The sequence below is a fragment of the Numida meleagris genome, chromosome 3 (genome assembly GCF_002078875.1).
Source record: "Numida meleagris isolate 19003 breed g44 Domestic line chromosome 3, NumMel1.0, whole genome shotgun sequence".
Lineage (NCBI taxonomy): Eukaryota > Metazoa > Chordata > Aves > Galliformes > Numididae > Numida > Numida meleagris.
In genome coordinates, this window is record NC_034411.1 from 17,179,528 (window position 1) to 17,246,507 (window position 66,980).

At 39.9% G+C, this 66,980-nt stretch overlaps 2 protein-coding genes and 1 long non-coding RNA gene across 5 annotated transcripts; 2 read left to right on the forward strand and 1 right to left on the reverse strand.

The window, feature by feature from the left end:
* On the forward strand, nt 3,580-7,006 carry LOC110397087. Its single transcript, XR_002437532.1, has 2 exons — nt 3,580-4,785; nt 6,904-7,006. It is a non-coding gene; the product is annotated as an uncharacterized LOC110397087 (long non-coding RNA).
* On the forward strand, nt 11,458-28,696 carry LBR (lamin B receptor). Of its 2 annotated transcripts, none has more exons than XM_021391292.1 (14): nt 11,458-11,602; nt 15,493-15,673; nt 16,777-16,965; nt 17,923-18,006; nt 18,447-18,624; nt 19,187-19,383; nt 20,151-20,205; nt 22,060-22,254; nt 23,477-23,580; nt 23,954-24,079; nt 24,182-24,350; nt 24,844-24,924; nt 25,028-25,150; nt 26,240-28,696. In XM_021391292.1, exons 2-14 carry the CDS (start codon nt 15,509-15,511, stop codon nt 26,398-26,400), a joined length of 1,827 nt encoding a protein of 608 aa, XP_021246967.1. In that variant the 5' UTR covers nt 11,458-11,602; nt 15,493-15,508; the 3' UTR covers nt 26,401-28,696. The 2 variants fall into 2 exon arrangements, with proteins under 2 accessions (XP_021246967.1, XP_021246966.1); XM_021391291.1 differs by lacking the exon at nt 11,458-11,602 and adding an exon at nt 12,059-12,166.
* On the reverse strand, nt 41,500-50,577 carry DNAH14 (dynein axonemal heavy chain 14). Of its 2 annotated transcripts, XM_021392319.1 has the most exons (10): nt 50,425-50,577; nt 49,778-49,945; nt 48,756-48,871; nt 47,609-47,766; nt 46,541-46,672; nt 45,601-45,734; nt 44,709-44,873; nt 42,913-43,025; nt 41,780-41,820; nt 41,524-41,615 (listed from the first exon to the last, which is right to left on the reverse strand). In XM_021392319.1, the coding sequence occupies exons 1-9, from the start codon at nt 50,431-50,433 to the stop codon at nt 41,805-41,807; spliced, it is 1,011 nt and encodes a 336-aa protein (XP_021247994.1). In that variant the 5' UTR covers nt 50,434-50,577; the 3' UTR covers nt 41,524-41,615; nt 41,780-41,804. The 2 variants fall into 2 exon arrangements, with proteins under 2 accessions (XP_021247993.1, XP_021247994.1); XM_021392318.1 differs by lacking the exon at nt 41,780-41,820 and having other exon boundaries at nt 41,500-41,615.

Consider the following 66,980-nt stretch of genomic DNA (forward strand, 5'->3'; position numbering starts at 1 on the left):
ACCCACCTTCCTGCTCTACGCATGCCAAGAGTGCAAGATCTGGATTTCAGCTGACTTGCTGAACTGGAATCTTGCTGTTCCCAGAGGCAAATTGAACCTAACTGGCTTCTCTGTAATGCTTTTCCTTAAACACTGTATGGCAACAGAGGCATAATGGAGAAGCTAAAGAGTTCTGTCAAGAACTGTCTCCGAAAGTGACAGAAGTATTTGTTTTGTAGAAGTCAGATGTTTAGAAATTCAGATACGTGACAAAGAAATGCATGCTACTTTTCTGGGGGGGCACAGGGCGTTAGGAACGATAGCAGTAAATCAAAATCTATCTACAGAGGACTGCAGGTGTACCTGGACACAAAAAGTCAGAACTACTTTCTGTTCCTTATTTCTAAGGAAGGAAAGTACTGCAAAAGCTGATGCTGTTTTGCTGTGTTTGTCTAGAAGTGTCCACTGTAAATGGGATGAAACAAGAACTGTCAGGTTTCAGCATAAAATGTTGTCTCACCTTGAAACCTAAACTTGCAAACTGTGCTACCAAGCACAGCCAATGACGCAATAGGTGTAAAATTAGAGGCAACACTGATTTGTTCATATAGAACTTCTGATGTGTTCAAGACTTCCATTTTCCAAAGTCTGCCAATACTTCTGAAATCTCTTATGAATATCAGTGTATAATTCATACAGACTCGTGGCAACTGGGGGCGTGAAGGAGGGATCAAGATTTAAATTGCCTTCTGCCACTTGAGGCTAAGCCTCAGTCAGAGCCACTCTTAAATGTTTTGCTTTGCAATGCAAAAATGGTCCAAGAAAGATTCACTTTTGAACACTTTTTGAATGTTATGGAATGTTATATTCTGAAGTATTTCTCCTGAAGTTGAGGTCTGAACTGAGCTAAATCAGTTCTGCAAATGAAGTGTATGTGGGTGAGTGGGAGGTCCACTGGGATTTGAATTTGACCCAACCCTCTCTGTATAGATTATAGTTGATGTCGAACTTGAATCAAAAGAAATGCCACTTTGATCCCCTCCCATCCCAGTTATCTTCCTACTCCTTGAAGCCTATTTCAATAATACACTTGTTATTTCCCTCTGAGCTACTGTATGCTGGTATTGTTCTTATCTATATGTTCACTTGATTAGACAGCTGTGTGCTGAGCCTTTCATTGCTGTTGCTGTTCCATTATGTGCGTAATTATTTCTCGGTGGGCTGCCTGAACTGCTAATGATGCTGCATCAACTGCCGCTCCTACAAGAGCTGACGGCTGCGTGTTAATTTCCACAGAGCACAATTAAAGGTAGCGCGCGTATGGAAAGAGTAATGTGGGTCGGCATGTTCTCAGGATTTACTTTGTCAAGGCACTGATGGAGTAGGGTTTTTTGCATCATTTTCCCAATAACGTGCTCCACAAGGGACCTCTGAGTCTCCTGTGCTTCCACAGCGAGCGTCTTCCTGGTAGCTTTTGGATTGTGTGTTGCATGTAGATCGAGAGCTACTCCTTCAGTGTGATTGTGATGAGTAAATTCATCCCAGTTCTCCAGAGTCTAGCACTGATTGCTTTGCTTTTCTCTGGTCTAATTGTAGCACCTCAAACTAGAAGAAAAGACAAATGCTCACAGCACGTGCCCTGGCTTGCACAAGAGGTACCTGTAAATAGTCCCTTGTGTTTTGAGCCTGTTGTTCTCTTTGTTTCTGTGTCCAGAGTTGCTGTGGAAGAGTGGTCCTTTGGGTTTTTTAAGACCAAACTTTGTGGCTCCTTTAACATTGAGAAATACCCTGTAGGATATAATGCGATAGTAGCGCTGACCCAGGGCGGCCTTTTCAACTCAAGGCAGTGCTGCAGGCATCATCTCAGATGTGTGTGACAAATCCTTATTTCCACATAGACCATGGAAGAATAGGTTTGCTAAATATCATCCCTCATGTGTCTGTCCCTATGTGAAATGTGTGTTGTGCTTGAGATCACTTTCAAATGGCTTCCTTGAAGATCAGAAAAAATAAATAGACGTATTGAGAAGGTGCTGGATGCAGGGCTCAAAAAGCAGTTGTATCATGCAGTCATCTCATTCTGGTTCAGCTAACAGGTTAATTCTGCAGTCACTGGGCTGTGTTTCTAACCACCCCTAGGCATTGCCCTGCAATGAAAGAGCAACGAAAGCTCTTCAGGTGCCACTGAAGCTGTAACAGACTGAATTTGCTGCTACAATTTCAATAGACAATGAGAATTTAGAGGGAACTCTGTGTAAGCACTGGACAAAAATAAGCCAGCATGTAGTAGTTAATGCTCACAGAGAGCACAGAGGCTGTTGATATGTGGCTCTGTGATGATTCTGTGTAAGCAACAGCAGTTGAAATGTGTGCTCCAAAGCTATGTGGATTTACAGGAATACACACCAGGGAGTCAGACTAGCCCACAGCCTTGGTGTCCTATCAGATGTGGCTCATGCTCCTCTTTTCTTGTCATGTTAGACAGATCTCTAGCTTTCTTCAGGTCAGGTGAAGCTCTTGCTCTAGTTAGCACATAGAAGTTATTACTTAATGTACCGTGTGTTTGCTAATTTTGCCCCCAATACTTTTATTGTTCTGTATTGTACGTACCGGAGAGCAAACGCATCCTAGATTTGGTTGTGTGACCAGACTGTAAAGAAATTGCAGCTGAGAATAAATAAGCTGAATGTCATCCAAAAGAAGTACAATTCACTGTAGAACTTCTCTTATCTGCCTCCTCCCATTTTTTCCCTAGTTTCCCTGCAGCAAGCCAATGCCTGAGATGATAAATTGATGGCCAGAGGCAGCTCGGCGCAATGTTGGTGTCAGAGGCTTCCTTGAGACCAGCTCTGGAAATAGTATTTTTATTGAAAGCTAACAGATTGTGCTTTAGTGAAATTAAAATGTCTTCTGTTTCTAACTTGGGCATCTTCCAGGCATTCTCCCTTCCCATTTTTCCAGGCATGACCCTGTATGCCGTGTAGTAGAACTGTGAGAATGATCCCAGGTTAAAGCCACCTGACGCTTTGGGCTGGAAGAGCATTTGTGGTGTTGCTGCTGTCACACTGCTATGGGGATGGCAGAGTGCTGCTATTCCCTCATGGTTTCCCTTGCTGCAGCCAAGCACTTACACCCTGAGGACGAAATTCAGTTCTAGTGGCAGCAGCTTAGGAGAAATGGCTGTAATAAGCAGGGCTCCTGAAGGAAGTATCCCAGAACTGCAGTGATGAGGGCAGCTGCTGAGGATGCACAGCGCACGAGTTTTCCTGTTGGAGAAGCAAAACAACAGGGCATGGGCGTGTTGCTTCTGGAAACGCTCACAGGCAAAGATCTTACGTGCTGAATGGGGTGAAGATGTACACTAGATGTGAATTGCATTGTGTAGATTGCAAGCAAAAGCTGCTTTCCAAAATTCCTGGGAAAGCTCAGCCAGTTTTGCAAAGTACAATTTAACTCTAGAATTGTTTTCTTTACATTACATATATAATGTACTTATGTATTGCAAATACAATAAGTATAGATTAAATACATGATAATTGTGCACATCTGCATGCAATTACTAATCTATACCAACTACATAATCAAATGATGTGCAATATGTGGCATAAATAAATGTATATTTACACGTCTCAGGTACTTGTATATACAGCATCTTTATGTTTATAAACACAAGCTGTTAATTACTGTCAAAATCACTAATTTGCTTGGCATCATTTGCCAACTACCAAGCCACATATGACTTTGCTATAGTTTATGACTCAGTTCCTCTGGACCTTTGGGGGCTGTGGTATCTTGTCTATTTTCATGCACCTTGCTACTGCTGTTCTCTCTCAGATTTGCATGTCTGCTAACAATAAAAACACGTGGAAGAAATAGGGTAAGTAGGCTGAAATCCACAAAGACAAAAAGGGCTCTCATTTAGCAGAGGAACTTTGTTGGAAATTACCTGTGCTTATTCCCATCTCACCATTGAGACTGACGAGGAAAGCAATCCCAAAGCAGGACTCCTGCTCCTCATCGTACGATGAGGCTGAACAAATTGAAGATTTTGCTTTTTTTTGGTCTTAAACTTGTGAACGTTTGTGTAGGAAACTTAGGGGATAAGACAGGCGCACTGGGAGGCTCTCGTTAGTTCAAGAAGAGGAAATTCTCACAGGAAACTTGCAGCACTTGAGAAAGGTCACGAAGCTGCTGGCAGCTGCATGCAGGAAGAGAAAATCAACTCATTTTGAACTTGAAAGCAAAACTTGATTTCAAATGAGGACAAAATCAGCAGTGGATTGGCCAAGCTTACAGCTCGTGACCCATGCAGTTTGTTTATTTAAAAGTTGGTATGTAGGAGGGAAAGCATGGGGAGAGAGATGTTTTCTGGAGGTTTTCTTTTTGAAGTAATACAAGAAGCTTCTCCACGCGTTGTGTGTTCATGAAATAGATGTTTGTGAGATGAGGGCTGCAGGGGGAAGGAAGGTGAGACTGCAGTGAGGGTGGTTCGACACTGGCTTCGGTGCCCTGAGCGTTGAGTTTCTGGATACCCTGAGGGGAAAGGTTCTGCAGCTCCACCCTACCCCCTGCCCAAGCCTTTGTGAAGTGACTACGGCTTGTTTAAAGACGTATTATTGTGTCAGGGCACCGAGTTTGCACTGAGAAAAAAAAGACTTCAAATGAGGAAATGCTTTAAAACCCCGGCTCTGAAGCAAGGCTGAAGGATGCAGTAAGAATCCCTTGGCGTCTGTTCAGCCTGGCCTGACAGCTATATGGCTTTTTTTGGCCACGGGCAGCTGCTCTGCTGTTCCATCTGGGAGCTTGGTGAGTCCAAGCTGCCATTTTGCAGCTTCGCCATGAGGATGGTCCCATGTCGGTCGTAACTTGTGGAGAGGTGATCCAAGTAATGTTTTTGTAAATGGCTGATGGAAAAGGAGGAGAGAACAAAGGAAGTCAGATGCCCTGCTGAGGTCTGTGAATCCTCCAGCCCAGGCAGGTGCTGGATGGGCAGGGTCTGTCCAGGACAGGTTAGCCAGAGCCATTCTGAAGGGAAAGCAAACTAAATGGAGTCATATCGATTGCTGGCAGCAATGCAAAGCATGTCCGGGCAGGAAGCAGCTTTGTGTGTGTGCAGAGAAGGGTGCTTTCAGGTCACGATTGCACTCTCTGTGACCAGCAAAATGCTGGCCCGCTCCTGCCTGCGCTCCACCGCTAGGGCTGTCCTTTCCGGGGAGGAGCCTGGATTTCACGCAGCTCAACGCCGTGTTTGTTGTTGTTGTTTATTTGGTTGGTTTTGCATTTGACGCTGTATTTCCTTCTGGCCCTTCAATCCTCACCAAAGCTCTCCAGGGCTGCGCGGTTCAGAGCAGGCTGGGGGAAGTATCTGTGGGCTGAACCGCCCCCACGACTCCCAGCCAGCGCACTGATGTCCGCACTGCGCTATCTTTGAGAACAAAGCGTAGTTTCCCTTTGTGTGTATGTGGTTAAGCAGCCCAGAACAAATAAACATTGCGTTGGTTTTGGTAGTAACAGAAATCTTTTTCTGTTTTTTGTTTGTTTGTTTGTTTGTTTGTTTGTTTTAAATGTCTGAACCATTTTTTTAAAATGTTTTGCTTCAGAATGTTGGCTGGTGAAGGGCTTGGAAATGCCCAGGGCTGCTCTTGGCAACATGAACACTGCATATACATCCACAGTAGGTGCAGGTGGCTGATGCACTGACAGCCAGGGATGGTTCCGCTTTTAATGTTTAGCGTAAAGAAGAAGTCTCTGAAAAGTAGCAGTCTACCAAATGCCAGAGTTAATTATGAATTCACTGCTTAGCATAGTTTAGGCTGGAGAGCAGCCTAACTACTCTTTCTCCTTTGTCTAAGTGAGAAGTGTGGCAGTATCTCTGCCTCTGTGGGTCACGTTCTGGGCTTGGCTCAGCCTGCCTTGCAAGTGGCAGAACTGGGGAAGAATGGGGAGGGGGAGAGAGAAAAAAAACAGGCAAAAAGAGAAGACTGTGAAGACTGCAAGTATTGTCATCTCTTACCTGTTTCCAAGTTTCACTGTAACTTACCGTGTTATTTCATCACTTCTTTCCCAGGGGTTAGCTGCTCACTGATCACTTAGCCAGAATTTGGAAATCCACTTGTGTGTCATAAATGATCCCCATAGAAAGTGATGGCAGTAGGACAGATATACAGTCTTTAAAGCGTAGGGAGGGAATGTAAGAAAGATTAATGAAAACAAGGGAGGGGTAGGCAAGCCCTGAGGGGTTCTGACTCATTTACTGAAATTGTTCCTAATGAAACTAACTTTCTGTGGTTATTGTTATAACGATCTTAGAAGCTGAGCACTGAAGAGAGTATGGGAAGGATGACCTATATGCATTGAGCTCCGCTCTAATGTTTATTAAATACAGCTTCCTACAGCTGTGTGATATTATACATGTTATGTTAGCTTGGTTTTTAGAAACAGTTTTTGTCCAGCTTGATAGGGCAGTTTCAGTGGCAGACACTAAAACAATGTGAACTGAGCCCAGATGTCACGTGTGGGCCTTACAGTTTGGGTGGCCTCGTTTGAATGAGTCTCCCATATATTTTCTTTTGTTTGCATCTTGCCAGCATTTCTCTTTAAACACTTCAACCTGATGAAACACAGACTGGAAAACCTATGTACATGTATATACGTTAGCATGCCAGTAGAAACATAGCTGTTGATGTTTAAAGTTAATTATGATTAAATTACTGTATTTAAAAAAGTAACACGACTAGTTGAACAGGTTTAAATCAAAGAAGTCAATTTAATTGAGAGCAGATATGCAGCAATAGCAGCTCATAAAGCCAAGGTGTGGGAGCTCACCTTCTGTGAGATACACGAGGCTGACTTCTTCATTTTTTGTCTCTGGCTTGGCCTACATGTTGCAGTGATTGAATTTTTTTTGTTTGTTTGTTATTCCAGAATAAGATGGTGAGAGGCATGAGGAAAGTAGGAGCACCACAGAAAGGAGACTGAACATCAGCACCATGTTGAATAAAGCCACTGTTTGACATCTGTGCTCAAATATTCTGCTCAAGTATTTCTCTTCAGAAGTAGAATGCTTTCTCTTTTTAAATTCAATTAAAAACATAATGGCCTATTTTTGACACGACTTTGAAAACTGTCTTTGGGTATAATGTCCTTGTTGCCTGGCCTGACCCAGGCTGCAGCCCCGTGTCCATCCCTGCGTAGTTCAGCACAAGCCGCTTTGCAGACTGTCATGCTACTTGTTAGCTTGTACCAGCAGGGCCTTAATGATTTTGGGATGTAACAAGGTTAAGGTCTATAACTGTGGACCGAGGCCAAATTTCTCACTTCCTCCAGGGAAGGTTGTCCCTCAAGAACCCGAGGAAAGTCACTTCTGTCACTACAGCATCTACTGAAGTCATAGAATAATTAAGGTTGGAAAAGACCACTAAGGTCATTGAGTCCAACTGCCAGCCCACCCCCACCATACCCACTAACCATGTCCCTCAGCGCCACATTCACAGTCCTTGAACACCTCCAGGGACAGTGACACCACCACTTCCCTGGGCAGCCTGTGCCAGTGCCTCAACGCTCTTTCAGAGAAAAGTTTTTTCCTGATATCCAACCTGAACCTCCCCTGGTGCAGCTTGAGGCCATTACCTCGCATCCTAGTTGCTCTCTGCTCTGTGATGCCTTACTGAAAACTAGGGGCTGTGGACTGAAAAACCAGAAGCCTTCTGTGAATCTGCTTGTGAGGCTTGGAACCCAAGAGCACCTTTAAAAATATTACTATTACTAAAAATATTACTATTACTAAAGTAATTAAGTTTTCTACTTTATTCTAGAATTAAAACCACATTCTGTTTAAACATTTACAACTCTTCAATGTGCGTGGCTCTGGCATGCCTTACAAACACTGGGAAATACTGCAGTACGTGTTTTTCATAATCCTTCAGCAATGGACTGTTTGAAGGCTTACTGCAGGAGTAATTTAACAGCCATGCTGTAAAAATGGGAAGGTAAGCAGCCCAACAGAAGGCACGGTAGCCAAAACCCTTATCTCATGGCTTCGAGAATTGCATTAACTTCCCTCCAATAATGAACCTTATTTATAAATCCACAGACAATACAGAAAGGAAGTTTCTGAGATCAAACTTTCAATGTGCTTTTCTCTGCTTCTCCTGTTTAGAGAATTGGTGTTGGTTTGCATGTGTCTGTATCCCTCTCCTCACTGCTGAGCACAGCACTTGTTGATAGTTTTGAACATTTTTTAAAAGCTGTTTCTGAAGATAAACATTTTGCAAAACTTCCCAGAATGCAAGTGCTCAGCTTAATTTATCCCCATCTGTACTGTTTGTTAGTGTGCAATTCCTTTGTATGGTTTTAAGTTCAAATTTGATGTACAATAAATTAATATCTAACAAGAAACTTCTTCCACAATCAACATAAACTGATCAAAACAAACCCCAAAGTGCCTGTGCACATTCATATTCCTTAATCTTTTTACGTATATATGATTCTATGATCTTCACAAAAGCTTTAAAAAAGTGGATCGTCCTTAGTTTTCCAACAGCAGTTTGAGCAGCAGAGTTGTTTATTTTTTTGACAATGCACAGAATGGAGTCTTTTTTTTTTTCCAAAATGTACGGCGCACACATTCAGAACTCAGATGCATGTCATGATGGCAGCAGACATCTGGGAGATTTCTTCCTCTATTGCAAATAGTAGAGATCTTTTCACAAGACAGGCTAGGATACTTTGATCATATACAATACTAGAGAAGAAGAGAAAACATAGCATGTATATGCATTCTATAGTCTGTATAATATATGCACATATATATAATGTCTGCATGTATATATATATGAATATAAATATTTATGCATATAGTACGTATATTTGTAGAAATGTGTTTTTATAGTAAGGTGTTTTTTTTAATAATACAGTGAGCCTTATGTGTGTTTTCTTTCACAGAAGCAAAGAGCTAATCAAGAGAGGAAATAGCAGCGAATTACCCCACCCACCTCTGAAGCTTCTGCTGAAGGCATTTATCATAATGTTTCTCAACCTGCTTAGGTTGGCAACGAGATAGGTCTGTATTTTGAAACCTATATTTTTAAAGTTTTGTTAATTCCTTGCTCTTTGAATTTGGATAAGAACTCTTAGGAGATAGGATGTATTTTGTAAGCCACACACTCTTTTTTGTGCAAGATGAAAAAATGCAAGATAGGCATTGTACATGTAAACACTATTATTTAGCAATGAAAAATAAAGATCAAAGGATTTATAGTAAAACTTTGTTTCAAGAAGTGTTTACAGATCACTAATTAAAGCAGACAGGTTTGAATACTACCTGAATTTAGTTCCACGGACTTGACTTAGTTGAGGCCTCTACTGTGGGCCCTGAGTTTTCATATGGCACTTAGAATAGATACACTTAGGAGCTGCCAGAGGTACTAAGATTAATTATCAGCACATGCAGTAATATCAGTAATTCATAATATCACAGGCAGCGACAACCTGGTTAATAATTCAGGGGACCCTTTGAATGGCTTCTTCACAAGCCCCCATTCTTCTTCCCACCTCCAGCTGAGGAGTATTTCAGGGATGACACTCAGAGGAAGGGAGGCTGGCAGATAGACACCCTTCGTAGGATGTGCTCCAGCTGCAGCAACAACCTTTTAGATCCCTCTTGCGTTTCCTAGAGAGATCAAAAGGTTGAATTTTGAAGGAATAAAATCTGAAGGGAACAGAGTTGTCTTGGTGTTTTCAGGTAGATGTGATATTCCAGTGCTTAATGTTCATTGTTAAGATGAAAAGCTGGAGAACCCCTTGGTCAGTTTTATGTTGTGAGATCAAGATGCTTTGTGTTGATGGGCAAACTTCTCTGCTTCTGAGTTCTTTGTACAGATACAGAAAACTAGTTTTGTAGCAGTGCAGAGGTAGCATTTTGTTGATGATGGTCTAACCGGTTTCTTATTTGTTCCATTTAACAGTTGATCTGAGACGGTCCAATCCATATATCCAAAATATTATTTCAATCCTGCCAGCAAACCTGTTGATAATAAACAGTTCTTAATGGCCCAGCAGCTATCTCATCCAGGTTCAATAAACAATTCCAGAAGAAAACCATTACTCAGAGAGAATGTTTGTTCTCTAAATGAGATCACGGCTGAAAACCTTCATATTTAAGCATATTAATTGTAGGCCTCTGCCAACAGAATGAAGCAGACTCGTTCCAAGTATTAGCTGCTGTAATTAAGATGTTTACTGGAAGCAGTTCTTAATGTTATAATTGTAAACTGTGCAACAGTAAACAAACAAAAAGTTAGCTGGTGCCAAAACCATCATTATTTACAGCCAGAAATGAAGCTTCAGTTGCATTCTTTCGTGTAGCAAACTATTAAATATCTGTCAGATAAAAGCTGATTGCCTTCGCACAGGTAAAGAACAAATTTATTCTGACTACACTTATTTAGGTCTGTGCTTTAACCCGGCTCAGTTTTTACTGAGACTTTAACCTCACTTAGATGCTTCTTATTTCCCTATAAAATGAAAAAATGACATGAATTTGTAAGATTATAAAACTTTTTTGTTTTGAATAGGGATAAAAAAATACTGAAAAAAATGAAAAGGTCAAGGCCAAATTAGGCAGAATAAATATCATTTTAAGACTAATTTATGGTTACTAGAGGCCCTATTTACCGTTTTGTGTGTATTTTTCTTTTTTATGCTTTTTAATCTGAGATTGTTGTGGTGTGTGTATGGTGCTGCCACTCTTCCATGTAGCAAAATGGCAGCCTTGTCTTTCTGGAATTTGCCATTATTGGTTTTTTTTTTCCAGGCCAGAACAGGTCCTGTCAGCCTGTGTCACAACAGTGTGGAGGACATTTAAACTTGGTACATATCCAAACTATCTGTACTTTAGGAATAAAGTATGTGCTATTTTCCAAGATCCAAATGTCGGGCACAGGGCAGATATTTCCTATTTAAACCCCTCGCACACGCCTCCTCTTTTTCACCACCTTTTTGTTCTGTGTTCTGAACTGTTGCTTCTGTTTCCTTGCTTCAAAATACGCCGCCAACGTGAACGGCCTTTGAGGAAAAGACTGCCTCAAAAGGGCAGCGCATCGCTTTCTTCTTATTTATTTTAATTTTTAAAGGGATAGCGCGTGTACTTCGGCACGCCTCAGCCCCACGCTCGCAGCACTCCCACTATCCCCGCCTCAGCGCGGCGCTCCCGCCGCCCCAACCCTTGTTGTTTACGGGGCGCGGCGGCCTCTGCGCGGCGCAGGCGGCCTGAGGCGGGCCCGGCGCTGCCATGGCGGCCGCGGCCCTAAATCCCCGCTCTTCCTGCCCGTTATCGGCCGCCGTCAGGGGGCGGGCCTCCTCTCAGCGGCGCGGCGCCGGGCCTGAGGACCGCGCCATCGCCCGGCAGCCAATGGCGTGCGGCCAGCAGCGATTCAAACCGCCCCTCCCGGCCAATCGGCGCGCTTGGCGCCGGGAAGGGGCGGGCCCGGGGGTCGGACCGTCGCGCGGCCCTAACCGTCGCTCAGGGCGGTTGTTCCCGCGGCTGAGGAGCACCGCGCTCGGGGCCGGGTCCCGCCGCTCCGCGGAGGCGCCTCCTGCCCGGCCCGGTGGGGGCGGGCGCCAGGTAAGGGATCGGCGGCCCCGTGGCCGGCACCGGGCGGGACACACCCCCCTCCGCGGCCTGCCCGCCGAGGAGCGCTCCGGCCAATCGCCGTCGGCGGGCCGCGGCCCCGCCGAGGCCTCGCCGAGGCAGCTAAGGGGTAGGCGGGCGGGCGGCCGCGCGGAGCCCTTCCCGTGGGGTGGGCCTAGGGGGCTGCGCGCCTCACTTTGTTCGGGCCGCCGCAGCGCCTGGCCGCCCCGCCCCAGCACCGCGCTCAGACCGCGGCCGCTCCGTTCCCCGGGGCTGAGCCGCTTGGAGGTGCGGCCTGCCTCCGGCGCGGCCCCTCCCTTCCCTTCCCCTGCGGCAGGGGCCCGCGCCAGGCCCGGGCCCGGAGAGCGCGAGGGCGGGGCGTGCGGCTTCCCCGCCCATCGAGCTGTTCCCTTCCTGTCAGCGGCGCGCTGCGGCCGCCCACGGGGAGCTCGCGGTGAGCTCTCGCTCTTTCCGGTGGAGCGCTGGCTGAAGGGAAGCGATTCGTTACCCTTGTGTTTTTGGTTTTTTCTTAGAACTGTGCACCCCATTTCTTATGAGGTGACTACACCTTATTTATTATTTTCGGGTACAGTACCTTTCCGTATACCTGGTGAGAGCGTCATTAAGGAAGAGCAGAAATGGATGTATGGCTGCCCAGGGCAGTGGGCACGGCCCCAGTGTGACTTCAAGGAGCATTTGGACAGCGCCCTCAGCCATAGGGTTTGGGTGGTGCTGTGTGGAGCCCAGCATTGGTCTCAGTGGTCCTTGTGGGTCCCTTCGAACGCAGGATATTCTGTGGTACTATGATATCTTTGTCTGCAGTGTTTCTCAGATTGTTTAGGTCATGGTTGAGTCAGCACTTTCTCTCAACAACATTAAGATTTGTGGGAGTTCTTCACTAATTGTCTCCAGCTTGCCGTAAAAGACAGGATTCTTTTCAGATGTCTCCTAAAATCTCAAGTTCCTTAAAGAAATACGTAATTCTGCAAAATGCCATGAATTTCATAGGAGGAGTAATTGAGGATACTTGCACCCATATATCCATACAGTGCAGCATTCCTTGTATGAAATAATTTGCATTTTGAGGTAACTTGGAGATGTATTTTGAAGCCCTTTTGAGGTAAACAGTTTGCATAGGACTGCAGTGAATGGTAGGCTGATGCCCACACTGAAAATTAGCAGGAATTTGTGTTGAGCTTGAAAGAATGGCAATTAAAAATGTAACTTCTAAGATGCCTGATTTTTTTTTTTTGGTAGTTTTATTTTTGAGGTGTTCTGTCATTTTTTTTTTTAATGCTGGCAGTGATTTTTGTTATCTGAACAGATGAAGGCTGCCTTTAAAAGGTGTAGGGTTTTTAAAGTGGGATATATGGAATGAGGATTGCAAGCCTCCCTCACTGAGGTACACTGGTATAGAAGAAGGTGGTAGTTTTTTTGACAGAGTAACAAGTGATAGGTTTTTTTAGTGTTTAAGACTTGTTATGAAGTTATAATATTAAAGGAAAAATGGGAAAACGAGATCTTTCCATTACTAATACTCTTCATCGCTTTAAAATCATGAAATAATACTTCTACATCCTTAAATGTACTTTTTAGACTGTATCACTGACATCTACCTCAGGATAATAACATAACACTTTCAGTTTCATGTCCTTCAGCCACATTTTCTAACTTCTGCACCATTTGAGGGCAAGGCTGGAGGAGGTGAAGGTCAGTCTACCTTGAAAAATAACTGCACATGTTTGGTAAGAACACTGTGAAAGTGTGTTTTGCTTTTTTAAAAATGAGTTAAGCACCAAGGGTTCCATTCGTCATAACCTTGCTCTAGGATCTGGCAGCTGCGTCCTAATCTGACTCTGAGTTTACAGATGATGCTTGAGATGTTCCAGATAGAGAGAAGAAACAATAGGCTGAAATGTAGGGGCTACAGAAGCAGCGAGGGCGTAGATCAGGTTAGGACATCTGATAAAAGCTGTGGCTTGGCTTGATATAGAGGTCCAGAGCTTTGTGTCTGGAAGAGGAGGAGGAAGCTGGAACTGAGAGAGGCTTGGGGAAGAGCAGCAGTTGGCATGCTTCTCTTACAGAGGTGACTTCTGGGTGAGCAAACTGAACAAGGAGACGGGTGTGGTGCTGGGGTCGGACCTGGAGCCTAGAGGTGGTGAGGAGGAAGTGGAAGTAGTTCAGTGAGGAAGAGCAGAAAAGGCAGAAAGCCCCTAGAGAATTGAAGGGGGGCAAGGAGAGAATGAAGAAGAATTTGAGATGGAAATATGGAAATGGTGTCTCATGGAGTTCCTAGAAACAGGAGTGTGGATTTGAGGGAGGTTAAACTAGAAGGACAGAGGCTCGAATGAGTTGAAATTCCTAAGGAATAAGAAAGTAACAAGAGACTGGGACAGGAAAATGTAGGTAAAAGACAGATGAGCTAAAAGTGTGTTCCTACAGGCATAGTGGAGAACTCTTAAGATTGTGTAGGTGGTCATTTTCCTAACTAGCAAGTGTTGGTGAAATTAAATGATTAAGCTTAATCTTTTCACTTCTTCAAACGTTATACGGAAAAGAGAATGGCCAGATCCTTCTGTTCTGAAGCAGGCAGCAACACTAGCAATAAAATCCACACAGGACAATTTTGCTGAGGTTTTTGTTTTCGTCTTTCTGTCTTGGGGAACTACACTTGTAAAATGTAACAGCAGCAGCAGGAAATGCCAGTTAAAGCTGATGGAACAGCCTGATGTGGCTTTGTCCCTTACTGTGCTAGGTGGTGTGATTGCATATTAACAGTAGTTCTTTTCTTTTTGCCAAAGATCCTAAATTTTTGCTGCAGGTTAGTTAATGTATAATGATCTAGTTAAACATTTGTTTCAGTCTCCTTTTGTGCGGCTTCATATTTACAGCAAACAAGTTAAAATGCTTTGAAACAAAACTTGCTGATTTTTCCTATTCCAAGTTCCAGTGTTCATCTCATACAAATAGTGACAACATGTAAGTTTATGTGCATTTTACCTTAGTCTTTTAAAATACCCTCACTCTGTATGTTGAGATCGGAGTCAGAACTTCAGGTGATGGGAGTATCTTTTACTATGGTTACCTATTTTCAGATGGCAGTGGCTTAATACCAGGCTCTTTTCAAAGTACGATGCAGGGCTTTAAATTTAAAAGTGTAACTTGCAGTTGCAGTTGTGACTTTCTCAGTGCCTCGGTGTAGTGGATCATGACTAGTAGTCACTTAAACCATGTTCTACAAATATCAAGTAAATCTTCTGATGTTCACAGGGATAAAATTCAGTTTTCCAGGATATTAGTCAGTTGCTCTGATACTGTACTATTGCTTCTCCTGCATCACTATGCAAAAGATGTGTGCCTTGTGCTAGAAGAGAAGAAGAAGAGAGAACAGTCAGCCCAGACAGGAGCCTGAATTTTTGTGTTCTCTAGCATTTGAGTGTTCGGCATAACAAATTCTACATATGCATGCATAAATTATAGAACCATAGAAAGGTTCGAGTTGGAAGGTCCAGTTAAAGCCCACCCAGCTCCAACCCCCAGCTGTGGGCAGGGCTGCCCCCACCACTCAGGCTGCGCAGGCCCCATCCAACCTGGCCTTGAGCGCCTGCAGGGATGGGGCACCACAGCTTCCCTACGCAACCTTGGCAAGTAAATGTGTATTGAGTAAACGGGGCACATTTTATTTTCATGTTTAGAAATGATCACATATGTGATTATTTTTCAGCTTTTTAATATTAAAAACTTCTTGGCTTTTTGAATATTTAAGATGAAGAGTTGTTTACTTTCAGACTGGAACAGAGAAGCTTTAACGATATGGAAAGATAGTAGGGAAAATCCAAGCCTACTATTTAGCTGTCATATCTATTCTTTAATTTATTTTCTAGGTGTTGCTTCTGGAAAATGCCAAACCGGAAGTATGCTGATGGCGAGGTGGTGATGGGTCGTTGGCCAGGGAGCGTCCTGTACTATGAAGTGCAAGTCACAAGTTATGATGATGCTACTCATCTTTATACTGTGAAGTACAAAGATGGTACCGAACTTGCTTTGAAGGAAAATGATATAAGGGTGAGTATGCCTTCGTGTGTATATAGCAATATTTCTAACAGAAGATGGTATTTTTTTGGTGATGTAGGTAAGGATGCATCTTACAAATGGTTAGTCATTTTGCAAGTTTTCCTTAACTGCCTTCAAAGGTTGGTGCTAAGTAATAGCTCTTTTCTGTTTGACGTGTCAAATAGACATTCAGCATGATGACCATATTTAAAAATGAGAGGCCCCATTGTGTTCTTTATGGTGAAAAAGCAGTGGTATGTTTAGGGAGAAAAGAAGTCTTGTCTTTCAGGAACACTATAGTGTGATTGTTCATAAAAAAATCGTTTTTGGGTAGCATATAAAGCTGGTAATTGGAGGCTTGATATTAATTTATGGGATCTGTATTTTACCTTTTAGTGGTGGCGTACATGACTGGCTTTTTTTTTTTGGGACACAATGTTTCAACCTTGAACTACAGACATTTGTTCATTGCTTTAAGTCTAGCTTGTTTACTTTGTGCTGGGAGGTCAGCTAACTCAAGGTGAAAAATTACCTTCCTTTGTAGTAAAGCATTTGTGCCTTATAAAAGTCATGTTGTGTAAATTTTGAATGGGAAGGTTAGAGTTGCAGCCTTCACAGAGAAATTAACATGTATACTTCCAGGGAAATTTTATGGTGCCAATTTTAATGTCAAATTTAATGATTTAGCTGATTTTTTTTATATGTTGATATGAGCTATGTTGCCTTATGCAAATCATTGCATCTTGACATGCCAGATGTACAGATAAAGCCAAGTAAATGAAGTGGTAGGCTTTCTTCTAAGCCTTATGCAGAGGCTTAAGAGGATGTTAGGCTTATGAGCTTGGTGCTCACAGTGGTAGCTTCCTGATTTCTGTAGCTTTGGGAGGAATTGTCTTCAGTTGAACTCAGGACAGGATTATTTGGGTGTTACCTGCAAAATGAATATGCTGTAATTGCTTTTTGTTAACAACCTTCTTACAGCATCAGCAAAGAAATAGGAGGCAGTTGTGCAAAACTGTGTGTCAGAGACATTGTCACAGAAAACACAGATTTTCTAAAGCTGTTTTTTTGAATGTTGAAGGTAAGATATTGCTTTCTTCTCCTCTCTCTGTTAGTCACAGTCATCATTCAAGCACAGGAAAAGCCAGTCTTCTTCAAGTTCTCCTTCCAGAAGAAGTACAAGCAGATCTCGATCCAGATCTCCTGGTCGGCCAGCAAAAGGCAGACGTCGCTCTTCTTCCCATAGCAGGGAGCATAAAGATGACAAAAAGAAAATCATTCAGGAAACCAGTCTAGCTCTACTGGTATTGCTTTGTTTGTTCGGTTTTGGTTGCAACTTTTTGGTCTGGGTTTTTTTTTTTTTTTTTTTTTTAATGTATACTGGGGTTGGTATTGGAAGAGCCAGTTGTACTTCATGTTCCCTGAGCAGCATAATTAGCTGCAAAAAATGCATCACTGAAACGCCTTACTCCGTAGAGGATAGGCTTTGTAGCTTGCCAATTTGAGAGATTATTGAAATGTATTTTATGTTCTGTTTGAATGTGGTGATGCTGTGAAGTTCTCAAATTAAATATGTGGGCTTAGTTTAGTAAATTACTTCTGCTGAAAGCATCCTTTGGCACTGGGAAATTACTGTGCTTTCTGTTTTGCAGTGAACTGCTTTTAGCTGTGTGACCAATGACCATATGCTCATTTTAAGTAGTCTGTAGCCAGCAATTGCACTTTGGACAAAAGGTTAAAATATTTTTGATGTTCTTCTCCCGGCTTTTAATTGAGGAGTAGGATCGATCTGTTGGGTGTAGGGGTTTTTTTGTTTGTTTTTTGAAGAAAATTTATTTCTTAGAATGCTGGTTAATAGAAAACCAAACTTTCACAGTCCTGCAGAGCAGTGTCATGTATAGGACACTGAAATTTCCTCTGCTTTCACAAATAGAATTACTAAATATGCACGTGCTTTGTACTTGGCACTTCCTACTGATGAGTTAAAAACAGAATAGTTCCCATGTTACCTCTTAATTTCACTGTTTAATCAGGAAAAAATAAGTTGCTTTTTCCTATTTTGAATGGGTTTTCCACCCTTCTTTGTGAGCTGAAACTGTCCATACTTAGGGTTTTGAACCCACTTATTTTCATGCAGAGAAAGCCAGAGCAACTGCAGTTGGAATAAACTAGACTGCTAGTGTTTTTAGTTATTCATTGTATACTTACACATAATGGAGGTACTATTTTCAGAAAGATAAAACTATGCTTCTTTTAACCAGAAACCAAGTGAGAACAACACCAGAAGGTACAATGGTGAACCTGACAGTACAGAAAGAAATGACACATCCAGCAAACTCTTGGAGGTATGACAACAGAGGACATTGTTGTATGTCTTAGGTTTATGTTGAGTTCTCCCTTAGCTTTCTCAGAAATCACTAGAAACAGGCAATACAGTAATCAAGGAGAAAGTAGAATGCAACATATTAAATAAATTTACTGTTTAGCTGGTGTGAGTTCAGGGGAGAGGATGTTGCCAGAAGGTAGAGAACTGATTAGAGCTGTGTGACAGATTTTTCTTGTTTGTTTTCCCATCAGACCTTCACTTGTTACTTGTGGTCTGCTGGTTTTTGGAGACTCTTCATTCAAATGTATAAGTTTAAGTTCTGTGCAGAAGTAGAACACGCATATTGTTGTTGGTGGTTTTTTTTTTACTGTGAATAATGTCCTAAACTATCAGAGTAAAATAAATTAAAATTACTAGGATTTTGTATTTTCTTTCTAAATGTTTTTTCTTCATTATCAGCAAAAGTTGAAACCAGACCTGGAAGTAGAGCGTGTGCTTGACCAGTACGGCTTGCGTTCAAGAAGAGAAGAAAAGAAAAAAGAAGAGATCTATTCAGAGAGAAAGATTTTTGAGACAATAAAAACTACTGAGAAAGCATCACCAAAAACAAAGGAGCTAGAATTTGGTGGAAGATTTGGTATGTGCACACATTTTGGTAACATTTGAAAATGAGAAGTTTACATTTTTTTAATTATTGACTGTGCTCTTGTGAATAATTATTTTTCCTGTTTCTGGATCCTACTTGTGGACTCCAGAACCACGATGGTGCTTCGAGCGGTCTGTAGTGATGTTGGCAGAAGCCAAAGAAAAACCCTATTGCGTGTGGTTCTCTTGTGAAATAAAGTGGAGGTCTTGCACAGTGAAATTTAAATATTGCTTAAATTTTAGTTGGAAATAACTAGCAAAACTTTTATGCTTTCAAGAGCTAGGTACTTCCAACTCAAAACTCAAGTATTCTTTATACAGTTTTTTGAGCAGTTTTAAAGGGATGTAGTAGATGCAGTCCTTTAGTTTGCTTCACTACCCCCTGTGGGAGTGAGAGGAATGTCTCTGTATCTTGTGATGTGACTGGGAGACTGCTGCTGTTTTGCTGCACGGATAGATAATATTTCCTACTGATCAAGATTTATTAGTGGTAATGAAATGAGTTTTTAATTTTCCATGTTTATCTTCTAATATTGCATGGTGTCTGTTTGCAGGGACCTTCATGCTGATGTTTTTCCTGCCTGCTACTGTATTGTACTTACTGCTGATGTGCAAACAAGATGACCCCAGCCTTATGAATTTCCCTCCTCCTCTCCCAGCACTTGAAAGTCTTTGGGAAGCTAAAGTGTTTGGTGTCTTTCTTCTGTGGTTTTTCTTTCAAGCTCTCTTTTACTTACTGCCAATTGGAAAGGTAAGCTGGTCAGTAGCAGCTGGGTCTTTGTGGGTAATTAATTTGTGGGTTAGACTGAAAGGCAGGGTATGTTTGTAGTGCAGTGATGTTGAAAGTAAATTAATTCCTTTGGTTACTGCTCATTTTTGTAAGCTTAAAGTAACACAGTTTGTTAAGAATTTAATGGCAGTGCGTTTCGTAGTCCTACAGTGTAAAAGACAGAAAGCACAATGTAGGAGTTCAAATCAAAGTATGGGTAACATTTGCTTAATAGAAATCTAGAAGAATTTAAGATATCTGACTTTTAAACCCGAAGACTGTTTGATACCCAGTGTTCTACTGATAACCAGTAGAAAAGATACTCCTTGTTTTACAATGCAACTTTCATTTCTGGGGAGTTGCTACTATTTATCCTAGCCGTATTATCAGGTAAATGGTCTCTTTTACTCTATTTGTGACTTGGGGGATACTGTCAGGTTCTGAAAGAATACTAGAATTAGTCAGTCAATCAAACTGTTCAGTTGTTACGTATTTAACATTAGTGAAGCTTCTGTTCTGTTTTCTTGATGCTGGTTAGGAAATGAAGGGCTTTTAAAAAATGTTTTGTTTTAAACCGCTAGCCTTTTCCTTTTGATATCCAAGGTGTGCTTTCGAGAACAAAGTATGATCTTCAGATTTCAGTGTGTCCAGCTGGTTAGATTGGTCGAATGTCTTTGTGCTGGAGACATCCCAGATTTTTCTTCCCCTTCCAGTGCTTCATTGAAACAATAATACTTTCTACTTCCTAGGTCGTGGAAGGGCTGCCTCTTTCAAATGGAAGGAAGCTGCAGTACCGGATCAATGGTAAGCGCGTTGCAATTGCACATGCAGAAGCTCAGTACGCCTTCCAGATTTGTGGTACTCAGAACACGAATTAAGGATAACCAATGAAGAAGGTTGCACTCTCTAGTTAGACTAGATATCTGTTGTACATTTATCATAAAGCGTGATGCGCTTTTTCTTGGAGCAAGAGGGTTCAAAATGATCAGGAACTATCTGCCCCAAGAGGAAGACAATAGAATAGTATATGGCACCTTGTCTGCCATCCGTTTGTGATTAGTGACACCTGTCACGTTCATTGCATAATTGCTAAATAGGCCGTTGCCTGTCAGAGTTGTTAGTGATGTTCATGTAATGAGGACTGTTCCTCCAAAGGAGATGTTCGGGATTGACCTGAAGAGGTGTTACCTCATGAGTCTAGGTCATCTTCGTGCATGCCTCTGATTTACGGAATAATAAATGTGTATTGTAGTAGTTAATTTGTTTTCCTCACCCGCCAAAGAACAGTTCTGAGTTTCTGTTCAGCTCTCATTTTACTTCCGATGAGTATGGCAAGTTTCTCATCTAAGATTAGAGTATGGTTTAGCACAATTTAGCAGTCCTACTTTCCAGGCTTAAATAGGGAAATGTAGTTTGATGCCTCACAAGTATTCCAGACTACCTATATGATTGATTAGGCACTGCCTGGTGAAAAATGAATTCAGATATTACATGAACAGAACGAGGAGGGAGATTTGTCATAGTCTTGAAGATGCACCATTTTAAGTCACATTTTAAGATGGAATAGGGCTGCAAACCACAGAAGCAGAATGAATTACATGGTGCAGAAGCAGTGGATCATATTTTGGTGCCTGAAGACTTTTGTTTTTTGACTTCTGTCTGTAGTAGTGGCATAGCCCTGCATGTATTTTTCAGTTTTTAGTAAAGGAAGGAAGGAAGCCATGTGGTTTGGATGGTTCCAAAAAGCCATTCTCTTGCTGCTTCAAAGGCTTATTCTCAAGGCAACTTTGAAAAACTCCTTGAGAAGAGCAAGATGATTAGTGACAGGGCAACACGCAGAAGGCACTGAAAGACAGGACATTTTGCTTGAACATCAGGAAATGCTTCTTTATTGTGAGAATGACTGAGCATTGACACAAGTTGCCTGAGAAGTGGAGGGATTTCCATCTTTGGGGATCTTCAGAAGTTATCTGGCTGTGGTGCTGGGCAAGCTGATCTCAGAGGCTTTGCTGAGGAGATGGACTGGACGAGTTGTCCTCCAGAGGTCACTGCCATCCTCACCCAGTCTGCAATTCTGTGAAAGTGTTGGTAGAAAGTACTTACAGAATATCTCTATGCAGCTGCCTCCTTTTATTTGTGCATCACTCTACTGTCCGTGATTTTGTATTCTCAAAGTACTAAACTTTTGTGTTCAAATTTTGACTTGACAATTATTTTAATGCTTTAATTACTGGTAGCTGTATCAAGGCATAAGATAATATGAAGATAAATAAATACCTGGAGAAGACAATGTCTCTTGAGCTGACACACAGTAGATTTTTGTGACCTCATGCCGTTGTCCAGTAGTAGTGGCATTGTCCCGTTACAGTAGGATTTGAAATGGAATCCTATGTTGTAAAAGTTAAGGACTGCTCAGAGCATTCCGCCTTTTAATTTTTTGAAAAGGAGCAAAGGATATGTGAGAACACAGATGGAATGCTATAGGCACACTGTGGTGCCCCAGAAATTTGAAGTCAAGAGCGTGGGATGTGGAACAAATTATGGAAGTATGGATCAGTACTAAATCTTGGAAGTGAAAGTGCGAGAAGGCTGGACTGGGTAGGTCCTAAGAATGATGCTTATGTTTTAGCTAATATGTTTTTCTTCTACATCCTTTAGGGTTTTATGCTTTTGTTTTGACTGCTGCAGCTATTGGAACCTTACTGTATTTCCAGTTCGAACTTCATTATTTGTACGATCACTTCTTGCAGTTTGCAGTGTCAGCTGCAGCTTTTTCTATGGCATTGAGCATTTATTTGTATATCCGGTCCTTGAAGGCACCTGAGGAAGACCTAGCACCAGGTGGAAATTCTGGTGAGTAATAATTATTTTGGGTAATTTACTTACAGTTGTTTGCTACAGTTTCATGTTTATGAATTAGGTTAGATTTAAGGCAGGTTGTTATAATACCTTGGCTTTTCTCCAAATGTGAAAGTAATGTTGCAAGTTGAATGGCATTTTTTGTTCACACACAGATTCTGTAAAAATGCTTAATGTTCTGTTTGGGTTATCTTGCATAGGTTAAACCCCAGTAGGGAGCTAAATGCCAAGCAGCCGGTAGGGTTGTATTCCTCCAGTAGGGTGGGAGGGCAAGTTGGAAGAAAACTCAGGGGTTAAGATAAACGCAGTTAACTTAAGAGGAAAAGAAGGACAAGATAAAATAAAACTAAGAAAACACAGCATTTCAAAGGTATCTTTTCTTTTACTGCACGTTTGTATATCTGGTTAGTTGGTTTTTTAAAAGGCAGTTCATCAAACTGCAAATCTGGAAATTGTCAGTTATATGCATGTCTTTGTAGGACAGTGGATATTGAGAAGAAGTCAGCACTAAACGTTAAACGTGCTTATAAAAGGATCAGAGAGTAACTTAGGGAGTTTACAGACAGAATGTTTAGTGTGTTGAAATGAAGTGTTCAGATATCCTTAGTTCTTTTGTCAGTGCAACGTGTGTGTGTGAAGGGAAATAATATGATTATAAATATTTTTTTCTTTAATGCAGTTCAAGTCTTTAAGTGGCACGGTAACATTCTGCAGCTGTTCTGCACACTGCTTTTTAGTTGCTACCTCAGCACAGGCTATCTAGAAGTCAAGGCATTTCCTTCTTGGCCATCTCCTTTGATGGTTGGGTTCTTGGCATTGCTAAAGGAGTTCTTACTCGCAGAGAAGATTAAAGAAGTAGGGGGAGAAGTGGAATTACTTAGTATAAGATCGTCGTGTTCATGGAAGCCATGATGAGAGCTTTGGGATAAAGCTGAAAAAAAGGAACAAAGTCAAAGAGAAAACTACAGTAACTTTTGCAGTGTTTAGTCCTTCTAGTAGCTAAAATATTTGGATGTCTTAAAATACAAACCAGTTAGGTTTTGCTTCGTATTTTGCATATATTCTCTCTCTTTTTTTTTTTTTTCCCCCCCCAAACTTAATGCTTTTTCATTTATAATGAGAGAATTTCAATAGGGAGTAGCAAGTGCCTTATAGGGAATGTAGTGACGAATGATAGGAATAATAGTACTGACAAGGAATGTGTCTCATCTTGCAGGTTATCTTGTTTATGACTTTTTTACTGGACATGAATTAAACCCTCGTATTGGCAGTTTTGACCTCAAATATTTCTGTGAGTTACGTCCAGGATTAATTGGCTGGGTAAGTCAATAAGCTGAGCTACTTTACGTTTTCTTCCGTGACTGATGCTAACAATACAATAAGTATTCAAAAACAGAGAAAGAAAATACAGTGTTATGTTAATGAATTCTTAGTGATCATTTTTTACTTACCGTAGGACAACTCCTACATCGTAGCTTGTTTGCTTTGTGGGGAGTGAAAACCCCTCTGAAAGCATTAATATGCTGAGGCTACAGCTTCAGAAAAGTCGTTAGTACGAACTTGTGCGTGAAACAGGATTGTTTTTAAACTTAAATATCAGTCAAAACCATTCTTATTAAAATGCTCTATAGCATAATAGAAAAAAAAAATACTTGTTCAAGGAAAATTTATAATTAAATATATTTTTAACTAGGTTGTTATAAACTTGGCAATGCTCCTGGCTGAGATGAAGATACATAATCAAAGCATGCCATCGCTGTCAATGATACTCGTGAACAGCTTTCAGCTTCTGTATGTGGTGGATGCCCTTTGGAATGAGGTACGATACGGTCTTCAGATCTGTATTAATCTGAAACTATTTCTAACAACATTGTTTAAATAATGAAGCTTTGTAAATTCTAAATTCCTTCCTTGTTTCTAGGAAGCTGTTTTGACTACAATGGATATTACCCATGATGGATTTGGATTCATGCTAGCCTTTGGAGATTTGGTGTGGGTTCCATTTGTCTACAGTCTGCAGGCCTTCTATTTAGTTGGACACCCTATTGAGATTTCCTGGCCCGCTGCAGCTGCAATTACTATTCTGAACTGTAAGTTAGAGTAATTGTTACTACCAGTAACAGTAACAATATAGTAGTCTCTTCAGATCATTGTGTGGTTTAATGTTGTGTACTTGCAGTGAGTCAGTCAGTTTACGAAATAGGCACTGGGTCTATAGAATAGGCACCTCAAAGTACTGGGCTGCTAGTAGAGCTATCAGCTGTGACACATCACTTTACTTGGATTTCAGACTTAGTGCTACGTAAATAAACTGTAAGTCACTTACAAATGTGAAGTCAGATGTGAAAGTACAGCTTCTCCAAAATCTTAAAAGTTAGTCATTAACATGTAAGAGCATATGTGACAGTTCTCCAGTAGCATCTCTGGCTTGTTAGAGCTCTGGGAACCAGAGAGTGTCTTTTCCTTGGAAAAGAACTGATTTCAGTGCGGTAAGAGTGAGAAGGAGCATGTGAGAGCTTTTGTTGAAGGACACAAAGCAGTGGAAAATACTGAAAGTGCAAAATAAATAATATTTATTTTCAGGTATTGGGTATTACATATTCCGCAGTGCAAATTCTCAGAAAAACAATTTCCGAAGGAATCCAGCAGATCCCAAATTGTCCTGTAAGTGCATTTTTTTTATTTATTCAATTGCTTTACAGTGTCTCTTGGGACTCATGACGTGCACGTTTCTATTGTTGTATTGACTGCAATGCTCCATTCACAGATCTGAAAGTCATACCCACTGCAACTGGAAAAGGACTTCTTGTCACAGGTTGGTGGGGGTTTGTTCGTCACCCCAATTACCTTGGTGATATCATCATGGCACTTGCGTGGTCCCTACCCTGTGGTAAGTTCCTGAATGAAAAGGAGATTCTATTTAAAATGGTTGTACATTTGGGCATCTGACTGAGTTTGAAATGTAAAGTGATAAGTGAGGTGATAAAAGCTTTAATTAAATTAATGGCAAATTTCTGAGTTGCAAGCTTGATGTGACACCTTTTTTCTCTTAGATCTTATCCTTTGTATCTTAACATAGGCTTGGTATTTACTACTGACACTTTGTCATGCAGTGATAATGGGACTTGTTTGCTAACAAGTTCTTTTTCATTTTAAGGCTACTGCCTGTGCTGTAGTGTTTTCAAAGGTTGTTCCTAAGAAGTTGGAAAATTCAGGCAAGTTAGAAAAATGGCTTTAGGCTCCTCTCTTGCCTGAAGAAGTTTCCTTTTGATTCAGGCACACAAATGAGCATGACAAATGTTCTGAGGCAGGGCTACTCAACCCCATGGCACTGTTTGGTTTCTGCAGGCTGTGGGACACAGGGAATTGTGGCAGAGTGGGTCTTTGGCCAAGTGGTTAAGGCCCTGAGTATCAGCAGAGAGCAGGAGTTGAGGTGTACGTCCAGGGATTCTGGATTTTAAATTGAAAGTAGGCAGTGGTGGTTAGCATAAACACTTGTAGACAGTATCTTGGAAGAGGATTCCTGCCTAAAAATGAGGAACTTGAATCCTCTGTTGGTAGCTGCATGGCAGGAGTGGGAGGCAATCAGGTAAGTACTGCACTCTGAGCAAAGGTAGTTACCATCCACGCTTGAAACAGAAATCCCTGTGTAGTTTGTGGGGCAGCTCAGAGCTGTAGAGACTTAAACATTTCTGTGGTTTTGATAGCCAAAGATCTTAAACATGTGCCAGGTTTGTATACACAGAGTGAAGTTGGTGGGATTTGAGACTGAATATAAAGCTTATTTGGGGAGGATAAAGGGGTGTTCCTATTTAGACATAAACACGTCACGTAATACATGCACTATCCTGTTGAATATTTGATGAGAAAAAGGTGCTTCAGTCCCTAACAAGCTCACGTCACCACATGTCGTTAACAGCTAAAATTTTTCAGAATTTTTTCATGTATTAGAGTTGATCTTTCTCACTTGGTTTTACAGGTTTTAATCACATCTTGCCATATTTCTATGTGATTTATTTCATCTGCTTGCTTGTTCATCGAGAAGCTCGTGATGAACACCATTGTAAGAAAAAATATGGTTTGGCATGGGAAAGGTATTGTCAGCGTGTACCATACCGCATATTTCCTTACATCTACTAGTGCACTCCATATCCCTGATTTGCAAATTAAAATATACCTCTTACCTTTGCACTTGGTCTTTTTGTTATCTAGGCTTTAAAAATTAAATGTGACCAAACGATGGAGTGCTTCGACGAGTATTTACAAGTAATCTTAAATACTTATGAGTTATGTGAACTGACTGTCTATGACCTCAATTTAAAAAAAAAAATTGTGAATTTTAAAAAGTCTTGGAGCCCTAATTTTTCAAGTTAAATTTTATCTAGAATTCTGAGTTTACATTTTTTTTATTGCATTAATTAAGCACTGTGATGTAAAGTATATTATTTTCTTAATACAATAAATACAGGAGTTCCATCCAGTTAATTTTTTTTGGTGTTACTTGTACCATCTAACTTCAGATGTCTGACTGACCTGTCTGAATGCAGAGAGCAGAGGCTCTGGGCAGCAGAGCTGCAAGCGGAGGATTCAGCCCCTGGGAGGGCCCACGCTCTCTGTGCTGTTGCCCTGTGGCCCTGCTCTGGGTAGTGGGATTTTTGGGCAGGAGGGTTCTGAACGGCCCCTCCTGACCTGTGCCTGCTGGAGGGATGGATGAATGGGAAGGAGGGCACAAATATCCCCTCCGTCCTACTTCCCTATTCCTGAGGCAGGAGGGATGCTCGAGCAGCCCTGGCAGTGCCCCAGACCCCCTGCGGGGGCTCAGACCCCTGAAGGTAGATGATACAAAAGCTCCTTCCAGCTGCGGGCAGAGCTGTAGGAGTGGTGAATTCTAATCTAGCATCTTAGCAGTGAGCACAGGGGTAGCAAAAGGTGCAGCGTGTGCATATTTGACAGAAAAGAATGAAATGACCACAGTGGGCTTATTCTGATCTTTGTAAAATATGTCTTAATGTACCATAGCATTTCCTGAGTGTGTATAATAAAGCTTCCAAGTTTTTTGCTGTACAGTGTTTGGATTTGAAAAGCCGCTTTTTTAGGAACAGGAGAAATTTTTAACTAAATCCATTTCCGGTAATTTTTTAAAACGTTCATTTAATAAAGATTTTTTGTAAATTAATGTATTAATTCTCAAAACAATTGAAGTGTTCATTTAAATATTTGTATTGACAGATATGCTATGAAAATGTGGTAAGTGCTCCTCTGTCCAAAGTGTGTTTTTTGGTTTTATTTTTTTTTTTTCCAATTTGGCATTGCTACCTCATATGCAGGTTTTGCCTTTTGTACTGTTGCAGATAGAGATAATAGCTATTTTTTTGCTACTGCTATTTAAACCAACATTTTTTACATGAGCCTGTGGTTAAACTCAGCCACGTTCTAATATATTTTTGTATATAATTGAATTTCTAACTAATGTATGTGTTCTAGGCGTTAGTTGTATTCTTTGTCTAACTGGCTGTAAATCAGATGCCACTTAAGTAAGTATTTTGCTTCATAAGTAGAGTAATTTTATATTTTACTGAAATAATCTTGCATTAACTAACTAGAGCTAGCATTTAATTCCATCTTCACAAGGGTTAACTTTTCACATACTTCCTATGTGAGGTTTATAGCACAAATTCTCCCCAAAGCTTATTAGAGTTTTGAATGTAGCAGGGAGGGAATTGCAAGTACGGCTGCAGTTGCTTGCAGGAAGATTACTAACAAACAAATGAGAACGTTGCAATTGGTTAATCATGTTCAGTTCTTTTTAAATATTGCTGTAATTGAAATCTAGCATGCGATGGGGTTTCTGTTTTTAATTAAAAACCCTCTATTTTGTACACATGCATTTTTAATGATAATTGTACATGTAAAGTGTATATAATGTAGCTTGCTGGGCTTGATTGTGAGCGTCCTCAGAAAATCTGTATTTTGGTGTTGTAAGGAACATGTGTTAGGACAAGTATTCTGATTTCTGGGACAAATAGCAGTGCCTGTAACAACACTGAAGAGCAATCTCTTGTGTGAAGCAGCAGATTAAACTGGGCTTTTTTAATGCTTTTTTTTTTTTTTTTTTAAATGATTGCTTATTGGATTAGTAGGAATAGGAATTGTTCAACTGCACCGGCTTGCAGCTGGTGTTTTAAAGTATACTGAAGCTGGGGACAGTATAACTCCCCAGCCCTTAAGCTCTGAGTTGCTACTGCCATCCCAGTTTTATCTGTTTCCCACACAAGATTATTAAACCGTAATTCAGACCCTTTCCTTTCAGAAAGGGGTCTTGGCTGATAACTTCAGTTTCTTTTACATGTTGAATTTGATGTGAATTTGATTTTGAAGTAATTGTTTTTAATACAAACAAGCATATAAGCTAAAATAAAGCTCTTGCTTAAAATTATGTAGTGCATTATTTATTTATTTTTTTGCCAGTTGAAGGTGCGGTGTGGTAAGATTTCACATTGATTCATTTTATTAAGTAAGGACAGCTGTTTGCCAGAGTTCCTTTCTCATTAATGGTTGTGGGCTGAGTGCTGTAAGATCATGGAAGAAGGAAGTGAAGCATTAGGGACAGATATGCCTCATTCCCCTATACCTTTTGGGGGGCAGGAGATAGAAGAGGGTGGGGGTAGGGGAAATGGTGTTTAGTTTGCTTTTCGTTTCTCACTGCTCTCATCTGTTAGTCAAAGGCAGTTAAGTTCATTAATCTCCCTCTGCTCAGCCTCTTTAGCCCATGATGGTAAGTTAGCCTGTTGTTATCTCAACCCTTGAGCCTTTTTCATTCTGTTTTCTCCCTTCGTTCCTTTGAGGAGAGGGAATGAGAGAGTGGTGTGGTAGAGCTGAATTGGCCATCAGGGTGATTCCGCTGAAGTACTCTGCATTAAAAACCTTGTCTTAGAACTGTCAGGTGCCTGCGCTCTGCTCTGTGATGTTGTGACCCGTGACTTTATCTTGCTTGCTTCCTAGGTTGGCTGTTAACTAACTTGTAAGTGCCAGTACTGTGGTCTGTGAGGGTGTCCAGTAAAGTAAACAAGGCTAATGCAGAATTTGTGTTAATACAAAAGCAAAATTAATAGAGCCTAAGGTACCACCCAGGAAATTAATGTTAAGTAAGTTGTCCTGATGTGAACAAATCTGGTCAAAGGGGAATAGAGAGGTAAGGAACAGTTACAGTTTTGCCTCTGGAAATTTACTTACTGTAGGTAATGCAAATGCTTGTTTAGAGTGGCTCATTATCCAAGACAACTCCCTGCAAACCATCTCCGAAGCACAGTTCTTACTTCAGTGGAGTGAAGGCAGGTTTGGGGAATGAAGCCTCCCTGAAGGAAGGGTTCTTCCAGCGCTAATGGACAACACTGTGCCCTGTCTGCATATAAACCAAAATGTACAACACTTTTAGATTTCTTAAAATGCAGTTTTAAGTTTCTATTTCGTACTTGTTCTGTGTAGGAGTTGAAGTGCTGGAGGATTCTTAGAGATGTTTTTATTTCCTTGAAAACTGTGGAAAGTTGCTTGTAAGGTCAGGAGTTTTGAGCGCATCTGTCTTAAATTAGTTCAAAACTTACTTTCATAAGTAAGTGTGGTGGATGTACTTACCATGTAGTACAACTAAATAGCATTGCATTATTTATAAATATTAAGTCTATGTCTATAAGAACAAGGAATACTTTCTGCTGTAGTAAAAACAGAGTGTCATCTCAAATTTAGAGTTCACTTGGCAGTAGGATTCTCATAGTGGAGTCAGTGTTGCTAAGTATTTGTTCTGCTTGGTTTGCTGCCAGAGGAGTCTGAGCGGAGCAAGTGCTGCCAGCACAGGGGTGCACACCTCCATCAGTTGGACATGGCTGCTGGAAATTGAGCAGGTGTGTGACCTGAGCTCCTCCAGCAGTCAGCTTCGGGAAGTGCGGATTGCTCTGTGAGGTACCACAGAATGGAGATCTGTTGCTGAACATTGCATTTAAGGTGAGAACTGAATTCCTCCGCAGAGGACATTCCTCACCACTGCAGGAACTTAGGTTTGTATTTAATATTGGGTTAATAGTGAACACAAAAGGGGAAATCTGCTCTGCTCAAATTAACAATTAGTTCTTACATTTAAATCATACTACAGAACAGAGACTGCGAAAGGAAGTTCAGAGCCTGAGTTAGACTACACAATACAAAGAGTATGTTAAGGTATTTAATATCCTATTCTACTCTCTATGTCCAGGTGTCTTTGAAAATCTCCAAGGGGACCCCACAGCCTCTGGGCAGCGTGTGCTAGTGTCTGATGGACCCAGCTGTGTTCCAGGTTGTGCCTGCTGCCTCTTGGCATGGCACAGCCACTGAAAAGAGCCTGGCCACATCCTCTCTGTTCTCTCTCTTCTGATATTTATAGGTATATAGGACTGAATCCATCTAAGCTATTCCTCATATGTAAGTGAACTTGCCATTTGAAGGCACTGCAGAATGAGCCGTCTAAGAGAGGGCAGTGCTGAAGATGTCAGTGTTAGACTGAGACTTTTAAATCTCGCATAGGTGCATGAATAGCATTAGGACAGATATCCTATTAGAACACACACAAAAAAAATCATGCTGTGTCTATTGTATATAGCAAGAATTCCCATGCTAGCCTGTGCAAGTAATTGCGTTTCCCTAATACTTCTCATTTCCTACAATGAGCAGCAGAGGGCTCTAACATGTCAAGCTTTCAAGGCAGCTTGGATGAGTCGATGAGGGGATGGAAATTTCCTTCTAGGGAAGGTTTGGTCCTTTTGGGCTGCTTTCTGCAGCCAACACTTTATCGTGCAATGTGATGAGGAGCAACAGGCTTCACACACAGCTCGTGTGGCTCCTGTAATGTCTGTGGACGTGTGGGGTTCCATTTCTTTCATGCAGTCTGTATTTTACAAAGCACTAGCAAAATGGAAGAAAAAGCTTAATGTTTTAACCATTCTTTTAATAAAAAAAACCAGTGGGTGTTGTTTTAGGCCATTTAGAAAATGGAACTAAATGAAACAAAAAATAAGGTGGTGCAGGGGACTTGGTGTCAAGGATCTCATGACATGTTTGCACCTGTCAGTTTTGCTAAGGAGAAGTTCTCTTCAATGAAATAGGTAAATCTTAGGACTTCTTAGCATCTGACACTAAAAGATAAGGAAAGCCTTTAAGGGATCATGTCCTGTTGGTATAAAAAAAAAATAATAAAGCACAACTAATATTTGATGTTTGAGAGAAAGCTCCCGCAGTAGATTCATATGAGTTTGGACAAAATCACAGCAGTTAATTCTGTGACTGACTTACTTGGAATAAGGATGTGTAAGATGCTGTAGAGTGTCCTGAGCCTTACTTCATCCTAAAACCAAAACAAAAAAACATTGTAAAGACGATCAGCTAGCAGAGTTGTGATTTCTTTTCCTTCTCTAGCATTTTCTATCAGAAAAACAAATGAAGATGGGAGAGCTTTGCCATGGGAGTAAGCGCCATTCCTACTAAGGAGTAATTAGGATTTCCCATAAAATTGGTGCCATTGGTGGATGGGATTAGCAGGCTCTAACTAACTCAGAAATCTGCCACGAGGGAAATGGAACAGGCTCTAGTCTGGAGATACAGGACTGGAAAAGCAGCATGATGAATCCTGAGCAGCCTGCCAGAGACCAAGTGCTGTCGGGAGGAGGTGGTACAGGTACTGAATGGCACCTGGTTCTAAATCACACCACCCCTTCCATGAAAGAAGGTTTTCTTGGCAGTTACCTTGTAACAGCCGCATGCTGGTGGCAGCTGAATACTAAGCCCTGGTGCTGTCCCACATCCCTGCCAGGAGGAGAACACAGAGCCTGATGTTTGAGCTGATCTGTTTGGAGCTCATTACACCCTGACCCCATTACAGGTGTGCTCTAACCAACAGATTGCTGTGTTCTGGCCATAAATTGTCTGTATCCCACTAGCACAGTCTCCTTGTGTGTGGTTAAAGGTGCCCCAGCACACTGATCCAGAGGAGGAGAGCTGAGAATGACTGTGTTAAATTTAATATTCTGCCTCGTGAAGGTTGTTCATCAAGGCACTAAAAATATCACCCCAAGCAGAAATGAAGGCTGATCTACCCTAATGCTCTACCTTTTCTTAAACTTCCTATTAATTTGAATATGACTGTGTGTAATCCTCACAATGACAGACACGGCTTGAGGAAGATGATCTGGCACTTTTTCCAAGATTAGAAAATAGAAAATTACTCATTGGATTTTCTTCTGAACTGTACAGGATCATACTCAACTAGAATGATTTTTAAAACCAGTCGTGCATATTAATTAAGGGTTCCGGTCTTGAAAAAATGGAACGACAGCAGAAACCCAATAATATCAATGAATGACATGTCACAAATTTCACATATAGCATTACCAAGGGGTGGTTCTCCTTCAAATGAATCATACACCGGGCTATTGAAACTATATGTTACTCATGTTGGTTTTTTTTTTTTTTTTACCAGTCTCACAGAGCCTGTTGGTGCCAGTCAGAGAATATTCCTCATAATCATCCTCTCCTTCCAAAACACCTCCATTTGCCCAGGTAAATATAGAGTTCCTACAAGTGACTGCAACTTGCCAGGATACTTTTCTAGAAATTTCTTTTTTTTTTTTTTCCCCTGAAGTGAATGAAAATATAAAAGATCGATAACTTAAACAGGCTATTAACAATGTCAGATATTTGTCTGCCATAAATGGACATCCATGATAGCTTTTTAATGCATTTTATGTGGTTTTACAACTGTGTGCATTACCTGGCTGGCATTTTCAGTAGTGCTTGCTTACCAGAAGCCAAATGGAGTGTGAAACATTGAATCACTGTTAAGAGGAAGAGAGTAAATAACTCTGCAGCACTGCTGCTAACATTTGAAATATATGTGTGATGGTGCACTCCCATTAAGTTGTAATTCATGAGAAAATACTACCAGAACTCCAGGAGCTCCCGGAATACGCCTGGAATTAAATGTTCTTGAGCCTGTGTGTGTAGGCTCCTCCTGAATGCCATTCAGCCACAGCTGTTTTTCACCTTTGCAATCTTATAGAATCGTTAAGGTTGGAAAAGACCTCTAATTAGGATCATCTAGTCCAACTGCCAGCCCGTCCCCACCATGCCCACTAACTCGTGTCCTGCAGTGCCACATCCACACATTCCTTGACCGCCTCCAGGGCTGGTGACTCCATCACCTCCCTGGGCAGGCTGTGCCAGTGCCTCAGCACGCTTTCTGAGAAGTTTTTCCTAACACCCAGCCTGAACCTCCTCTGGCAATACTTCAGGCTCTTCCCTCTCATCCTATCACTAGTTACACTTTACAACCCTTAAAAACTGAGAATATACAGAAGGTGAGTCTTGGATGAAAGCTAGACTGATCCAACCAAAACTCCCAGATACTATGGTTAAAACTATCTGGAAAAAAAAAAAAGGAACATTCTGTAACAGAACTACTAATTAAATAATGATTTCATTTTGAATGAAGTACAAAATATACATCCTTACTTTCTTAAATTGAAATTTCTGTTACTCTGTCCAACACCTCCAGATTTCTTCAGAAATTCCTCACGTCATGCTTCTGATGCATTTATACAAAAAAATGAGTATAATTGAGTCTCCAAAGCTCTTTGAAACAAACTTTCAAGATGTTCTACATCTTTTTGTGTAATTATTCTGGACACGTCTCCATGTAACATTGCCATCCTCTATTATTTTTGTTCTGTAAATGAAAAAGACCATGTATTTTTAATGACAACTTCAAAAACTTTTATAGTCAATTTCAATATGTATATATAAATCAACTCTAGTCTTAATTCCCTTTGAAGTAAATGCTTCTCGTCGGAGATTCCGAAAGGACCATGAACAAACACAAGTAACCATTTAAACACCAGTTATTTAAAGTCACTGCACTAATATTTACACCTCATTTTAAAAGTAATCGGAGGAAGAAATTGGCAGATACCTAGCTTTAATCACAGCATCCCTTTGCTACAACATTTAACTGTCCCTTAGGGCACAGTAGATTGCTTTTTGTATTGGTAAAAGAAATAAATGACTGCATTGCAACACAGTAAAGGAAAAGCTGGGCAGGATATGCAACACAGTGCAATGTGTTTCAGTCACTGCGCTGCCCAGTGCCTCTTCTGGGATGATTCCGTTTGCCGTCCATAGTTGTGACTTTGGTAATAGTTGTGCCCAACCCAGCAATGTTAACACAGAGTACAAAGTTATGGTAGCAAAAGAGAGGATTAAATTAAACAGATGCTACACGTGCAGGTAGGTCAGAGTAAAATAGTACACATATATTTTGTAGACAAACAACCTGAACACTGCATTAAGTCAGAAATTATCATTTACTGTCTAACTGTTTTAGTGTCTTGTCAGATTTTTCCCTTCAAAATAATAAATAAAGCAAGAAAAGCTTAAATTCTTACCAGAAAACTGACTGCACACCCACTGGCAGTGAGATGGCTGCCGTGAGAAGACTCCTGATAGAAAGCCACTTCCATCGTTGGCCATTGGTGTCGTCTACTACAGGTCTTAAGTCTTCTCTGTGTATTGCATCAACTGAAACAAGATTAGCCTCAGTCAGTCAGCATCTGTTCAACTTGAAGCTAACCTTATCAGTACCTTCCGAATATCTCACTAAGGCAACCCACTGCCCAGAGCATGTGGGCTTTTCGCCTTGTCTGTATTTACAGCCATTTCTGCAGCCAACCTACCAGTTCCCTACAGTGACCTACTGTCATACTGTGTGCAGACGTGTGCATGCATGCACATATGCATGCATAGACAACATATATAAGTCTATGAACACATGCGTACATATATCACATGATAGACACAAAGAGCTCACAAGGAGCAGAATCTGTCTGGCAGCACTCAGATCATTCCCTGTCACTAAAAATCTCTTTCATAACAACAACCTATTTGATAGCTGAAAAATGTACAGAAAAACATGCATTCATAATACTGCCCGTAAAGAAAAACGTGCCTTTGTAGCGCTTCTTGTGCAGAAAAACATGTTTTTTTCCAGTGCTGTTTTTAATTGAATGTCTTGCCCTGAGAGATGCATCAGAAAATGAAGATGATGCTGTATTTATCTCCATGAAAAGAAAACCCAGCATTCCAACAGTTTAAGGATTTTAATTTACAAATACACTTGTCAGAAAAAAGCTTTGAAAAAGCAAATGAAACCCTTCTGCTGGGTTTCCTGCTTGAGAAGAGAATCCAAGCTTTACATTCAGTGTCACGCACATCCCCTATTTGTCTGTAAAAGCTTCTTACTGGATCCAGACAAGGTCTATTGCCATGTTTGCTTCTATAGATGTTTCATTCCAATCTTATTATTTTTACTAGTAGCAAAAGTATATGTTTTACAACTTTTTTTTTTTTTTGCAAATTTCCTTAATTTTGGACACAGTGCTTCAGTGAAGCTGAAAAAAAGGATGAAACGGAGGTGTTGAACCACTGTATCAGATATGTCTGATTTTGACACTGTCTTCACTGTCAGAAAGGAAGCAGCCATTTTCAAAACCTGCATAGGTAGAGGGGGCACGAGAAGATCTTAGTATCTACAGGTAGAAGCGTATCTACCTAGAATTTTAAAAATATCTTCATGTCTGATAAATATTCTCTGTAAGTAGGGTTTCTGGTGTGCCTGAATAAGAGCTGTGGGTTGTAGCAGTAGCTCAGGAGGTGCCTCCGGTGCCCAAAATGCCAAAACACAGCTGCCTGCTCCCTTTATGTGGTTATTATTATTGCCATGTAACATTGGCAGCAATCTAAGGAGAAAATAGCGATGCCAGAAGTAAGCTGTGCTTCTATAAATGGATAAAGCAAAGCTGAACCCAGTCTTGTTGTTAAGGTGCGTCCGATTCTGCTGGAAAGCTGCTGAAATCTGAAATAACCCATAGCTCTTCACTAACCCCAGGTTGTACTTCCAAGGAAGCACAGCTAAAAATATAATGAGTCATTGGGCTGATACGGACAACATAACACTTGATTGTGAAACTTGCTAACCTTGCCTCCTGCACAGCCAACTACCAGCAGCAGTAGCTGCTCTCCTTGCTGTCCTGCACATAGACAAGATGGATGTGATTAATACTGTAAGGATATTTCAGAAATACTTTAAAACATCAAGTAACACATTATGTTTTACCTGCATTTCATTAAAAAGTCTTTATGAAGTGACAGCCATTTCAAACAGAAGATTATATTTGAAAAGCACCACTAATATCTTTGAGGACCTTGTTCTTTCTACACTGCAGCAAGCTATTATATTATCCCCTTAAAGCATTTTAATGTAAATTTGAGGTTTGCAAAGAGAAGAATAACAGCTAATGTCTGATTGTTTCTCACCACACATTTTACAAGTTTTAATGCATTTACAATGGGAAATTTATATTATCTGGTTGTACATGTTTTCATTTATCTGTCAGTACTGAAAGAGATTGTGGAAACTTTAATTTTTATATGAAAAGAAAATCCAAAAATCAATGATATGTAGAGCAAAAGATACCTTCAGTTTCCAGGCTTATCCTTTTGCCTCTACTTTTATGTACATATAATTTCTCAGGTCAAATTGAGCTACTCTCCATTTACATTGTGTAATATTTTGAGCCTACAAAGATTTCAGTGCAGCTGAGGTCAGTAAGATACCACACATGCTTCAAATAAAGGGCAGATGTGGTACTTAGCGACATGGGTTAGTGGGCAACATCGTGGTTGGACTAGAAGATCTCAGAGGTCTTTTCTAATCTTAGTGATTCTGTAATTCAAGCCTGCATCAATGTAACTACTGCACAAATCCTAAGCGTAGGAAAATATTTTCCATAAGAACTCTCAGTAAGATCACTTAATTCTAACTTAAAGGGGCTGGACAAAGATTGCTGTCCATATACACAACTCCCATCCCTCAAAATATTACCCAGGAGCAATGCATCTCGGCAGAGGAAGCCAGGCAAAAGCATCAGGAGGCCTGCCTGGATGAACAGGGAACTCCTGGACAAAATCAAACAAAAAAAGGAAGCCTACAGAGGGTGGAAGTAGGGATGGGTAACCTGAGACAAATAGAGAGACATTGTATGAGCAGCCAGGGATCGAGTTAGGAAAGCTAAAGCCCTGACAGAACTGAATCTGGCTAGTAAGCCAAGCACAACAAGAAAGGCTTCCATGTCAGTGATAAAAGGCAGAGTAGGGAAGATGCGGGCCCCCTTCAGAAAAAAGTGGGAGACCTGCTTACCCAGGGCATGGAGAAGGCTGAAGCACTCAATGACTTTTTTGCCTCAGTCTCCACCAGCATGTGCTCTAGCCACACCGCCCAAATCACAGAAGGCAAAGCAGGGACTGGGGGAATGAAGAGCTACTCAGAGTAGGCATCAGAGGTACCTGAAGGTGCTCAAGTCCATGGGACCCGATGAGATGCATTTGAAGGTCCTCAGGGAACCAGAGGGTCAAGCTTGGTAAGGCACTATCCACCATGCTTGAGAAGTCACGACAGTTCAGTGAAGTTCCTCTGACTAGAAAAGGGAAAATATAATTCCCATTTCTGTAAAGGGAAAACAGGAGGACCCAGGGAACTACAGGTCAGTCAGTATCATCTTTGTGCCAAGATCATGGAGATAAGCTAAGGCACATAGAAAACAGAGGTGACTGGTGACAGCCAGCATGAATTCACTAAGGACAAATTGTGCCTGACAAATTTGGTGGCCTTCTATGACAGGGTTATAGCATTGGTGTGTAAGGGAAGAGCTAACAATGTCATCTACCTGGGCTCATGCAAAACATTTGGTTATAGATATCAGCATCATTTTCAAAAAGAAGTGTGTGATTCCAAAGTACCTCTGAATTTTAAATACAGAATACAATCACGTGAGATATTCTTATTTATCTCCAACAGTGTTTATGTCTTACCAGACATAGATCTGCTCAATTCTAATATATGTGCATTAATGTCTTCAATTTCATTATTCATAGACAATATGTCATATTAATCAAGTCTTCAAAATACAGAAGGCATTCTTCCTAATAGTTCAAGTTTCTATCTTTGATCATACGGTGTATTCTGTAGTAGACGTTCCTACAACTTATTTCATTTCATTTGCATACTTACCTAGAATGGTCTCGAAATCTTCCGAAGAGGTTTCTTTTTGTATTGTTGATTTTGATGTTTGCCATTTATCAGTCATTCTAAAATAATAATACAAACTGCCTGCTGCAGGATTACACGTGGGACAATAAGCTACTAAAAGACAGAAGAGTCACCATCTGCAGATTTAACATCGTGAGAGCAAAAGCTGCAAATTTTATTCCATACAATGAAAAAGCCTAACTCTTAACAGCAACCAAGTGATTACTGTGAAATGCTAGGATTTTGGCGGGGTAAAGATTACCTTAGCACACTTGCAATTGCAGTGTTCTTGAGGCATGCTCAGTCATACATAAGATGAGATGGAACAAGCAGCTCAATTTGAGGCAATTACTTAAATGCTCTAAATTACTGCAGCTGTGAAAAATAGCATTATCAAAAAGACACTGCTGCAAAGAGCACAAAATTGTATTTTCTTACATGAGAAAGTTCAACTTGTTATATTGCACAATCATTTAAAAATATTTTAAAGCCTGCTTAAAGAAGACATATTCAGCGTTACTTTACCCTCAGGTTCCCCCTCAATGTTCTGTTATTATAGTATTAACTTATCAGGACAGACACTGCTTTGTTTTATATAACTGTGTATATACCTTTGGGACTTAAATATAGACTTGCTAAAATTATTCTTCTACAGTTGCCACTTAAGTACCGTCTCTTAGTCTTGCGACACATGCATAGTCTACATAGTCTATTCCCAGAAGTATTTCCCAATGGGGGGGGGGGGGGGGGTCATGATTTTAGACGGTTTTCCTTCTAGCTCATCGTCTCTTCCAGAATACTGCACTATTTTATGCCAAGGATAAGGAAACGTTGGCAGATGTCACTATTGCCAAAATGGTATAATCTAACCTGGAAAAGAATTACTAAAAATTTGAAGACAAATGTATGCATTTATATATATACTGATACATAAACAAAACAAATAGCATGAATCATAGAATCAATAAAAATGGAAAAGACCTCCAAGACCATCCTCTCCAACCCCAACCCATCCCTCACCAATACTGCCCACAAACCCACGGCCCTCAGTGCCACATCCATACAGTTCTTGAACACCTCCAGGGACACAGTGAGTAATCCAAGACCTGAGGATATAGACACAACTAAATGATACCAAATGTACCTTAATTTAATGGATAACTGCTTCATAATGACACTGTTAAAACACTGCACTGAATCCCAGGAAGGACCTGTGAGGTCATGCTGTGCAGTGCTGATTTCTGTGCCTTTGGTTGAAAGCATTGAGGTATTCCAATGGAGGGTGTCACCAGCAAATGCTCCTGAGAATAAGACCTTACACTCAAGGTCTGTGGGGGAATACGCACCAAAGAAGAAGTACTGTAATGGGCAGAATTCCTGTGTGAGGGGTCTATGATCAGAACCTCCTATTTTTGTTAATAAAGCCATTACATAGTCTCAAAGCAGTCTTTTTTTTTTTTTTTTCTTTTTAAATGTGTGAAGTAATGTTTACACCTTTGTGTAGAAATCAGGAAGGAGAGCAAACAGCCAGTGTGTGGTTCAAGTGTGTTTGTGTTTCACCATCCTCATTTGGAGCTCAAGGCTTTGCCTTGACATCACATTTAAGAGATACCATGAATTACAACAAATTCAACAGAATAACTTCTAAATTGCTTTTCTTAACATGCAGGGATCTAAACCAACAGAGCCCTTGAAGAGGAACAACCTAGTGCATTAATAGGTTGAGTAGCCAAGATAGAAGTCGTGCTGTGATTTCCTTTTGAAAAAGTCTTCTGCTCAAGGCTACCTGTGTGAAGGACCAATAAATATCTTCATGTAAGCAGCCCCATACTGAGGAATGCAAACAAAACCAAAAACTCAGCAGATTTATGGGCTCTGTAGGGACTGCACTCTCTTTCACCATCTTTATTTCGGGGAACATCTAACTCACAAGTTTATTCAAATGCTGAAAAGTTTGGAGAACTTCAACCACTTTCTGGGTTACCAATAGGTCACTGTTTTATAATCTTGGGATATAAAAATGTTTCAAAAGACATCTTTGAATTGAACAAAACTGATATTGACAATACATACTAAGAATATTCCATAGTTAAATCACTTCAAGTGTATCAGTTGAATGTTGATGAACTTCCACCTACAAATGCTCTGCTTTCAGGGAAAGTGCTACGTAGCAGTATTAATATATGAATTAACAAACAAGTCTCTGACTAACGCAAAGCAAAGAGAAAACATGATTTTTTTTTTCAGAAGCTGACTCATCATATATTGTTTTTAATGATTCATTCCACAAACAGCAGCTTTCAGGTATTATGCTTTTATATACCTTATTTATTCCAGTACCTTTCCCATCTCACCAACTTTAAAAATTGACAAAGTACTACTTGACAGTCTATGTCTTTTCCACTTGGATGTTCAAGTGAAAGAGAAAAGGCATCAGCCCTTCCCAGGTCTCTACCTGGGGTATGAGTGAAAGATCGAATCCGTGTGCTCTTAGCACAAAGTTTATCATATTGATATAAGCTGCAGAAAGAAGTCTCTTCATAAGACAAGGACTAATTAAAAAGCTATGAGAATAAACCTAACTAGAGGATACATTTTCATGAAAAGAGGAAAAAAATCTCTTGTGAAGTATTAATAATGTCTTTTTCATCATCAAACACCATGCAAATATTGTTCGCACGTAAGTAGAGGAAGTCTTAAGGAGAAAGGGTGTAGTGTGACATGATTTTGTTTACTTAAAAATGGACTGAATAACATCATTCATTTCATATTCAGCGTAGATTTGGTGCAACCATTCTCATTTTACCAAAGAGCAACCTAGAAATTATTATTTTCATCCCATCTATAGCTGAAAATCTCCATCACGGTTCAGAATCCTACAAGGCACTAGACAGACCACATTAGAGCTCAGTTTTCTCCAGATTAAAATTCCAGGCTCCTTCACAGCCCAAAAGTTAAATTAAAAAAATACTAGAGCAACTCCTTGATGCTCTTATCAGCAGGTAATCTAGCATGTTTATAATGCTCTTTCTTGCTTCAAGCTTTTAGAGAAAAGAAGATATACATTGATAAGTGTGCATCAGAGGATTCTTTAATTCTTTTCACATGCACAACCACCTGCATTCATACTGATTTGCTCTTGTTCACCTTGCTTCTTCCAACATTGATTTTCCAGTGCAGAAGGAATTTCTTCATTCTAGAAGCAAGGGAAATAATTACTTATGCATGCAAAGTTTGCAGACCGTCACAACTGCTGCCACAACAGCTCATTAACAGCACTTAACGCTGTTGGAAGACAGATGCAAACATAGGCAGCCACTTTCTGCCTTCTAAACATTGCCTCCTCGCCTCTCCAAATACCTTGATGGATGCACGAGATGTGTAGCTAAAGCCTGTTGTCCCTGCAAAAGGCAAAGTACACTAAGTAGACATTAGTATTAGCTTGTATTAACCCAAGTACTAATATGCCATACTAAAATACCATAACTGCAAAGGTAATTTTGTGCACCATAAACATTGTTCTGCCATTGCCAGTAATGAGGCAGAACATTTAAGCTAACTATGCCTCATAGGGTGGTGGTAGAGGAAGCAGAATGCATTCACTATGGTTTCAGCTTCCCTGGGTGGAGACCTTTTAAATCTTAAAGACTTAAATAAGTCTTCCAAACATTCCCCATTGTAGCCATCCTTAATTCTCCAGTTAATAATATATATAATGAAATAAGGTGATGATTATTTGGTTAATTTTTAAATGTGAAATGTGGCTCTGGCAAAACAAAAATGCAGTTTCAGAGAAGAAGTGAGATATGCAGTGTCTTCATTGCAATGACTGATGCACACGCAAAGAACGTGCATGCACAAATTCCACATGGGACACATGGTCAAAGAACCAAAACTGAGTAAATTTCAGCAATGTTGCTTAGATGAAAGCCAAAAATAAATCTGAAACAAGTATCTCCCACTAAAAGGGAATAATGATAAAATATTGAGACAAACACTTAAGAAGTGGATTTTTAATACAAGTATCTGCAGGAAGTTAAACTTCAGTTACCATGTTTTCACTGGTTTTCATAACAGCTGATCAGAGGAATGTGAGAATTTTACAAGTAAATGTTTTCATCTATTTTACACTATATGCTCTGCTTAAATACATTCTATATACGGTGAACGGTACCTACTGTCTCATACATTCTATGTAATGTGAAAGGTAGGGAATGAAAGATTTAACTTGCCTCTTAAAATTTAGCACATATATAGATAATACCAGAGATATTCTTACTTTTTACAAGGTTAAATAAGCAAGAAAAAAACACAAAAAATAACAATAAATAAGAGAAATTTTGGTTATTTCCATATTTTGAGTACTCTTTAAATTACTGAAAATGCCAATGCAGAACTTAACACAGTATTAAGCCGGCATTTTATCATACAAAGATAAATAACCTTATTAATGCAACTGGTTAACTTCAATTATTCTTTTCTTATTCCCTTACCTGAAATTGGAAAATAAATTCAAGTTGAGTAATCTATAAAACAGATGTCTTTCACGCAGCCATTGTGGTACAGGTGTGACTTCCATTTCTCCTAATTTCTGGCTTACATGAAACTAGGATGGAAAGAGAAAAAGGAAAAAGAAATGTTACACCATTGTTTGTTAAAATAATTCAGTGTTTTCTGAATCTTTGTTATGAAACACATATGACAGAAGCACTGATGGCCTTGGCAGTGGCAAAATACACAATACTGAATAAGATGAAGAGAGAGTAAAAGCCTTTTAGAAATACTTCCAATTCAGTGTGGGCAGCTGTATTCCCCTGAAGGATGCTCAACGTGCCACCATTTGGCAACAAACTCCCCTGAAAAACTTTTTTTAACCTTTTCTGTATCTTTCAGGTAGAAAAACAGCATCTTAAAGTAATAACATGCTAAGCAATCAGATTTTCATTCACCAGAGAGAATGTTCACTCCTGTGTGAAGGGATATGAAATTTCAAAATTGTTAATTAGTTTGTTTCCTTTTCCAGTTTTGGACTGGAGTCTGGCTGGCACGAATGCAGTAAACTGGCAATAGACAGATGCCCTAATATAGCAATTTTCATTATCATCATTATAGAGTATATGTCTTCATTATAGGAGTATAAGAAAGGGAAAATTGGCTACTAAGCGCTAAATAATTGTTTTGAATGAATCATTCTCTGATTTAGCCAAAGCAAGCAATAGATCTTTTATTACAAGACTTTTTGGAACAAATCACTTTGCATTTAAATGAACATCATATTTCAAATGCATGCACTAGTGCAGGCATCCTGAAGGCAAAGAAAGAAGTTTGCAGCCTTGTTTTCCCAGACAGGTTGCCAACATTTACGCCCTTCTTCCAATCCAGTTTTATAAAAGCTCAGTACCTCCACTGGTAGCAAATACATCTTCCCAATTTTGACACAAGTAATTGCATCAGTTTCTAAGCTATGCCTGTAATTTTCTGACATTCAAATAATGTATCATCTAAAAGTTTAACTTTAGCAGCCAGCAACAATCCAATTATGTACATTATGCAAATTATGCATATTATCACTTATTCCATGCAAGGTTGGTGTCATACTTGTTCTAAACTTTACTGATGCTTAGGAGAACAAGGGATTGAAAACTGAGGAAGAAATCCAGTTTGCCTCTTTACAAAAACATTTAAGAACTGATGAAACCTCATGCAATGTGGCAATCATATTCTTAAAGAGTATTATTTTTAGTGTTTCTTTCACGCATATCAGTAGTCTGTGCACCTGGTGAGATGAATTATCTCTCTGATCTGACTGAAAATTAATATGGCAAACAAAATAAATACACGTATAAAGTAACCTACTTCATTTTCAGCTAAATGATTGAGATTATCCAATATAGTCATCTAGAAATCATCAGTGCCAACGCAATGGAGAGGGTAGCTTAGAGCCAGGCTATCTGAAGGCTTACACAAGTTTAAACAACCATGAAAGCTCATTCTGCACAGAGAATGTACTTCAGTAGTTTGTTTCTTTGTTTTGGTGGTTATGGTTTGTTGATTATTTACAGAAATGTTGACAAGACTGAAGAAAGGCCAACCAGTAAGTCACTGAGAACTTGCCTATTTACAACACAAAGAATAAAAGAAGGATGAGCAATGTTGAGCCCAAAGCCAGCAGAAGACTCATCTTTAGGAGGGACTATTAAGCTACTCAGTGAAGAAGGCAGCATAACTGGGACGTGGTAACAAATGAAAAGCAAAGAGTTCCCCAGTTTATTTTTGTACAGTACACTACCTTAGACACAAATGACGCTGTAATAGTCCAGTATTCTTTGCTGTGCATAGCTGTATTTGTAGAGACAGCCTTTAAATTGTATGGGTTGTAGGGAACTCTAAGGTTGTTCTTGTATTTTTGAAGACAATATATATATTCACCACTATCTCTTGGCAGTGAGGGTCTCTGTCAAAAGATGAAATTATTTATAAGTAGATATATCAATTTATTTTTCATGATTACAAGCTATATGTCTCTAGCTTATACCATGAAAATAACAATAAAAAGTACTTGATTCTTCTAATAATATACTAAAACATTAACAAGACTGAACTGACCAGAAAGCTATTCTATTATTATAACTTTTAAAATTCTACTATTTCTACTCAAAATAATTATTTCTCAGTTCTTCCAACAGCAAGTTAAATATTACTTTTTCTTGTTTAGAAAACAGTCTCATGTGACCCTATTAGCCTACTGTAATTTTTTAAATCCAAACTTGATGAAACTCTTCTGTAATTTCATTACTCCATGTTATCTTTCTCCGTCTATAAACACGAGGTATGTGTTTGTCTTTGAATGCACCAAACAAGAGAATAAAGGAGGTGCCTGCTTGGCGACATGAAGAGCAGAAGGCCCAGTCTCACTCACAGGCCTAATACTTGGTGTGTCTGATCAGGACAGGCATGGCCACAATTCTATTTAATGCTAAGAAACCTGAGCCATGGGAAGCACTGGCTAAGTGCTAAGTTACCATGACCACTATGCATCCAGAGGATGTAAAGTTCTAAGAGCAAATGTATTGTTTTCAGAGGGAAAAAATTCCAGGAGATAAGTATTTTATATATATAACCAATGCCATTTCTGGAATGTGCAATTGCAGAGAATGTGGAGAAGGGAAAGTAAAAGTCACCGTAAGCGCAAACTTCTGAAGCCTGGCCACATCAGCCTCTCTAGCTAAACACTCGGAGGATGGTAACTTTGTTTGCCAGCCAAGTTTGCCTCGAAGCCTCAAAATGTGCATTATAACGTCATCATCAGTTGGCTCTGGTACATCAAGAAAAGGAAAGAAAAATAGTAATTTTTTTCCCCTTTAAATATGAAGTCTTTTGATTCATTGCATATAATAAGTATGGAGGATCAGTGGAATGACATTCCAACTAAGTTGAAAGATGCTGAAAACACGTCTCAGAAGGTCTCTCAAAAAAAAAAAAAAACAACAATCCATTATATATTCCAAATATATTTTGCTGTAATAGAAGAATGGTCATTCAATTGACTTCAAAGTAACTTCATTTTCCAGTGATTTTACACTAATATTTGGCATATTTTATACAGCAAAATTCGAAGTACTCACTAGAAAAAAATGTGACTTACTGCTTTTACTCAAGTCTAAAGAGAAAAGAAGTTAGCAAAAAAGAAGAAAAAGATAGAAACCAATTGTGGTGTCAGTCCCTCTCAGTTTTCAGAATCAGCAACAAATATTATTAATGGAGGAGTAATGTTCAAAATCTGTTTTTCCCCACAGTAATCTTGGAAGATGAGGTGTAAAACACACCTAGTACTCTTTGAGAATCTTCTATTAAAAAAACCTGGAGCTAAATATCAATTATAAACAACTTCAAAATAAGTATTATAATACCGTATGGAAACAACAATATGAAAAACATGATGAATATGAAAGATGAAGTTGTCAGCTTTCCCCCTGCAGGTGTACATTTACTATTTGGGCAGGAGAAGGATGAGGAGAGAGTAGCAGTTGAGCATATTCTTTATTATATCCATGGAAATCTGACAAAAATAGATGCATAACTATGAGCACAGTCTTCCCCATGGGGCTACAACCTGCGTACCTGTTTCATCGTACGAATAAACTTTTGCTTTCATAGGCTTCTTCAGAGAACTTCGAACATTTGGCTGCTCACAAACCTTAAGGCAACTTGGTTCCAAAGCGGACTTCTGTATGTCAGTCGTTATATCTGCAACTGACACATTAAAAAGGAAAATGTTATGCATTGAAAGCAGATCACTATGCACAAACACTTTTTAATTCAAGTTATGCTTGCTACAAATTTAGATTTCTGCAGCTTCTACTTCTCAGAATACATGATGGTCTTAATATTATTTTATAGAGACATACACACAAGATACTGTTTATTTTTGTTCAAAATACATTAAAATTACATGAAATATCATAAATTGGCAGCAGGTACTTCAGTGTGGTTGGATAAGAAATGTAATGCTTATTTCCTGTGTATTCCATGAGGTTGAGAGGATAACATTCACTTTCATCATGTGCTTTGATGGGAAGGGTTTTGGCTCTATTTATTACTAGAAAACCTTTTTATCCATTCTGAAATTGTATCCATATAATCCATCTGGTGGTCCTGAATGAGCAGGATTAGGACCAGATGGCCTTCAGAGATCCCTCTGGCCAGCTGAAGTCAGCTTGAAACTTATGATGACATTTGAAGAGCAAATCTTTGTGCGTAGTTTCATTTCCTTGTACGTACAACTTCCATCAATTATAATTTTGTGTTTTTAGAGAGTTAATCTCACTTTGTGGTTCAAGAAAACCCAATGTGATTGCAGGAAGAGAGGAGAAACAGTCACATCCGAGGGAAAAAGCCAATTCAAGACCTGTCACATGGTTTTCTCATTTAAAGAAACTTAGAATGGATTAATCTAGACAGAAAAGAAGCACAGCTAACTGCAACTTTTTAAAAACGCTATAACACATACTCACGCACTTTGCAGTTGGCATACTGAGCTAAAGTCGGTGTTCTGTCTTCACTATCCCATTTTTTTTTCTTTTTCTGAAAAGATGCCAACTTTTGCAACTGTTTTTACATATTCACAATGATGAGGAAAGAAGGTCATGATTTTACTACTGCACATTTCTGTCATTTTAGCTACTTTACCATATAGAGCTGAAGAAGGTGATGCGCCATTATTGTCTTCTGAGGTTGTGGGTGCCACTTTTGTTCCGCTCCTCTTCAGCTCCATTGCCTCATGGTCAGACCCTCCCATGGGCTGACAAACAGACTCTTCTCTTTCATCTTTATGCCTTTTTGAGAGTCTAAAAATCAAACAAATGTAAGGAAAAAAGCCTGAAGATCCAGTCATACGGTAAATTAGAAAAATCAACTAAAATATTACTTGTATCATAGTGTGCATTCATAATTAAAGAGCAGCTGTCCTTTGGTACAGATTCAGAAGTTTATTGTCATAAGATATACAGCGGGGGTGGGGAGAGACATCAAAGTTAAAGAAGTTCTCCTGATCTCTACATCTCCCATAAGAGTTTGGAGGCAAGAGATCAATTTGTTCAAAATCCACTGTGAAGAAACTAATACCAATAAAATCACCCCAAGGATAAAAACAACTCAAGTGTGGCTTTAATCCAATCCACAAAATTCAGGAATGGAGGCTTGCATGTATGAAGGCATTCTTGTCTCTTCGACCTGGGAAAACTACTTCCCTTTCTTACCACCTGTACAAAAAGGAAAAGAAGACCAAAAGACGACCCGTGCCCGAGGACAGGGAATTACAGGCTTCTAGAGCTTTCTGCTTTGTGTAGATGTTGAGGAGGACAGCACTAGGAGGTTCAGAAATGGAGGAAACACTGAACTTGCTGTCCATGGGCTTAACTTGAACACAGCAGAGCTGAAATCCCAAACAACCAGAATCCAATATTTATAGATGGTACCATGAAATATGAAGAATACTCATCTTTGTGTACTTCGACATATACAGGTGAAAGTAACGCAGCATGTAAGAATAGTTCCCGTAGTAAATAATTTCCCCATTTTGGCAGAATCAAAAATACAATGCGACTAAGCCCTATTTCTTTCATAACAATTTGCCTGCACTTCTCCAGATCTTCAATGACATAAACAAGAAAGGTCTTTATTACAATCTGTCAAAATTACAATGGTTATGCTGGAGTGTTAATCCAGGCTTCAAAGAATTCACAGGGAAACAGTCACATAAGTTGGTCCGTTGCTGTTTCAAATTTTAACTAGCGGAGAACAAAAACTTATCGCAAAGAAATATGAATTTACGTACAGTTTACTAAAATGCACACCGCCTTCTTTGTTTCTTTCTGCTTTGTGCTTACTTTCTGTTCTTGCTCTATAAACTGCTGTGTGAAGGATGGAGTACTTCTTCTCTACCGGAGACGGCTGGGAACAAAGAAAGTCAATGTAATAACTATTGAGTGAGTGGTCATGTGTTACACTCCCAAAAATACTGAAGAATGAATTTATCTAAAAACTATGCAAAATGTTTTCGAAACCTAACGGATGCCTTAACTCAGCTTTCATTAAGAATATTTCTTAATTAAAATATACAGCATTTTATGTGCGTGAAAACTACTTATAAAAAAGTATCCTGATAAATGACTTAAAAATAACTGTGTGCAAAGCATTAAAATTAATGTCTAGTATTTTTATACAGAAGATAGTGTGACACTTTAATACTTCTTTTTCCATCAACCTAAGCCTGAAGTAGTTACAGACCTTCAGAAAAAAAGGAAAGATTCTAAATTTAGAACGAAGAATCATAGCTTTGCAGGAAACTTGTGCCAAACACTCAGTGAATAGACTTCCATTAATCATGGAAATTAGATTATTTTATGTGGCATTATAGACAGAGTAGTAGGTTAACATATATAAAACACAGAGGACTGACTTCTGTTTGCATATTGTTTTTGTGCTTGTGCAACAGAACTTTCCTATATTATAGGAATTACTTGAATAAACACTTTGGACTGTATTGAAAAAAATCTAGGATAAAATAAGACCATGCATTGCCTCTGTTTCTGATTGGACAGCTACAGTTTACTACTGTGAGAAGGTATTTTAATGATGACTTCTGTAGCATATTTGGTAGGAGTAATTTAGTAATGTGAAGCTATCCGCTAACTCTGCTTTGGTGAGACAGAGGGTAGCGAGTTATGAACAAATTAAGAAGATTTCACTTTTTTCAGTCTTACAAAACACCCCAATATGCCCCAAAGGGTATCAGAAAACAAAATTGTTGTGTAAACAATAATTCAATGTTAATGTTGCAAACATGCCCATTCTCACCAGTTCCCTGCCATCCTTCCTGCTGCTGCCAGCCGGCCCACACAGGATACATCTGCCTTTTTCCATAAGCAGCACCTCTGCCCTCTCTGGTCCAAAGCGGAGACGAGACACTAATTGTTCTTTCAGCATTTTGTTTCTCTCACCCATCTGGGGTTGGCATCCTTTGTCCTAGCAGTTAGAAAACATCAATTAAATGAAATCTGCAGTAATGACCATCTCCATGCTGTGCCCTTGGAGTGAACATCACACTTGAGAAGACATGCAGGCATCACCAGAAATCAGGCAGTGCGGGAACACTTGTGGGTATTAACACAGGGAAATGCAGGATTTGTTAGTCTCTACCCATATTATAGATAGATACCTTAGAGCCCATGCACATCAAAATATAAGCATAAGTGCAAATGAAATTGTGTGTCAGGAAGCTGAAGAAAGATGAGGCTGTACATCCAACCACGTCTTTAAGATTCATACACGTATAACAGTTACTGTATCTTAATGAACAACCGCATGGCAGTGGATCACAAGCCTATTTCAGCCCAGCAAAGACTGAGATGAAGCAGGCTACCCAGACTGGGTCAGGTTGGTCAGTTCTACCAACAGAAGCTCGAAGAAAGTGCATGCCCATTGGGATCCTTAGCCCCGCTCACCGTCTCCATGGCTGTGATGTCCAACCGAGGGCACGTGGATGGAATGGGCAGGGTCTGCAGGGCTGCAAGGGATGGTGGCAGCCCTCACCCCTCTGCTGTTCCTTCTCCAGCTGTTGGAGGACCGTTGGGCCTGGAGAGCCAACGGCTGTCCCAGGGTTGGCTGTCCATTGGCTTGTCCAGCCCCAGTATCCACATCCGAGCTGTCAACTGAGTTAAGCTACCAGTTGTAAACCTATGTGTTTACATAGATATAAACTTGTGTATTTACACGGATGTGAGAGAGTGTATAACTTGTTGGTTTTTTTTTTTTATAATAAGCTTTTCAATGACTTTCTTGAACTTTCCAGCAGGGAAGAAGACCAACCCATGGTTAATCCTCTTGCTGCCTGTCAGAAAGAGGGAGTCAGCAGGCACGTCACAGGCTTCCTTCTGAGATTGTAGCTCTACTTCAGGGTGCTCGTTCTTTAATGGACTATAATCAGCTACATTCAGAAGTTCATTATAACTTTGCAATATGTTCAATGAAAAAAAGAATAGTTTGACCGGATTGGTTTTCCATTTTTTTTTTCTGATACATTTGAGGAGTTACCACCAGCTCTTGGATTTCCAATGGTAAATAGCTTAGTTAACTTCTTTCAATAGTTTCAAGAAGACATGAATAATGCAAATACTTGGGTGAAGTAATCAGATGTTATCACACCCCCACCAAGCTGGATTTTTTTTAAAGATAAAACTATTTAGTGCTTCGGTATCTTGAACTCAGTCTGCTTTTAAGTTTTCTTGAGGCCTTAGAGCATACAGATCATATCCTTCCGCTTGTGTTTCATTAATCATAAAATTATAACAGAATTAAAATAACTAAGTGTATTTGAAGAAACTGAAAGATATATTCTCTGAACTGCCAGACACAGCTGGAGATCTATTAAGGAAAATAAGTTTGCTCAGAACAAACTCAAGCATACATGATTTGACTATACATGGCTTTCCTAAAGATTTAAATCGTAACTAATCCTTTATTTGCCAATCTGAAACTCTTATACCCAAATAAAATAAGATCTTTTTATTTTAATCATGTCAATATGAATAACTGTGATTTGGTGAGTGAGCAATAAGCGTCACAACAAGGAAATGGAATATCAAGTGATACAAAAAAATAAAATCCTTGCACTTATGCACAGGAGATTTACATGCAGAACTCCTACTGAAACTACCTGCAGTTATAAAAACAATAAAATCTAGAATGCTGAAAAAAAGATAAATTTTCCAGACATAAAAATATGTGACTTAATTAATACCTACAGATTTTTTCTGTCTGATTACAAATGTTAGGTTTTATGAAAGACTCAGAAAGGAACGACTCCCGAGAATGGAGACTTTCAATGCTATCCCATTATTCTAGGACAGTTTCAGATGAAAAATGTCCACTTTGAATCAAAGAATAAAACTCCTTTTTTCTAAATGCTACCGCTAATCTGGATGCAATTAATTTAAGTAGCAGTTGCCATTACATTTGCTAGCAGAAATAATTCCATGAATCTGAAACCAGAAGTATTCTATGTGGATTTTACATCAAATTCAAATGTTTTACTCCTTTTCATAAGACATGAGTGTATTTACACATTATTTTGTAAGTTTACGAATGGTGATGTCTCTTTGCTTGAGACTTTTGTGTCCGCTTTGTGCTGAAATAAATGACATTACTGCAACAATGATTGAAGGGTAACATGCTTCAAACCAAATAAAGGGAATGAAATTAAGATGAACACCTGCTTACACAGTTACAGTTTGCTAAAGCAAGCACTCTACTTTGTTAAGAGATATGAGGAAATGCTTCTAAAACAATTTTCACCATAAAACACTAAAAAAAACTAATCCAAGGGCAAATGGGAAATGTTGGAAAGGTTTAGGAAGTGCTAAGAGGAGCCATGTTTTCCACTCTGATTCTAAACATATTTAAACATAAATCTCACATCTTTAAATAGACCCCACCAATACTGCCCACTAACCATCCCAGGAATGACAAAAATAAATAGTGTTTTTTATGAGTCCTCAGCTATTTACAGTTCTATACATACATATATATACGCACATATGTATACTTATATACACACACACACACTCCTATAGCAGTCATATATATATATGTATATATAGAAACTGCTGGATGCAGAAGTTTTTTTACTCTCTGGTATAAAATCAAGCAGCCAAAATCCAATGCAATGTACTAGCAAATACCAATACCATTTGTGAAAAAAGAGCCTTTAATACTTTCAGACCTTAATGCCTTTCAGACCTTTAGGCAGTCTCAGGATGGATGAAGACAGATGGCTTTCCAAGTAGCTACAGCAAACTGGGTTCTCAGGACTCCGGTGACTGGAGAAAGGGAAACATTACTCCCATTTTTAAGAAAGGGAGAAAGGATGACCCGGAGAACTACAGGCCGGTGAGCCTCCCCTCTGTGCCTGGGAAGATCATGGAGCAGATCCTCCTAGAAGACATGTTAAGGCACATGCGTGACAAGGAGGTGATCCAAGACAGCCAGCATGGCTTCACCAAGGGCAGATCTTGCCTGACCAATCTGGTGGCCTTCTACGATGAAGTGACGGCATCGGTGGATGGGAGGAGGGTGATGGATGTCATCTACTTGGACTTCTCCAAAGCCTTTGACAGGGTCCCTCATCACATCCTTCTCTCCAAATTGGGGAGGTATGGATTTGAAGGATGGACTGTTCGGTGGGTTAAGAACTGGTTGGCTGGTCGCAGCCAAAGGGTTGTGATAAATGGTTCTATGTCAGAGTGGAGGCCGATCACAAATGGAGTCCCCCAAGGCTCAGTCCTGGGACCGGTGCTCTTCAATGTCTTTGTCAATGACATAGACGATGGAATCGAGTGTACCCTCAGCAAGTTTGCAGATGACACCAAGCTGAGTGGTGCAGTCGATACATTGGAAGGAAGGGAAGCCATCCAGAAGGACCTGGACAGGCTGGACAAGTGGGCCCACGAGAACCTAATGAGGTTCAACAAGGCCAAGTGCAGGGTGCTGCATTTGGGCCAGGGCAATCCCAGGTATTTATACAACCTGGGGGAAGAAGTACTTGAAAGCAGCCCTGCGGAGAGGGACTTGGGGGTCCTGGTGGACGAGAAGCTGGACATGAGCCAGCAGTGTGCGCTGGCAGCCCGGAGGGCCAGCTATGTTCTGGGCTGCATTAAAAGAGGAGTGGTCAGCAGGGAGAGGGAGGTGGTGGTCCCCCTCTACTCGGCTCTTGTGAGGCCCCATCTGGAGTACTGTGTCCAGGCCTGGGGCCCCCAGCACAAGAAGGATGTGGAGCTCTTGGAACGAGTGCAGAGGAGGGCGACCAAGATGATCAGAGGGCTGGAGCACCTCTCCTATGAGGAAAGGTTGAGGGAACTGGGCTTGTTTAGTTTGGAGAAGAGAAGGCTCCAGGGAGACCTCATTGTAGCCTTCCAATACTTGAAGGGAGCATATAAACAGGAGGGGGATCGATTGTTTGTGAGGGCGGATAGCGATAGGACAAGGGGGAATGGTTTTAAACGGAGACAGGGGAGATTTAGGTTAGATATTAGGAGGAAGTTTTTCACACAGAGGGTGGTGACGCACTGGAACAGGTTGCCCAGGGAGGTTGTGGATGCCCCGTCCCTGGAGGCATTCAAGGCCAGACTGGACGTGGCTCTGGGCAGCCTGGTCTAGTGGTTGGCGACCCTGCACTTGGCAGGGGGGGTTGAGACTCGATGATCTTTGAGATCCTTTTCAACCCAAGCCATTCTATGATTCTATGACTCTCCTGAATAATTTCCCTGCAGGCTGAGAGGACTCTGCTCCAAACACTGAATAATCCAGACTCTCTTTTAAATAAAGAAAAATGCACTGAGTATTCTTATGTGAATAAACACAGGACAATAGGTTATAAACTGGGCTGTAAATTAATAGAGGCAGAGAAAGGAATAAGGGAGAAAAGTGAAATTATCACTGAAGAACACGGATATGACAAATACATGGAATAAATAAAGCATCTTCAATAAACCAGCAGAACATCCCAAATTCATTTTGTAAGGTAAAAAATGAAAGCAAACCATGCAGTTTGGGACGAGCTGATGTGTTCAGCCCAAAGCTTGGTTTAGAACAATGCACTGGCATTGTATTTATACCTCTGTCAGCTGCTGCTATTTCTTCACAGGGGATCAAATGATAAATAATCTGAGGGCTTCCTGAACTCCAGCATAACCTTCCAAGAGGAATTTTGAGAACCCCTAAAGACTTGTACAAGGTTTGAACACTCTCTTCAACCCAGAAAGGAATTAAGTTTTTTACTCTAGAATTCTCACTTGGAAAATACCAGCATCAGTACATTGCCATGATACCAAATCAATATTAATTCTGGGATCATCTACTATAGTCAGATCTCACATGGAGGAAATGCATCTATTTCAAGAGAAGAAAAAAAAAAGTTAAGGAATGGGATGGTGCCCTTAAACTATGATATACATATATAAAAAAAAATGTAGGAGTCTGTTGCGCTGACATGGAAAGTTTTGAAGAAGTCCATAACTTCTCTGTGTGAGAACTGAAAAGTCTGCAAAGCAGACTGTTCCCTGATAAAAAATTCATCATTGTCCTTACGAAAAATCAGCAGTACTATTCTGTACTCTTTTCCATATGAATTAAATACTTTTATTACTCCATTATTAATGTTTTAGTCATATATCATTATTTCAGTGTGAATTTGATTTATGATTTCTTTCTTATTATGAAGGTGTCAGCAATATGGGTAAAGCCCATCGGAATTGGCACAGAGGCAATTACTCCTGTTGCTTAGTCCCTTCCATCCTCTAAGCAAAATTCAGGCTCTACTGAAGTCACTGCCAAAATGATAATAATACAAAGCCCAGGGCAGAGCTGTGCCTCACTCCCTTCTCTGAATTGTTCTTTTGCCTAAAGTTTTTCCACACACAGGTTTCTCCCTGGTAGAGGAAGACCTTGTGTGCTCCTCTGGCGTGCACATTCTCTATCACTTTTGAGCTGTTATATCTGAAATTAAAGATACAGGCCCAAAAGTTTGGGAATTCTCTGCTGTAACTCTTGGGTTCTTTCAGGTATTCAAATGCTATGCAACAGCAGTTACTCCCATAGATGGCTCATCAGACTTGTTAAGCTGAACAAAAACAAGTTGAAATGTAAGTCAGTGTGGAACACTCAGTCATTTGCTCAAGGCACGAATGAGCCTGAAAGGAATGGGCTGCTAGAATAAAAATAACAAATACAACTACCAGCAACTTTCCAGAGAGCAGCATATACCCAAGCAGCTTGGGCTTAAACTTTGATTAAACGGTGAAAGGAAACCAAATGAAAAACAACATTACACCTTATCTTTAATGTTACGCAGTGTGGAATTTCTAAGTAAACTTAATTTGATAACAGATACCAAATGATCAGACTCCAGTTTTGACAGCAACAGGCTCCTGCAGTGCTTATAATTATTATTTTGTGTTTCAGCTCTGATTGGACACTGAAGTCCAGAGCTCAGCTTCAGCACTGTACTCACCATTGTCGTTTTGCCCTAGCACTCCATGTAACTGCAGCTTCCCCAGGCTCCGTACTCGGAAGTGAGCTTTCTTGCAACTCAGATGATGGCTAAGAAACATACATAAGATGTCAGAACACATTTATTTTTTGTTTTAAATTCCTCTTCCTACTCACCTGTTCTCCCCTTAAGTGGCCTTTTGCCTCTGCCCCATCAATCAGTTTTTCTTTTCTGTCTGCTTCCCTTGACATCTTGATTCTTTCCTCCTAATTGCAGAGCACTGACCTTGCATTTATTTATACCTTAATCATCAGGTGTTCTTCTAATTCAGACACTCACCAAACGTTGGTGGGATATGCTCAGATATGGTAGCACTGCACAAGGCCTAGCATCTAACTAGCCCCTTTTTATACAGCAGTAACTCACTCTCCCCATACATCATATTTACAGGAACTGCACAGCTGCATTACGAGCTGCAGTTATATATATATAATATACAGATCATAAGCTAAAATTATAATTCCTATGCAGCATTTCCTAATTATTATTACCATTAATAAAGTTAATACTATAATGATTTTAAAAACCCAAATTCTTAAGTTTTGTTGAATGGTTCCTTTGATTTCATTTACAGTGTAAGGAAATAGCTGGGTTCTTGCAGCACTTGAAATCTTTTCTTACCCTTCTCCCTCCTGGAAGCTGTCACTCAGCCTGGGATAAGAAGCGCAGCATCTGCATTAGCATTCAGCATGCGTTGTGACAGTGACCAACCATCTCAAGCAGTACTGGTACAGACAGGTGGATTAAACTCCATGGGAACGTGGAACTAAATCGTGGCAGGGCAATAAAGGATGAAATTAAATCAGAGGTAAAAAAAAATTACATCCTGTTTGACCACGTAGATCTACATGAAAAATAACATTACCACCACAGCAAGCAGTTAATCATGTAATGAGTCAATGACATCATTCTCATAGTCTCCCAGAGAAGACTGTTGGGCATGGCTAGGGGACAGCTGACAGTGACTGGTTGCTGGACAGCTGATAACTTTGTTTAGTTCCTCCATTACTTGCTGTTTAATCTGAGGAATGTCAGATATCATCACTTGATGGAATGAACAACCTGGATCACAAGTACATGGTGTCCATTCTGCACAATGAAGAGTGCCACTGGAGATGACGTTTGCTTGCTTTGCCATACAGGGATTTACCCGCCATACAGGTTTGCTTTGCCCCTATTTTAAATCTCACAGAAGTTCTCTCTCTGAAGATAACCACTTCAGTTCAAATTTTCTCAAGAGCACTCATAGGATGTTGCATACATATTTCTTCCTTCATGTTATCCTTCCAGCTTAAAAACACTTGCTATTTCAAATCTAAGTGATACATATTCTTTTATTACAGAAAAGCAGTGTACTTTTAGTAGATCAGGGTTGGAGCTAGCACAGTAATCAGAACTACATCAAGACATCAAGACTTCACAAGTTATTTTCTCTAATAATGCTCCTTGTCTTGACAAAGTAGGCTACTTGCTCTCTTTAGAGCAGACTCCCACTCCAGATAGGGATCAGAGGTTGCAAGTTGTATTTTTAGCCTGAATATAAAGAAGGTTTTTTTTACAATAAGGGTGGTGAGTCACTGAAACTGATTGCCCAGAGAGGTGGTGGAGGTCCAGTCCTTGGGAACATCCAAGGTCAGGCTGGAGTGGCTCTGAGCACACTGATCTGCTGTAGGTGTCCCTGTTCATTACAAAGGAGTTGGACCAGATGGCCTTTAGGGGTCCCTTCCAACTCAAATGATTCTGTGATTCTATACATTAAGGTTAAGGGCTAAAGAATATCTTTCCAATTGCATAATAACTGAAAATTCCTGTGCACGGAACATGATGTCTAATACCCAAGAAATAGCAGGTGAATAAAGCATGTAAGTAGGTGACCATAATATAGATAGTTTTTGCTCTCAGCTGAAGACATTTTTAATCAAACTGTACAATAATGATAACTGAGCACCTTTACATCTTCACCTTTCACCATTTCCTCCCCATTTACCTATTCCTCTCCACATCTAAAATAAAAATTAAATTAAAATAAAAATAAAATTTTGAAAGTTTTAAACCAAAATAATTCTGGTAACTGTCAGCCAGCTAATATATTCCTGGAAGCTCTCAAATACTCAGACCTGAAATGTTATGTGCCATAATCCACAGGTCTAAGAACTACTTGAGCTGCTAACAAAATGTGTTAGATTTCTTACACACAGGAGCTCGGCTGATGAACTTGTTGGGCTATTATGCAAATAAGGACTTATAATTTATGAAACCAACACAACTCAATGATATCATTTGAAGACTTCTGCTGAGGATGCACCCTTTGTAAGACTACACACAACACGTTAACCATTCAAAGTCCCCCAATTTCAAGTTAGTTAGTATTTGTGAGCTGTGTTATCAATACTGTTCTTTCCTCTCTGACACTCTGCATCTGGCAATTTCCTCATTCGTTACAAAACTGCATTCTTCAACATTCATCCAATTTTAGAGAGAGGGAAAAGTCAATGTTCTTGAAAAGAAAGCAATGCCTCATTGAAAATAAGTCATTAGGATAATCAGAAATAAGCGTAGGCTTCCCTGTCACGTACTTCAAATATTAAACTATTCTGGCTCTCCTTAATAGAAAAGGATTTCTTGTGCTAGCCAGATATGCCACACACACTATATTCAGATTTCTTTGCAAGTGATAGACAAAACTTACAATGCAATGCTCCCTCCTTCCAGTGACTTGTCTGACAGCCACTCCTCTTGCCTGGATGAAGCAGGATGAGTAAAGCTTCTGTTTGGAGGCCTACAAGCCACACAGCTGCATTTGTTCCACAGACTGTGTCGCAAGGGCTGGTGCACAGCTTTATTTTGGTTTAAAAAGTGGTTGATTTGGATTCCAAATCCAAATAAGGAATTGGTTCGACTGGATATCTCAGTCCAATCTGTCCAGTTGGATGTCTGCCCAACTGGCTATTGCAGTTGGTGCGCTCAGGAAAGACTTGTGCCTCCTGGCAGGTGTAATTTAAACACAAAAAAAGTAAACATGCAAGACTGCATGTGGAGCACAATAATGAACAACAAGCAGCATGCAAAAATGCTGTTTGAATCAACCAAAAAAAAAATATTTGCAATTATGCTATCACAAAAGGAGACAAAGGCTCAGATGAGGCATAGAAAAATAGGTGCAGAAGCACTCAGAATTCTAGTATCGATCACTTAAAAAAGATGACAAAATGGTTCATGATAGAAATTGATAATGAACATTGTGAAGGTGACACTCCAAAATTTTCTGTTTTGCCAGTCTCAGATAATGGGCACTTTCAGTGAAACCAGGAATACATTCCAAAGTAATATATATATATTTTTTTTTTCCCAAAAAACATCTAATAAAATTCTAGAGCTCGTAGCCAAAACCAAAAATTCAGATGGAATAAAAGATTGGATATTTGAATACTTAAAAAAAAAAAAAAAAAAGGAGTTGTAACTAATGCTTCAGGGATATTAACTTCAACCATCAGGGGCTTAAACTTTTCTCCTTCTATAGGAGGCCAGGATGAGACTTATCACACTGGACAGATCATAACACATGTACCAGCACTCTGTTAGGTGTTTCCTAAGGCTCTGGCCACTGTTGGAATTAGGTCACTGAGCCAGGTATGAACAGCTGGATCTGAACAGTCACTGCTAAGACCATCCCAGGCACTTTATAGGACTCAAGGTTACCAAAGATCTGTGTCTATTATAGAAAAGAGGGAAGACACAGAGCAGCAACTTTGTCCACCCTCAGGTTTCCTGCAATTTTCCCATCTGACCTATGTATGAATACCTGACTTGGGTACACAGGCTTCTAATTTTTGTGAAAAGCCATGGCTCCAGATACCACCTGACAGGAACTGAGAGGACAGTAAGGTTTTCAAGAAGAAACAGAGCATCTCCAACAACTCTCGGGTCACCGCAGTAGTGGGGGTTACATGGGCACAGCAGCTCCTCAGGGACATCCAGCATTGCTTGTTGAAAAGGAATTTCAAACAAACTCATTAGAAGTCACTGCAGTCCAAAAATACTGCTTCCTCTTCTCACTTAGCATAATCCTGTAAGAAATACTGATGCTTGGACCTGCTGCGATACGCAGCATCTGTAGATATGCAGAGATAACACAAGAGCACTTCTCTTTCTTCATTATATTAACAAACAAGAACTTAGTTTGCTTCAAAATAGTTTATCCCTGCATGTACATACAAAGGAAAATGAAGTTAAAAAACAAAGCACTGAAAGGCTTAAAATGGAGAATAAAAAGGATATAGAAAAATCCTTCATAGTTCTTCCAATGCAATCTCTTAGAAAATACATCCAGTCCTAGATAGAAAAAAAAATTAAGTGGCAATTTGAGTGCTGAACTTAGGGACTTAGAATGGAAATATGAAGTGGACAATTCAAAGATTATGTAAACTGTAGTGCAAGAAACAAGGGATAAAGGTATCCACTTTGCAGAAGTTTAGTATTTTTAATATACAGTCTTCCCAGGTGGTTTTACTTCACATACATATTTAAACCACTGCATCTTCCTGACTGAATACACGCACTGCTGTTTCACATCTGGCTTATATCTATAAAAATGTATCATCCTTTGCCAAACAAAGGTGACTTCCATGCTACAAAATGCTTCTGATCCAGTCTGTTATTAGATTTGTGCTAATGCAGATAAACACATTCAAACATCATATCCTTACACATAATATGGATTTAATCATATTTCAAAATAAAGAGGATTTCTATCAAATTAGCTGATTTGCATTTGTACCTAGTTAAAACCAAATGAAGATGTTTTTATTACCAAACAAATGCCCACAGGCAGACAAACAATGTAGGTACAGCCAGTGCTACCGCTGTAGCCTGAGCATGTACTGGGTGTGCTCTCAGTGCAACACTGCAAGATTAGTAAAACAAACAGGGATGCCAGTTGTGTGATGAAGGGAGAGGATGAAAGGTGGTAGCAAAGAGCTATTAGAAGGGTGCGACATGCTGGAACGGGTTACTTTTTGATTTCCTTTATTCTCTAAGTTTTATCGCTTTTTGGCAGAATTGAGTTACAGCCTTACAGAGGGTAGTGCACTGAAGTTTGTCAGCTAGCCCTAAGGCTCAGCAATGTACCAGGTCAGGCATTGATCTTGGCGACAGTGGAACAAATGCATTTTGACTAATTCTACTGAATTCAGTTGCTTCCTCCCATGAGGAAAAAGAAGTATTAATTATTTACATTATAATACCATCTAGCCCTGTAATTCCCAAATCCAGCTGTGCAATGCTAGGCATTACTTAGAGAAAAGAGCAACTCCATCTCACAAGATTTCACATCCTAAATTGACAAGCTAGACAATATGAAGGAGAAAAGGAGCACTGTCTTCTCCACTTAGAGATAGCAAGCTGAGAGCCAAAATGCCTGCCCAAAATGGCAAGGGAAGTCTGTGGAACAGGACAGAATTAAACTCTTACTTCCTCAGATCTAATACCTGAACCATGCAAATTTCTAAAAAAAAAAAAAAAAAACACCCGGTTTTGTCTTATTTTTATTTACAAGTAACACTGTAAAGTACCTGAGCAACACGTCAACTATTTTCTGCATTAACTTCCTCTCTGGGTGCTTCCAAGGCAAGCTACTCCTGAAACGGCATACTTTGCTTTATGAGGCTTTAGCATACAGAGCATCAATCACAGAATCACAGAGTGGTTTGGGTTGGAAGGGACCTCAAAGCCCACCCAGCCCCAACCCCCAGCCATGAGCAGGGCTGCCCCCACCAGCTCACACTGCCCAGGACCCCATCCAACCCAGCCTGGAGCACCTTCAGGGATGGGGCACCACAACTCCTCTGGACAAATATTCTATGACAATTACATGCCAAAGTCATTTAGGAGCTTTTAAAGGTTTTATTCTCAGGGTAGAGAAGTTCATAATTTGAGATACAGTTTCTGGTTCAGTGGGTGGTTTGTATTTGTGGTCATTTGAGAACAGGATCTGAATCCTCGAATGAACAGAACAATGGCCCACCTGATTCCAGCTGCTATCTCTAATTGCAGGCCCTTGTAGTCATTTCAGAGCAAAGCAGAAACTACTTCATAACTGATAAGCTGGACAAAGGGCCGATAGCCCCTGAACTGAATTCACTGATAGTTAAATGTCTCCTGAAATATGCAGGTTTGTATCTCTTCTGCAGTTTTACTCTTTCAACAAGAACTTCCACGTTTAGATTTATCTATAGAAGGGTACAGTTTAACTTGGAACAATACTATTTGGTCTCCTGGTACTTGTACCTTTTGTGGCACTGCTTTCACTGATTAGAAAGTGGTTTCTATTTCTTTTCATGTGTTACATCTTTGCCTCTCAATTTTCTTTCAGTGCTCCCATTGTTTTTACACTATGAGAAAAGACAGATTAAGAATCCTCCTCCTCCAGATATTCTACATAGCTTTATAATTCATTTATGTACCTCTTCCTGGCCAGACATCCACTCAGCAAAGAAACAGCAGGAATGCTGAAAGTCAGACCTGAGGAGAAACCCATTTCAAAGAGATGATTTTAGTACACTTGAAACTGTACTAAAGCGTGCCTTACAAAAGGACAGTTGGGAGGAAGGTTTCCAAAACCAACACAGAGACACTGCTTATTAGGCATAGGAAACAAATTCTCCTTGCAGACAAAACAAAACAAAGAAACAATAAACCACCTCAAAACAGCAAAAGCTGAACCTCAGAAACAAACGGGTCAGGGAGAATTTATTTTGCCTTACGGTATTTTTCAACTTGGTGACCAGGGTGTGCTTGCAAAGACAAGGTAGGTCAACACCATTGGCTGCAAATGGCTAAGAGTTCTGGACTGTGATGTCCTTACCTTTTGAAAGAGCAAGTGATTCAAAGTGACAAAGGGAAAGTCATCTGCTCTGCAGTAGGTGTGCCTACACGACAAGATAATTCTTTGTGGCTGTGAAGATATAACCAAGCTCACATTTGCCCATATTGTAGAACTGTTCTCGACGATGGCTGGATTCAAGCACTTCAGAAGTCCAGAGACTTGGAATAAGACCTAGAAATTATAATTAAACAGCAAATCTATCTGGATATTTGCTAAAGAATCAGTTAATATTTGCTATATTGCAATTATTTATTATTATTATTTTAATATATTTTGCTACATTGTGTCAGATAAGGTCTGAACATTCTTGTTGCAAAAGAAATGAATTTATGGATTGCTAAAGCTGCAATTAACATCACAATTTGCACCTCCAGGTACTCTGCTCTGTCAACATCTCTGAAATAGTAATTATTTGAAATAACTGTGGTCAAACTTTGCATTTCTATTACCTACTGTCTCGTGATTTATATTGCTTTATAAACTAAGCAAAATGGAAGTGCTATATTGCAGATGGAGCTGAAATTCTGGAGTGAGCTATCCCGCAAGGCTACACTTCAGCTGCATAAATCTTGGCATGGTTTGTAGGAGCTATGCTTTCCTGGTAGCGTTTCATGTCAATGATCAGTATTTGGAAATCTGCTTAATAAGACTGAACTAACACAGCAGCAGGATAGTCAGATCTTTTCAGATCTGTCAGGACACAATGGTGATATTAGAGATACCTCATGGGGAAAAAAAGAAAGCAACATCTATTCGAGCTTTGGAAAAAATAAGTACTTTTGGCTCTTAACATTTTGTTCTACTTCTATAATGTATGACCTACATATATTACTAGAAAAAATATTTTTAAAAGGTACTTTATTTCCCCAGAGCTTTACTGAGAGTCTGACTACCCAGAAACTCATAGAACTAGGCCATAGAACTACATTTGCTCTTGCATGAGAAGTCAGCCACCGGTTTATAGGTAAGAAAATAACTACTTTAATTGTATAAGCACTTAAAAGTATTTATAGAACGGCGGGTTATTAAATTGAAGCACAGTATCATCTGCAGCAAATAGCTTCATCATTGAGATGTAGCACTGAATACACCATTAGAATTTTGTTATAGCATACTCACAGATCACCTGAGAGGAATAAAAGGGGGAAACGCTGTACTTCAGAGCAGAAGTTTCCCTCCTTCCCACCTACAATTTCATTCCTGTGCAGAATAAATCAGAACAATGTGTTTGTGATTAATGAATGATAAAAAATCATAAAAGCCCACCAGAACAGGAATTGCTGATGTAAAGCTCGGTGCTGCATGGATGACAGGTTGATAATAATTGCTTCCTAAGTAAAGATACTGTGTTTTATTTCGACCTTTCTATCTCCTGTTCTGTTTATGGTAATACAAGCTTTATCTAACATCCAATAACATCTTTGACCGACTGAAGCTATTTTGATAATTATTTTCCTTCTATTTTTAATTTCCATTGTCATCTTGGTGGGAATTGCACAGTGCTGGGGGGGACTCACGTGAAGTAAGAGACAAAACTTCCATTAACTCCTTTAAAGCTAGATATTTACCTAGTTGGTCTAGCATTCAGTGATAGTCTGGCACTGAAACACCCCTCTTATCCCTCTGATGTGCATGTTCTTCTTCCATTAATATAATTAAAGCAAATGGATGTGACATCAAGATCTAAAAGACAAGGTCTTTACTAGCAAAACTCGAGGGAGTTTCCAATGTGGATTTATTTCCCATGTAGCTCTAGAGCAATATATGGGCATGATCCAAAGTCCTTTGGAAACAAGGGAAAATCTCCAGTAAATTCAAGGACTTTGGACCATGCCTTGTAAAACTATTACCATTGTTAGTTTTAAGTATCTGTGCGGAGACAGAAAGGAGGAAGAAAAGCAAAGTGCTAATATCCGTACTAATGAATGAACAAGCATGATCCCACAGCAGTGTCAGATCATTGCAACCTCCATACAGTTTCTGTAGGAAGGTGTGGGTTGAATAACTTTTTCTTCAATTTTCAGTGCCTTGGTGCAAAAGGAAGCGTATGACCCCAGGAACAGATGGAAAAACATTTATGACACTTTAAGTGCAGTTAATTATTCGTAGGCGAAGCATCCTGCTATCAGCATTGACTTGCTGCATTTGAAACTGAAACAGTCATAGCAGCAGTGACTTCTTTCAGCATCACTGCAGTTACCTGACTATAAACAGGAGAAGAGAAGCACAGTGCAGCTCCTCCCCAACGGGGCTGCCTTTCCATCATAGCCAGGGGGAGGCAGCTATGGGGCCGCATGCTGTGCAGCCATCCTTTCAGCATGCAGATCCTTCAGGTTTCATCCACTCACATTTTGTTTTTTCACCTCCTACCTTTTTCCTTTAAATATATTCAGCATTCATGAAAAGAAAGGGAGTATTACACATGCAGAAAGATTTCACAAGGTAGGTAGCACCATTCTCACTTTACAGATGGTACAAATGAAGAAAATGAACGTATGTTCTCACTGCACATCTCTTCAAGGGAGCAAGGGAAATAGTGATTTCTTATGACCTTTGTGTGGTTCATCTCTATCACCAGAGCATGTGAGAAGAGAAAACTGCTGGTCTTAAGCAATGGTATTTACTTTTCCAGGAGAAGAGACAGAAAGCAACAAGGCTTGAGTAGGAAATATGCAACCTCCAGCAACCAAGAAGGGGTGACAAAAGGGATGGCAGAGATTATTTCTTCTTTAAGTGTCACCTAGGGAAGAGAAGAACTTGTAACTGAAAATCTCAGCACTTTTTCTGTTCTTTGCTACTGTCCATGCAGATCCACTTGCCTGGTTTGGGTCAAAGTATGCTTTGCTCATGTTTAACAACAAAATAGCCAGGTACTAAGAGGGCAACCCATATCTTTTCTTTATCATTCTTCCTTCCTCTATTCACGCTTTCTCTCATAACTCGTCTGTCAAGTCTAACAGTGAAAATGGCAAATCTGGTCACGAAACCATCCCCCACACATGGGTATAACTGTTCACCAGACAGCCCTTAGCCATGACACAGAAGAATACAGGGTAAATCTATGGACCTTTTAAAGCAATGATAAAATTTCTATTACAGAATTTATTAAAACAAATAAAAATCCCATCATTATGAGAAAATGATTAATCTGGACACAAGTATGAATATGGTATTGAAGTCCAACTGCCACAGCAGACACACTGTATAATGGTGTAGCCCAGAACTGCAGCCAAGTGCTGTTGGTCTGCTGGGGCAATCCAGCAAGATACTGCAACACATGTGGGCAACAACACCAAGCAAAGAAAATATCAGGGGCTGTATCTTTCTCTGTTGACCGTGAGATCCACAGTATTAGCAGCTTCTTGATACTGTCAGACACCTTAGACACTGCTCTTGAATTCTGGGCTGGACATACATCCGAAACATCCTCCAGTTAACGTGTTGGCCAGTGTTGTAAGTTAGTTAACCTCCTGCTGAATATAAATAAATTCCAGGAAAGGAAAAGTATCCTCAATTAAAGAGTTTTTTTCCATAGACTTAGACTACGATTTTTTTTTAAGAGAAACAAATTATTATTGAAAGCAGTGGGATTATTTTTTTGAATAAGGATTACTGGTAAGAACTGAAAAAGCCAGCTTTCACTGTTCACTCATAGCAAGGATAAGTTAGGGTAAGACAGACTCGAGAATGCTCTGAACAGGCCTCACCATCCACTCTCAAGAAAGATTAATTTGGCTGGAAAGACAGCAGAGAAATCCTTTAAAGATGACATGGAAGATGGAGAGCTTTACTACAGGAGGACAGAAGAAGAGACAGCTCACTTCTAACAGCATGCAAGCTGAGAAGGACTTGTGCCTTTTCCTGTAAGACCTGATCAGAATTTCACTCATTCAGTCTCACAAAAACACGCCAGGATTCTTCATGAAACTGACTTCAAAGCTTATATCTGGAATGTAGGAAATATGAATTTTGTTTTTTTTTTTCTACCTCTGACGTGCCAATGCCTAGAAGTTATCACAGCATTGTTGATTTTCTCCTGTGGAGCTAGCTTCTATACTTCTGTAGAATGAGGT

Excerpts from the sequence above, each read along its gene's own strand:
- LBR (XM_021391291.1), top strand. Across the intron at positions 20,206-22,059 it reads GCTGCAGTACCGGATCAATG|GGTTTTATGCTTTTGTTTTG; the intron begins GTAAGCGCGTTG and ends TACATCCTTTAG. Across the intron at positions 25,151-26,239 it reads TGCGTGGTCCCTACCCTGTG|GTTTTAATCACATCTTGCCA; the intron begins GTAAGTTCCTGA and ends TTGGTTTTACAG.
- DNAH14 (XM_021392318.1), bottom strand. Across the intron at positions 48,872-49,777 it reads GGAAGGATGGCAGGGAACTG|CCGTCTCCGGTAGAGAAGAA; the intron begins GTGAGAATGGGC and ends CTTTGTTCCCAG. Across the intron at positions 46,673-47,608 it reads ACCTTCTTCAGCTCTATATG|TTGCAGATATAACGACTGAC; the intron begins GTAAAGTAGCTA and ends TTAATGTGTCAG.